Genomic DNA, 72,089 nt, shown 5'->3' on the forward strand with positions numbered 1-72,089 from the left:
TGGGTTATTGCTGTCAGAGGATCCTGCCGGCTGCACCCCCCCTCTCCCAGACAAGGTTCCCAAAGCGGCCTGGGTGAGTTGCACGGCCCCCCTACCCCTGACGAGGTTCTCAAGCGGCCTGGGTGAGTTGCACGGCCTCCCCTGACAAGGTTCACAAGGGGAGAAAATGTTTTATAAAATGTCTATGTCCAATCAACTGGATCTTTAAATATTTGAAAACCTTCCTATAATAGCGGCTCATGTAATGGTCTAGTGGGAATCTTTTTTGGGGGGGCCAGCACAAGGTCCCTGGTTCAATCTCAACCTCTGCTCTTCTTTTTACATCCTTCAGTAAGAGACATCCATTTAGAACCAACCAAAGAGATTTATTACTGCAAGCGATTAATTCCTTAGTTACAAAGGTTAACACCAATTGCTTCAAATATGTATTAATGGATACTAACCTTTTCATGCAAAATCAGTTCATTGAAATTCAGTACCCTTGAACTACCTGTCTCTAAAAGAAGCTGTCCCAATCAAAATATGATAATAATAGACAAAGGCAACAACCTCTCTTACGTAAATGACTGCATAATAACTCCTAAGTCATTCTTAGCAAGAGTATTAATTACAGTTTTGTTTACATTTGAACATTTTGGAATGAAAGCATGGTTATTAGATGGGAGTTATATTACAGCATTTACTTAATTTGTAAAAATAATATTTACTCACAATTGCATAAAAAACTTTAACAAATGTTGCAATTCCTTTGGATGATAGTCAACATTTCCATGTATGATTCTAGACAAACCTTCTGTGAATTCAACCTAAAGGGCATCAAATTTAAACCTTTGCGGAAAATATCCAAATTATTGTGTCAAGAAACACACAGCATCCGTAGCAACTACTTAGTGAAAATACAGCGACTTGTGGGCAAGATTCACGAGATGCTGCGCAGATGCTGAAAGACCGCATCTTCCATATATATGGCCGAATGATACTTAACATCGTAACACATTTTAAATGAACAGCAAGTCTGAGACCGAAGAAACATTTATCTCCATAGCTTGTTCTGTGAGTGATACACAAGATCTCAAACTTCTTTTGGTATTATGAAGATGAGTACAGCAGCAGTGCTATGATATTTCATACATGCAGCAATTTAGATTGAAATAATGGCAATTGATGTCTATGTGTGACAAGGTTTTCAGATTTGCCTTTGTAAAAATCGAATGACCTTTGACCTCTACATGAAATATTAAGGTTCTCGCACCCAATAAGGTGAATCCACATACCAAGTATCAAGTTCATCCAATATTCACTTTTTGAATTAGAGAGTTTACAAGCTGAGGCGCCTCACACACATACACGCACGCACACAAACACTGTCACTATCGCAAAGATTCGCTTCGCCCTCGGTAAGGAATCGATGGTGGGTGGGCATAGGGTTGTTGCTGCCCACTCCATTTGAGGAGATGGGAGTGGAGTGGGTGGATTCTCCCTCAAAATAAATTTAAAATTTCAGATGTCAAATGACACAGTCTGCTGCAGATATAGGCTATAAACTAGGTCTTTAATAATACGGTCTACACATAAGATGGTGCTCATAACTACTTTTAATTTTTGTGTGGGGTTGAAATGGGCGGAGGGGGGGGGGTAGAGGGAGGGGTGTACACCCCAGATCTGTACCTGTGCATGCAACAGCTGCTTTAACACTCATCACTAATTTTATCTTGTTCAATCTCTCTCTCTCTCTGTAAATCCATGCATTGAACCATATTTTGAATACCAACGTAACACTTTCTAAATATTGGCTATTATCATCTCCATAGGTTATCCAAATGATCAAAAACTGCCAGTCCATCGTTTTTATGAATCATAAAAAATCCCTGCACGGAAGCGACGCTGACCGGTTTGTCTCTCCTCATGACTTCGTCTGCAAATCTGATGGCCCTTTCAGGACCGAGTTCTGGATAAAATCTGAGAAACATTTGCTTCAACTGGTGGGAAGTCGCGTGGCCTATTTGCTGGATGAAATCAACTCTGCCAGGTCTGATTAAGGCTGGATCCAATCTAATGAATAAACAGTAGAAGAAGAAATGGTTTGGTCAAAGTATACTTTGAAGAATGACTTCAACTAATATTGTAAATCTTTTTCTTCCATTTTTTTCATCAAATTTTTAATTTATTATCATTCCAAATGTCATGTAATAAATTTATTGAGATACAATATGTCTTACTTTTCACAGCCTAAAACAAATAAACAAATTTAAGCAATCCGAATCAATCAAATATCAAGGAAGTTAGAGTGTGACTCATTGTTAGAAAATAACCACTTGCTCCTTTCGGTTTTTGAATATATATATATTTTTAAACAGTGAGTGCAAACTTAAAAATCAAGGATTTTTAGGAATCATTGCTTTTTCACGTTTACAATGAAAAATATAAAACTTGTCATGATTGATCAAAAAGTTGAAAGGATGTTTCATGTTTTTTTCTGGATTAAAGAAAATGTCTTTTTCGAGAGCACAAAACAATTTCGAAGCAAACCACAAATTGGAAAATTACTTGTTTACCTGTTTAGGTAGTTTGTGGTCATGAAAACGATTCTTCCCTCTGTAGATGCAACTCCATCTAACGTATTCAACAGACCACTTAATGTGACCCTGCTGAGCCCTTGGTATCGTACTGTGGAAATGAATAAATTAAGATAAATTATTATAAACAGAAACAAAATAACAACAACAAAAGAACTCAAAAATGGATGACAGGATTACATTCACAATCGTATACGTTAGTGTAGGTCTGATGTACGTTAATCAACACCAAATATCTGTTTCTAGACGTCCTTGAAAGATTCTCGAGGGCGATGGGATGACTTGCTTAAAATTGAGAAAATTGTCTACAATGTTTCTATCGAAAAACATATCGCACCAAACGCACAGTTATGTCTACAGTTGTTTTCAAGTAGATGACTTTTAAACTGTCCTCTTCCTTTTATGACTACACCTACCATGCAGTGTTGTTGTTGTTGTTGTTTGAGTTAATAGGTGAAAAATTTGCATTCGGAAGTAATGAAAGTAATAAAGAAGCGTTAAGATCAGGATTTTGTATTTTTGTGTTGACATTGGTAAATCTTTCAATTACTAACTTGATACCAAAATTCCATGGCAATGCAGCTCATTAAAGTTACATAGTCATCCTTAATTTCAAGTAATGAACGGATAATGCTTATAATGAAGAAAGTTCCTGACTAATTTGCGTTATCTGGTGAAGTACCTTTGACCAACAAAGAAATATAGTTTGTGTTTAGAGTAGCCATTGCAGATGACGTTGTCTTGCAAACACGATCAGTTCCGACATTTCTTGCTCACAAGGAATTGCTCTCCCTCTTTTCTAGTATACCTTGGACAGCTGGTGTCCTATACCTTAACAAACAGTTCACTTGTATCGTCACTTTAACCCTTTTTGCTGATAACTATTAATGCACCTTCAAAGAAAGTATCATTCGGTTAATTTTTAAAGGTTTGCCATCCTGTGGTTTACACTTAGACCACTAGTACCCTCTACCATGACCACCAAATATTTATTAAGTTTTGTTGTCGTTATTTTTCACTTTCAACAATCTTTCTTTCCTTTTCAATTATCAATGCATTTTATTTTGAAATACTCAGGAAAACAGATGGTCCTCTTACTTTTGTCTTCTTCTGTTTCTTTTTCTCGATTGATGAAAGCCGCATCGATGTCCTCCAGGAGGATGATGCTCTGTTGAGGAGCGACGTTCATCAGATGATTGAGCCTATCGTCTGACAGACTTCTCTCCGAGAGATTCATCATACAAATACTGTATTGCAACTCCCCGGCTAATGCCATGCTGAAGGAAGGAAGAAAAACGAAAACTACCAAGGTCAAGGGTCAAAGGTCAAGAAATCCTTCGTCTGGTATCGCATCGCAAATTGCTATGCAAAGACCACACGGCAATATCTTCCACAGGTACTGTAGTATCTAATACCAGACAAATTTAAAAACTGCTACACAAACTTTGAAGACCAAATTATGCCCTGCAATGACTTAGTTCTTCCCTTCCAATGTTCCTACAACTTACAATACATCATGATTTCAAAAACTTATGCCATGCTATAAATGGGGAAGGAATATAGAGCAGGGTTAAGCCCCCCACGAACCCCCTGTGGTTGTCAGAGTTGTCCACGAACCCCCAACTTTTCGAGACACGATCTGAGTCATTATTTTACTATAATACGCATAACAGCCTGTGTCTGTTTCATAATTCAGTTATTTATCACATGCACGGTACGGTACTACTACGGCGACATATGCGTATGAAACTCGAAAAGAGTTTGTCGATAGGTACGACTTTTGTACATAACTAAATTATATAATATATCAGATTTTTTTTCAACAAAAAGTACTCTAGTTTTGACTTACAGAAACGTCTCACGAACCCCCTGGGATGGGGGTTCATGCACATCCGTTAGGGAACCCCTGAAGTAGGGAGTCCCTGGGTTTGTCAAGAACCTCTGGTTGTATCTTAGAGTTACCATACTTGCAGATTTCAGTGGACATGTCCTCTCTTTTCCAGGGTACATGATCATCCGGGGGATATTTACAAAACTTTCAAAAATGTCTGAAATTTTAGTTTGTTCCAACTAAGGTTGCGAGTCGGGGAGCAAGCCTTTAGCAATGTCGCAATGTTGTTGTGGAACAAGTTACCATCAGATATAGGAAGCCTTACCTCTATCAGCACTGTTAAATCAGCGTTAAAGACGTTTTATTTCAAACAGACCTATGGTTAAGTGTATTCATTTGTATATTTGTACAGTAGTTTGTATTTGTTTTGTTAAGCGCATTGAACCATGGGATTTTGCACTATATAAGCACTGGTTTAATAATAATAATAAGGTATAGTAAATCCATTGCAAGATCTTTTTCCATGGCGATATCACCATCTAGCTAATCCTTTTTGAGCAAAAAGTAATTCTCAATAGTCACAGTACTTCCACCATTCAGATCTTGAAAGAAAGAAAATGAACTTTTTTTTTTTAACCTTCAAACTCAATTCACAAGACAGACGTACATGTAACTACTTTTACCGCATCCAGGAGGTCCGTGTAACAGGTAACCTCTCCTGTAAGGAATTCCTAGACAGAAAGCAAACGGAAACATGTTAGAAAATTACATAGCTCTGAGCACTGTTCTCTTTACGCTACGAAAATGGAACCAACTTAAAATGAAATATGATTAAAATTTAAGTTTTAATGCTATTCTTTTAAGTTATTTTGTTTTGTAAACAGTGACCTCGGTGGCTTGGATTGTTGTGGTCACTCATTCCAATCCAGTCCAAAAATTTATTTCCTCTTTCAAAGATTTTTTTAGTTTTGTATATTTCAGTTGCAAAAGGGAGGAAAATTTACACAGAAAGATTATGGGGAATGGGGGTTAAAATGTAGAGGAGCGTTTAATGGGCAGCATGTGAGAACTAAATTTTTGGGGGTAAAACTGGAACCTCCCAAACATCATCCACCTTCACCACCACCGACCACCCCTCCCTCCTCACCCTATCACCTCACCCTCACTCATTCCAAACCTGTCACATGTGAAGAAGCCGTACCTCTATCTGAATACCACTTAGGTTTAGTGATGAATTCTGTTACATCATTCAGAATATTCTCTGAGATCCCGCTGTCTAAAACAACAGAGCTGATTGGTCTCTTCCTCCTAGGATAACCAAATTGTCGCCACTCTGTTCCCATGGCAACGTACATGATCGTCTTGCCCTCTTGTCTCTGCATGGCGGCTTCTCTGGCTGTATGTGACGAAAGTTTAGAGAATTATAACAGAAATTCCAGGTCATCAACGTTGGAAACGTCTTGAGGTTTCTTCAATTCCAAGTATGAAACGCCTCAAATTTTGACCTTGTTTCGATTTGTTTTGACCGCTGTAATGATTTTTTCCCTCCTACAAAAATTTTAGTTTGAAATGTCTGGAAAAATGGACGCACGGAACTTAATGCCTACAAGAAATGCCCACTTCTATTTCATATTTGTTATCTTTGATTTATTTCTTTAGCAGATCCATGCGAAGCACTGACTGACAACAGTACAAATGTCTTTGAGTAAAATTCTTTGCAAAAGGTCTAATTTTGGTATTGCTGTATGACAAGATGCTTCACAAAGTAATATAATTGCTGTTTATGTAATATTTTCATGCCAATTATAGTAGTGATACCAGCCACATACATGTATAAGCAATATCCAATCACAAATAAAGGCCTGCACCCAAGTTAGGATGGCCATACAGCTCTTGGATTTATTTACTTAGCTACCTCTCATAAACGTTATGCTAGTTTCCACAGATTCATATCAAGTACCTTTTTCAAATCTTTGATAGCAAATGCATACAAATTTCCCTCCCCCAAATTTTCTATTTGCACTGTTAGTCACAATGACTCCTACAGACCCCCTCCTTGTATGCAAATTAGGCTTTAAGCTAATTACCTCTGCTATGAACCTCTGGCAAAGAGTGAAAACAGATTGATGTTTCCTATCAATACAACTACTAACTAACGATTAGTACATTTTCCAAGTGTATTTGACAATGACAGATGTTATGCTATAACACAACAGGCTGCTTTCAAGGCCACGATGGTCCTGTGTTCTCTATGCCAGTCTAAAATGAAACAAGTTTTGTAGTCCAACTCTTTTAATTACAACAGGACAAGAGGTATGCTTACTGTAGTAACCAACGAAGAAAAGACAACTCGGATTTACTTGATTTTTTCTGTTTTATTTAAGTGATTCGTCTACGTTATGAGGTGCCATTAACATCATGATTGGTGGCGCTCTACTCCTTTAATCATAGTACAAATACTACACTTACCTTGATTCAAAATATCAAAGAACATCTCTCTATTTCTTCCAATAGCAGTAAGGGTTACACTCTCAAATGGAATGCCACTGTGTAGATCCATCATCTGCTTCTCTCGATTCCTCTCCACAAATATCCAGTTGCTTTTGTATCTGAAGTTTGAGGTGGAGAGAGAGTAAGAGAGAGAGAGAGAGAGAGACATTTTGGTTTATTTGCAATTAAAGCATTTTATTCATTGAATTACATGATTGAAAAGTCTTGAAAATATGCCACAACAATTGATTCCTATCCTACTGTGGACAATATGTCAATCATCCTGGAGATGTACTTTGTTTGTGACATTAAAGTTAAACAAGCAACACAAACAATTTATAGCAAAAACAACAAATAAACAAAACAAACCAAAACAATTATTTTTACTAAATTTGACAACCGTTCATCATATCCTTCTGGCCTGTTCGGAACTTTAGTGACCTAAAGTGTCGAACATACAGCTTGTAGATAAGAACACTACAGCAAATTGAATGCAGGTCAGGCTGTTTTCACAAACTGCTGTTTTAAGACTGTATCATTTAAGATATTCCCTGGAACACTGTACAGTTCCAGGGTGGGTACTACTTTCCATAGCCCATTACTGTAATGGGACAGAAAATGTACAAATGCACTATGATTTATGTGCAATATTTCTTTGTGGTGCAATTTCTGCTTCAGCTAATGCAAAACTACACAAAAATCTACTGCAGGAATCTTCTCAATACTCTTGCCAGAATTTCCACCATACTAGATTGATCAGTTGGGTGCTATTGGAGGGGGGGGGGGGGAGTGGGGGGGGGTTGTTTGCATGATTACAGAGAGATGTATGAAAGGTACAGATTGTGGATTAGAGAGTTGATCTATGCGAGTAATGTAGAACTGTAGAAGGCATAACATGAAATGGGGAATTCATTTTCCTCCCGCCTCCCCCTATAGATGTTATTTACCTTTTTCCTTCTTACCTGAAGTAGTGGTTGCCTGGACTTGGCACAAAATCAAACTGTGTGTCAATCTTCCCGCTTTCACTCTGCCTGAACGTTGTTTCAACACTGAGATGCTGTGTTTTCCTTGCATAGTTTGTTATCCACTGCAGCAGCCAATGGTAGCTCTTATCACGACTAGGTACCTCTAACGTCATCATGTAATGTCTACGGAGAAATATGGTGCCATACTGTAGTCCCTTCTTACTGGCAGCTATGACAGCCCCGATACCGACCAGACCAAATCCAGCTCCAAAGTACGGATTGTCCGAAAGGGATGAAATGTATTCGGCTATTGTCATGTTTCAATTGACTTATTGTTCTTGTTAATTTGGTGACTGTGAGAAAGTAAAATAAGTAGGATTAAAACTAGGTAAAGACAGCATGAATACACGTTTTTCCTACAGTAGAACTAATGAATATATGTGATCCGAAAATGGGGAAGGGGTTTAAGGGGAGGGGAGTACCATTATGATGCATAAGTTTACGGCAACTTCTTCAAAGTAACATGCCCACGTTGTGTGTGAAATTTTTAAATTGCACATTTGCCAGATGCAGGATTTTTACTATAATGTGTGGATCTGCAGATTTGCAACATCTTATCAGTCAGTTGCAGATCATTTAGGAGCTCTGTTTCACCATCAGTCTGGGTTAAACGTTCGGTCCAGGGATATTTCTAGATTCACTCAGGAAAAGAATTTGACCAACTTACCAGCACTTAATCGCTATCCCTTCCCAAACAACAAAACGTGTAGTTTCGTAATTCACACTTAACTGCTGCCAGGCGAACTAGTTGAGATCATTTGCAATTCACTTGCTCCTACCATTAGCCTACTACTTCCATTGTTTTCGTTATAACAGCCATTTGCCCTGTAGGACACTCTAGTACTAGGGCTGAACCTGAGGATCACACCAATTATATTCTTCTGCCAGTGCCACAGTGTTGATTTAATGAATAATTGTCCTGATACTCCTTCGCCCACTGTACTTTCAACAGTTTGGCCTAAAAAGTCGTCTTAAGATTTTAGTATACAAAATTCTATAGGGAAAATCAGTAAAAAATGTTAAGGATCTAGTCAACTACTGTACAGAGTATGTCTTAGGGGCATTGGGTGGCAATGATTGTACGTTTTATTTCTTTTCGCGAAACCCGTTCGGATAGTGAATAAGCCAAGATATATGCCTACCGCAGGCTAGGTCCTGCAGAACTAGGTTATGGTTGCCTACCTGATGTTGCGGCAAACATTTATGTCTAAGCTCGAGCCTTTAAAATATTATATTTATCATGCAAAATATTTTACCTTGTTAGTTATTATTACATTTTTCCCCCTTAAATGTTCAACAGGCCAGACACCAAAGCGAGCTGTATCAAGCATGCATTCATCGGTCACTAGTGGAAGCAATGGATTTTATAACAATTCCGTGCTATCCACTTGCAAAAATAAACATAGACAAATAAAGCTGGTTCCATGCAGATCAATAGCTTAAAAGTTATCAACTTATAAACCTGTTAGCTTAAAATTTATAAACTTATAAGCTTAAATGTTTTAAACATAAAAACCTGTTATAACAAGTTATTAATATACCACTACAAGGTTTTAATTTCTCATAAAAATTTAGCATGAGCCCCACAGTCAAATATACTATATATATGGTCCAACAAAATATTTGCCACAATATTGCCGTTAGCCCGGTACAATTTGGATATCGCATAGTGTTATAACGTATGATTGGTTTGATATGCTGTATACAGGCCGGTATTATTCTGTTCTGATGTGGTAATGTTTTAATTTATAGGTACTCACCTCAGGACATCACCCCATCCCCCCCCCACCCCCTCCAAACTATTATATTCATATCGTGAAACTACGTTATTTTAAGTATAATTCATAACAGTCATTTTCATTGGTAAGAGATTTAGCAGTAAGGTGATGATGCCGCATGATATCAGAATGATATGAAACAGCACCTCGTTCTGTAAAACATTTATTAACAATGCCTCTTTTGTGATCAGGTTCACCAAAGCATTAACCGCCACTGCGGACAACTTATATCAATCTGACTTTCTCATCATATAATTTCGTTTCACAGGACAATCCCGATCAATCCCAATAAAATAAACTTATGGTAAACTCTCTAATGTAGTGGTTAATAACTTGGTACAGTTGGTTTCACTCTTTGTACCATCTCTTTAATCTTACCTTCTTTTGTTTATTTTTATGGAGGTCACGGTTATCGCATTGTTTAATAACAGTGCCTATAAATTAGGGATTGACTGAGTCGGAACTTGTGTTGCTCACTTGATATAGAAAAATCGTTTAATTACAAAAACAGGCCATGCAGTTTGCCAATTGACTTTGAAAAGTCAACTGAGCTTCAATGATCACGACCTGTTCTAGTTTCTAGTGTGATACGACGGTGTCCTTCGAAGTCAGTGAAACAGAGAACAATATGTGGCATATGAGGACTTATGATCATGATTCTTAGAGATATCCTAATTACATCATCGAAACCTCTGTGGATTTGTGCCTTCTGGTTATGTTTGCTGAACACAATTGTCACAATCATGTTTTAAAATAGTTTTTAAATATTTTCCATTCTGAGGAATAATCAGTGGCGGAGCGTCCATACAGTCAGGGGCGGATCCCCCCCCCCCTGACGGACTCAAATGGACTGCTGGCGCCCTTTTCAGCTCTTTACCACTTTTTACTTATTCGCGATTATTGACTATTTTATTGCGCTCTCATCTACCTATTGACATTTGTCACATTTTGTTGGTGTAATTTGGCGATGACACCTATTTATTCGTCGTTTATCTGCAAATTAGCCAGGCCCGGAAAGGGTAATTTCCGGCGATCTAGGGAGTATCTTTACTCAAAAAATTCTGTACGCTACGCGCCAACCTGTGGTGGCGCTCCGCTTAGTGTCGAAAGCGCCCCTACAGACCATTCTCGCCCCTCCTGACCAATACCCCTATAGCTCCGCCACTGGGAATAATACCATACTATACTTAGAGTATTGCTAGCAGCATGTACCTATATGGTACTGGTGTATAGTATATGGTTGAGATGTGGTACTGGGTGTATAGTGTTAACGGTGATTTCCTATCTTGATCATCAAAGCTAAACACACAAAGCCAACTTTGAGTTAGTTGGCACTTCCTTTGGAACCATACCAGCAAAGTCACGTCCATATGCAAGCAACTATTGCCATGATTCTCCAAACCAAAGGTTTAATATTTCGTCTTCTTTTTCAGTCGGAAAATATTTGACTTGCAAATACGCCTGCAGACATGCTTGCATTTTTGCAGTAATTTATGTTAGCGCTCACTGGAAATGGTTGCCATGATCATTGTATTCCACAAAACATATTTCCTTTTTATTATAAATTCGGGGCTTATTTGCTTTCTTTGCATTCCTTCAAACTTACACATAGGCGTACGGGACCATTTCAGTTTGGGGGGGGCAGAACTTTTTGTGCCCGAAAGTTCCCGTGACACTATCTAAGCGGAGCGCCACCATCGGTTGGCGCGTAGCGTACAAGAAAATTTTTGCACACAATGCCTCTCAGATTGCCGGAAACGGCACTTCTGAGGCCTTGCAAGTTGCATCTAAACATTCTTTATTTTATAATCTCACGTTTTAGAAATTTACACTTCCCCAAAAATTTGGTAAGTTAGAAGAAGAAAAAATGGTAACATCACTTTGAAGGGGAAAAATGGGACAGTATACTTTTTAAGCTCCTATTTAGTTACCTTATTTATTATTTTAACACAGTACTCAGCTACCTCCAGAAAAACATACATTGTTCAACGACACGTAGGCGGGATAATGTCGCTGTGTCGGGTGAGACTGCAATTTGTCTCACAAACAAGTATAAAATATAACAAAGAATATGATAAACCTGTACTTCTAGGCTTGTAGGCACCCCCCCCCCACCGTCCATGAACACGACTACGTTTCTTATATACACTCATGTTGGGGATGTCCAGGTCAAGGGCGGAGGAAGCACTTTTAATCTTGGGGGGGGGGGGCACCGACATCAAAGGGCACTTTGCAGATATTCGATTGGACTGATGCAGCCTTATATTTAGTACCCCTTATAACTCTTATTGTATTATCTTATTCGTGTAAACACATCACTCCATCAACGCCCCCCCCCCCCACCAAAGGAAAATATGCATACTAGCACTGCAATATCCAATGCGCAAATTGGGAAACGAAGAACAAGTTTTCTTTTGAGACAAAATGAGGTGAAATCATGCTAGTTGCTAATGTAGGAATCTTCCGAATTAGAGTTTTTTTCTTGTTAATATCTAAACAAATCTTTTCCATTCGAAAAAGCTTTGAATTTGACCCACAGAAAGTCATTAAAAGTCACGGGCTTAGCCAGGATTTGCAAAGTTGTATGCACGATTATCTGAGCGGAGCGCCACAATTGGTTGGCGCGGAGTGTACTAAAAAGTGTTTGGATTACAAAGCCCTCAGATGGCCGGAAACGGCCCTTCCCGAGTGTTCATTCTGGTTCCCTGGCCTCTTGCTAACTTGAGTCACCTCAATTTTTATGTAGAAAAAAGGCACATTTTAACCTGAGGAAAAGTGGGAGGCACGTGCCCCCTGTGCCCCCCCCCCGGTTCCGCCGCCCTTGGTCCAGGTATAAAATTGACTAGTTAGAAAAAAAATTGATTTCAAAAAGTGTGGTAGCCCAGATGAACTGCGCTTATGGTGGTGTTACACGGAAATATTCGGGCATCATGATGCTAAATAAAGAAAATCATGGAATTGTCGGGCAAAAATTTGAAAAAAAATTCGGGCAAGCTACTGCATATTTATATATATATATTTCCAGAGGACAAGAAATTCGGGCAAAAGTCCTGAACAATTCGGGCAGCCTAAGAGGAGAAAAAAAAAATATATATATATATTTTTTTCTCCTCTTAGGCTGCCCGAATTTTTCAGGCCTTTGCCCGAATTTCTTGTCCTCTGGAAATTTGGGGGGGGGGCAGTCTGCCCCCCCTGCTCCCCCGCCTCGTACGCCTATGAACTTACACACAGATATATTGCATATCATTTAAGGACTCGTAATACCATAATTACGAAATTAAAATCAAAATTGTATTTTGTAAAATAATAATTGATGGAACAAATGCATATAATGTACTCTGGAATAACACATTTCGAACCTTTAATTTTTTTTTTTTTTTGATAGGTATAATTGGGCCCCTGGTCATGTGTGTGTGTCTTTTATGCTTGCTATGGGTTATTTAATAATAAATTTGACAAGTGGCACTTATACTGTATAATTCATCAGTTACGGTGACTGCACTATTAAGTTTTACATAATTACACACAATTATATAAATTCTTTCTGATTACTGACCCAAACTCAGGTAAAGGGAAATATAGGAGTTTATGCCCATAAGTGGAATATTTTCACTGTGCACAAATTACATAATTATACGAGGGTGCATGGCCAAGGTTAAAACTGACACAATAGACTGCAATGGGACAAAGGCAGTGAGTGCGTGACGGTTCGGTACCGTACTTATTTTGAAATTATTTGTCAAACCACAGTTATTGTGGTCAAACAAAGTCTCTCAAATACTGATTGGTTAGTTTCCCTTACTGTTCCAGTGAACCAAGTAAATGCTGTAACACGTCATCAATCAATTGCAGAATTCAATTAAATCCACTTTCATTGAAGTTTGTTTTTTTGTGCGTTTTATCTCTTCTTATCTCTTTTCATAGCGGACTTTTTATTCCAAGACATGGCGATAGTATATAGGAGTTTGCTTTCTCTGAGAGACAAGTGGTTTCTCGTTTTAGTAACTCTTGTACTACAGATCTCCGTCTGTTGGAAATGTGTACACGGTAACTGCGACTCTTCGTGTAAGTAGGCTCTCTTGTCGTTTTTAACACGCACACACACAAACAAATGCAATTGCAATAAGCAATATATTTTGCCTAATAACATATTCATTGCATATTTGATTATATTGATTTCATTTCACAAATAACTTTTATTAGGAGAGAATCAACTAGAGAATGGGAAATATTCGTAAATAAAATCGAATGTGAGCATGTTGAATAGTAAAAGTAGTGTGGACAGGCATGTGTGTTCATTGTAAAATACAAATTGTTTATGTCATTTACTACCTTGTTACTGCCGTTTCTGAACTTTTTCTGGTTACTATTCATCATCGTTAGATTATATATAGATATAGATATCAGGCGCGTATCCAAGGGGCGTTGGGGAAAGAGAAAAAGAGAAGAAAAAAGGGAAAGGAGGGGGAAAAAAGAAAAGGAGGAGAGGAAGGAAGGGAAAAGAAAAGAAAAGAAGAAAGAGAGAAAAGGGAGAAAAGGAAGGAGTAGAAGATAAACGCCAAGACCTCGGGAAGAGAAAGAGGAACAGTCATAATTACAGCACTGATCCCTTTTATAAACACAGGGTAGCCAGTGACAGATCGAGGATTACGGAGGGGACGTGCGCCTCACCCTACCCCTTTCACCGACAAATCCATTTTTGACGTTTCCATTTTTCCTCTCTCACTAATGTATGTATATAAATACTATATATGTTCTATCACAACGCGTGTGTGTGTATGGACGCCTTAAACAATTGTACAAAAGTGCTATGGAACCAACTGTGGCTGGTCTTGAACTCGACCGAGTCGTCGGGGAACATGACGCATTTCGGGAAGGGGCGACCGCCCCCCCCCCCGAGCAAATTTTCTTTATGATATCGCTAGTAATTTCAAAATAGACAATGCTTAGATGCAACTTACAAGGCCTGGGAAGTGTCATTTCCAGCGATCTGGGAGGCATTTTCGCCAACTCATGGTGGCGCTACGCTTAGATAGTTTGCCTACAAGCTTCGCCCCTCCCTTGGCAAATTACTCGCTACACGCCTGTTCGAATTTGTAAAGCAAAGAGCAGATATCACATCATATCAGAGAGCATGAAAATGCATGTTCCAGGGTGAACAGCCTCAAAACTGTCTATGTGTGTAGTCAAAGGCGTAGGAGCCCAATTGGATTTGGGGGCTGTAACGACGTGCCCGAAAAATATAACCAAAATTTTTCGCGCGCTTCGCGCGCATTGAACATGTTAATGTCAATATCATATAAGCAAGCATCGGTCATTACATCGCATGGCATCGTGTACCGTACGGACCGTGAAAGTTGCGCAGTATACCGCCGGATGCTAATGTAAATAACGAAATGTCTTATGGAGAAAAAGCATACAGGTCCAAATATGTCAAAACTCTCTTTTACAGTGGAATAATGGCGAATCAGTCGGCCAAGCTTAGAACTTTATTTTAATTACCAAGGAGATCATTTTTAAACTATTCATTTCCTTAAGCTACACCATTGCTATTAATTTTTCTTTCAGTATGTGCCCGAAAAATTCTCAGCATATTGCCCGAATTTTCAGGGAAAAAATGGTTGGGGGGGCTGCAGCCCCGCCTCCTACGCCTATGTGTGTAGTGTTCGGTTATCTGATATCGGAATATCTGCTATTTTTTCATTTCCTTCAACCAAGTTTTATAATAGCCGTTATAAGAGGTTGCAATATTTCTACACCAATAAATTAACTGTGTCGGAATTTTCCAAAATTTCATCACCAACATTCTTCATCATACTTCCCTCCACTCGTGCAATTTTCACCTGTCTGTTAGTGGTTCAAGGAGGTTTTTCTATATTGGTTGTCCATAGATTGAATTTTCTGCAACATTATGGGTATGTTTTCAAGTGATTTTATTCACGAGAAATGTGAATTTTTAAATTCTGAACAATAAATGGGCTTGAAAAGTGGGGCTTTCGGATATTGTGGGCCGTGACGTAGAATCACCTACAAAAGCAATGATCCACAGGACATGCAATCAGATCGAATATTATGTGTGACTGGTGACAATCTTCAAAAAGGTTATGGATGGAAGAAAAAAAAATTGGGAAATACTTGCTTCTCAGGCAAAAGTGTACATCTGATTGGTCATTTTCAAGCCCGAGAAGTGCCATTTCCGGTGATCTGGGGGGTATCAAAACCAGAAATTTTCTTGTACGCTCCGCGCCAACCGATGGTGGCGCTCCGCTTAGATAGTAATTCGGGCCCCCCGGGTTAGAAAATCCTGAATACGCCCCTGGATATAGATATATATAAATATTGTATATTATTATATTGTATACCGTAAGTATTTTATATTGAGGGTTCCTCTGGAAACAGTGCTTCTGCACTGAGCAGGACTACCCTCATTAAAAATGACAATAACTTTTAAAAAAAATTACAAAATACCACATGCATACATGTACGTTTGACACAATATCAAAAGTCTCATTTAAGATATTGACTACGTACCTTTGAAGATTTTATTTAATTTACCTTTGTCTATCTTATTTTTAAGGTCCAATGGTTTGCAGCGGAATACCCTGTCCAACCTCGGCAGACCCGGCTGTTCAAATTAACCCTCTTGGTCCGGGCACATCGTGCCCAGAAGTTCTTATATATAGCGTGGGTTACCCAACAAGTTACCCAGGAGACACGTGTGAGTGGAAGTTTGACACCACCGACTCTGGATTCCAAGCTTCGGTAATGGCAACATTCATTGATTTTGATGGAGAATCAGGTGACGATGTTATCATTGAGAGGACAATGGTTCGTCCTAATTCAAATACAGACACCTCGAACATTTTCGAAGGAGACGTACACGAGCTATATACTTTGGCTTACCACCCTTTTGTGTTTACAAGGGCTACGATGATCAGAGTGGAATTCCGCCCTCAGGCAGCCAGATACGACAGGCGGGGTCTCAAACTCAGGTTGACATTTTCTGAGGAAGGTTGGTTCTAAACTCTCTGTTCTCATTCGGTATGTCTTCAATTGGTCATCCAAGCAAAAACACGATTAGTCACAATTACTTGCAGTAGCATGTGATTTTATGAACAGGAAATGCTTTCTAGTTGTTTTGTTTTTTATTTACTATAGTTGGCATGATATGTTCAGAAAGAGATTAATTTCATCATAAGAGAAATACCTATTTCGCTATAATATTAAAGGTATATATATATATACACACACATATATATATATATACACACACATATATATATATATATATACACATATATATATATATATATACACATATATATATACACACATATATATATATATATATATACACACATATATATATATATATACACATATATATATATATATATATATATATACACATATATATTTATTTATATACAAAACAACTAAAACAACTACATCTGTATAACTAACTGGATGTCGAATAATCAGATTTTTGCAATCATGATATACTGTTTCAAGTCATTAATGGCCGGGTTTATTCAATTTTCTATGAACGCGTTTGTTCTTAATGTTAACAATCGACATAAATTGTTGGAATGATGGACTATTCTTAAGTCCAGATAACTTTCTTTCTGGTTAACTTAGTCTATGTGTTTGTAAGGAAAGACGACCATGGTCAAGTTGGCTTTAATATATCTTTTGGACCTTCTCTTTACATTCTTTTCATATAAAACGTCCTGTGATATTAGCAGTATGGAACGGATCTATTATCCGAAAATATCTTCTCTTGCCACGATAATCCAATTGCAAGTCAGAAGTGGAAAACGAAAAGCATAATCGATTCATCCGTAAAAATTAACATGTCTTCCGTACCTTCAGCCGATTCGCACAGAGATTACAGAAACTATACTGTACATGTTAAAGTTTTGTACCACAGCAGGGCCGTCTTAAGAGATCACCGGGCCCTGGGCCCGGCAATGGAGCGGGTCCCCTCAATCAAGTGAGTTCGAAAAAGTTGCGTGAAAAATTGACATCCTTGACAATCGCTCAAGCATAGACATGCCTGCATTTACCACCCCTACCTATGTCGCGCATAAAGCATAAAACTTTAGCTGAATAACATACGTGATATATCTAAAAGCTGAAATACATTATAGAAGAGTAATCTTCCAGTTGCCCTCCATCCCTTCCCTAACAATACTGGACTCACCATTTGTAACACCCTTGTGTTGAGTCTTTCAACTGGGGGAACTAACGGAACTTGCGGCATTTCTTGATCGTAAACTGTTGTATGATTGGCTGAAAGTCAATCTTTTTGAGGTGTTTTGAGGTGTTGTAAGCCTTCGCGGCATTGTATATTCCAGGGTTGCCAACTCAGATTCGAATATTTAATGTCAAACTCTCAAGTGTTTCACCAACTCTCGTCACAAGTTGTCAAGTATCGATTTCAATCAGGCATAATGGCCTATTCAATAAGTTTTCCTCCCAGATTAAGACATGGGGTTACTACGATTGCGGGGCCCCTGACATCGCGGGGCCCTGGGCCAGGGCCCAGTGGGCCCATGCGTTAAGACGGCCCTGTACCACAGTAACAACTGGGTCGTGCTGGTAAATATGATACATCGGTAGCATGTGCTATTACGTGTACAGTCAGAACTGAGGATATGTGTAATCCCCCCAAAAAATACATCAACCTGGATTTGTTGGGATTACACATATCCTCATTTCTTACTATAATCCTAATAGCACATGCTACCAATTTATAGCACGATCCAGTTTTGACTGTGGGACAAAAAGTTTAAGATTTATAGTAGTTACTGCGTTCTCTGTGTGTATCGGGTGGAACCTATATAGGAACCCTGAAGAACTGTTTTGCGATTTCTAAGTTCACCTGCCCTTTCTTTTCATTCAATTTAAGTTTAGCAATAACTCGTGAAACAACTCAAGCATCGACTGATCAAACGATTTTCATGTAAATAGAGAAACGCCTTCGCATGCATGGAGAGTTTATTTGAAAAGAAGTTATTATGAATTAATTTTTTCCTTTTAATAAATTGCAAATTAAATCCACAAAGTTATTTAGAAAAGTCCTATGTCCTGTGTATACCACCGGTATACCGGAGGTCTCTGTGGAAAGAGACCTAGGTATCTACATTGACTCATCTCTGCAACCTTCTAAACATTGTCTTGAAGCTGCTAAAAGAGGAAATAGGGTTTTAGGTATGATCAAGAGGAACTTCAGTTTTCTGAAAGAGGGCATCGTAGTTAGGCTTTATAAGCAGTTGGTTAGGCCTCATCTGGAGTATGTTGTGCAGGCTTGGAACCCATATTTTGCTAAGGATAAGGAAGTACTTGAAAAGGTCCAGAGGAGGGCTACTATATAGGATGATTAGTTCCTTAAAGAGTGTTCCTTATAGTAGGCGGTTAGAACTGTTGAATCTCACCACACTGGAGCTTAGGAGGTTACGTGGGGACTTGATCCAGGTTTTCAAGATTGTGTATGGTTTCGACAATTTATCCTTTACCGACTTTTTCATGCTTGCTAACAGTAGTTGTACCAGAGGACATTGTCTTAAACTCCAAAAGTCACATAGTAGGATTAATATTCGGCATAACTTTTTTCTAATAGGGTTGTGAATGAGTGGAATGGTTTGCCTGAGAAAGTTGTACTTGCAAGTAGTGTCAATGGGTTTAAGAATTCTTTGGACAAGCACTTTAAGCATTGTAATCGGGTCTGAGTGTTTGTGTCTTCAGTTTTTTCTGTCTCTATAGGGTCCTTGATGGGGACTTAAGTGTCCCTCCTGATCCTTTTTTCTACTAATTAAACTAAACCACCGATTTGTTTATTCGCTCAGATTCAGAACCAGCATGCACTTCTACTCAAACCTTTGCAATGTCAGCCGCACTGCCGGTAGCAGCAATTAGCTCACCTCGCTACCCAGGAACCTATCCAACCAATGCAGAATGTTACTACACTGTCACTAGTCCAGCAGACACTCACATAATTCTAGGAGTCCTTGGAATGCTAGGTCTTGTCAACTTTCAGGACTATGTATACATCTATGACTCCTCTGATCCGACAAACCCTGCTTTGCTTCGAATCATTTCGGGCAACCGACGAATTTCCTATCGGAGGTTCTTCACAGAAACGAACCAAGTTCAATTGGTTTTTAAGGATGATGGGGCAGGCACAGAGAGAAGGGGATTTTTTATGAGGGCTACGTTTGAAGGTATTTCATTTCAGAACTCAGAACAGAAAATAATACCTATTTCATTACAGTATCGTGGTAATGTTTCTTATATGTTAGGCCATTGAAACATCTCGAATCGACGAAGGAGTCGTATATGATGTAGTTTTTTTGGCCGTGGCTATTCTTACAACCAGGAGTAACAATTATTTATAAACTATTCTTACGACATCGGCGAATTTCCGGTTACGCATGCGCAGTAAAGTAAATAAAGCAACTGCGCATGTACTAGGGGTAACCCTAACCCTAAACCCTAACCGGGAATTATTGTTACTCCTGGTCGTAAAAATAGCCACGTTAAAGCAACTGCGCATGCGTAACCGGAAATTATTGTTACTCCTGGTCGTAAAAATAGCCACTTTGTTTTGTTTTTCTCTCTCACTGGAGTAATAAGCTATACCCACTACTCACATGGATATGATTTCAATTATCAAGTTATTGTCTTAAGGCTTTATTTACCTGTTAATCATATTCTACGTCCTCTTAATAATGCAAAAGGGGAAAGAGATCAAAGTACAATATAATAAAATATCATATTTAATTAAACTCTTTTAATTTTTGTTTAAAACAAGTGAAACTCAGTGCTTTTGATAAACTTTTCTTAGTTTATTTTGGGTAACTGCCGTGGCTGTTCACATTACTTTTTCTCCCCAAAAGTACTTTTCTTCTTATCAAATTATTGACCATATTTCCAGACGCGGTACAGTCTTGCAGTGGTAAAGGGACTCAAACAGATCAATGCGAGTGTTTTTCAGTCACCGGCGGCTCTCAGTGTGAAGTTGATGGAGGTATGTTCGCATATGACCTTAGACAAAAGAGATATGGCCATATGCCCAATCGATAGGCAGCTTACGTAGAGCACGGTGGATTTCTATGAAGTATGGGGTAGGGGATAGGAGAGGAGTAGAGAGGAGAGGAGAGAAGGAGGTTCATGGCTTTGACATATGCTCAAAACCATAAGTTTGCCTTCATTGCTTCCAAAAGTTTGCATACAAGCATGCAAAACGAATACAAACATGTCTCAAAGGGGGTCATTTCTGGATAAATCTAGCAGGTTTGTTGATTGTTGGACGCTGCAGAGTGTCCAATAATTTGTCGGTAGTACTTGCTCCATTAAGCTGAGTGGATAAGGGAGAAATTAACTCTATTAAAAATATCTTGAAATCTAAGGAATTCTTTGATAAGCCGGTTGTTAATCTTTTATTCGATTAACAGATTTTTGACGAAATGCATTGGTCACCGTACTTGTATATCTTGTCGTAAAAATGTAAGCACGGACGAGTTGCCAATAGCACGTTCTTTTGTTACGAATTAACATACAATCACTAACATGGTAATTTCATGAGCTGATGCCCACAGTTAAAAGTATATTTCTATACAGCCCGTCAGTATTCTATTAACTACTGTGAAAATGGGCTGTAATTTTTACCAGCCCACCGGCCCACCGTCCCATTGGTCCACCGGCCCACCGGGCATTGCTCAAATGCCCGTGTGGCCAGTCCGCCACTGCGGGCCTTCTGTCACACTACTTGCGCACATCAGTGATAATGATATGCCTTAATGGGAAATTTGACCAAACACCTTTCCACAAATTGTACTTCTTCGCCTGCTACATGACATTGTAATTGTTATCTGTTTTGTAATGTTATTGTTTATGTAATGAAATTTTGATTGTAATCTAATTTAAAGTGATCAACCAGATGGATCTACTGATTTGAGTATGTGCAGTCAGTAAGTAGGATATACATGACCTTCTTTCTTTACATCTTAAAGGGACTGACTTTGAAGTTCTACCAACTCCGACGGACGCCTCTCAATTGGATGCCACTTGTGGATATCCAGTTGATGTTACCTTGACTACTGGCGCCAATGGTTATAACGCGGTCTTATCTTCTGAAACGTATTTTGATCCAAGTGCAAGCGGGAATGAATGCAAATGGAACTTTATAGGAGAAAAGGGGCAGCAATATGTCATAATATTCCGGGACTTTAATCTTGATATTCTCGTTGATGGACTCGTTATTGAATACAACGACTACAGGAGAGCTTTTGCCTTTCTAAGACTTTCCGGGACGAATACAAATCTTCCATATTTGAGGGATGGAACAACGTTTTCTTTGATTGGTTCTCCAATCAAAATGGACTCTCATCTTTTTACAGTCATTTATGTTGGTGATACGACTGACTTGACAACGTTCAAGGGTCCGTTATTCGAAGTTCATCTGATCAGTACCGGTAAGTATTTGAATGCCTCTATAGCAGGGTTGTCCAACCTTTTGCAGAGGAGGGCCACATGGAATGGTTATGATGAAGGAGGGGGGCGCATGAACCCTACGCTTTTTCAATTTTTTGCGCGAAGCCCAAGGCAACAAAATGTGAGCACTGCACGCGGTGAATAGCGGTGAATAAAGTCCAGCCGCCCCCTACGCTGAGACCTGTATGCAGGTTTTTGGACCCAGAAGGTTCGAATGATTGATTACATAGCTTCAAATTGTTATCAATAAAACTGCTCACTAAATTTCGCACCGTAGAACATCTCTGGCGGGCCGGACGCAACCCTGCGGCGGGCCGGACTGTGGCCCGCGGTCCGTAGGTTGGACAACCCTGCTTTATAGAGAGATACGTGTATGCTACATTGTAATAAAACCATTGTACAAAATCTTTAAGCATATCTTTATGAGTTTGATTAGTTGGTATAGCTCCCCCCAAAATACGGATTCCTTTCTACAGGTGTGGTAAGCAGTATATATCCTCGATACACACACACACACGCCAATTGTTTGCAAAAGAACGGACAATTCCTGCAGAAAGCGATACCGACGATATCAATGTGTGTCTGTTATCAGTGAAAAGCTACAATCGCCGCGAGTCGCCGCCTATATGTGTGACTTGGCGTTGATAACGTGGTCGCAAAAGAAATAAGAGCACAGGTTTTTAATTAAGAAAATATTCTCACGATCAAGAAAATTTAAATATCTTGTCTGTTTCAGCTTTGCCTTTAAGTTTTTCGTTTTGCTCTTTCTCTCACGACATTTCGCTGCTGCTTTCAGAGTATTCTTAATCAAACTCTCTTTGTCGGTACCATGTATTGAAGTAACGACGCATCTTTCTCCTTATATATGAATCGCCGCATTAACCAAATGTAAACAGAAATTTATTTTACATGTGATAGCTAGTTAGTATTCACACCTTAAGAACGTCGTTCAAACGTAAACAACATTTTCTTTGCATTTAAACAACATTTAAAATTTTATCATACTTAACAGTACTTTATTTTTATGGCAGGTCGATTACGTAATCACAAGACTTTCCTATATAGCTATAGCGTGCTATAATTGGAGCCAATAATGCAGATCTTTAATGTCAATTTCGTTTCTACACATTCAGTTCCAATCATAAATCTTGCCGACAAATAGGTATACAATCAAATATAGTATGTAACTGAATGAAATGATAACGTAAGTAAAATCATAAAAATTCGTGAATGTTAACTACGTTTTCATTAAAGTGGTTGTACCAATGATTGCCATCACCTCGCTGTCATTCGTTTAAGTACAACCTCTAAATCCTAATTGCCGCAGGGTATGTAGTCTTCTAGTTTTTATCTTTTCTTTTTTATTATCTTTCCCTGCATGTGTTCAGAACTGTTTAATTTTCACTTCAATATTTCAGAAAAATGTAAGGAACCTTGCTTGAACGGTGGGCAATGCACTGCTTTTTGTACTTGTGACCAAGGGTTCCAAGGGGAATGGTGTGAACACAGTAAGTATATTGATGAATACATGTGTAGACTGCATGGTGAGTTCTTACACAGGTTCAAATACCGATTCTGATGATTTTCATAAACTGCAGCCATGATATCTCACCAGGGGGTAGGAAGCTTCCAAAAAGTGTTGGGGGGTACAAAATCAAAGGGGCACTTTCTCATTCCGCAACCACCACTCGTTATGTTATAAACCGATACACACCGGCCATACCACATAAATATATATGATGTGTTAGTATATGCTATCAATATACTATTATGGTGCACGTGACTCTATTCAAAATTAACAAAGGCTTAAGATATCCAAAAGACAGTTCTTCTTCAAAGCGGCACATTTTATTTGCCAGTAGGGCACATTTGCTCTTTTGGAAAAGAGTGGTGGCACGTGTCCTCGATTCCCCCCCCCCCCGGCTCCTAGCCCCCTGTATCTTACAAAGTGACAACGTTGCGGGCTGAAGACTCCACTTCTACGATGTGTAAACAATAGGAATTGTTTTATTGCTTTATTATATAATATTTAGCACCACTTCCAATTGTTATTATTATTATTCAGTTAAATTTATAGGATCTTATTTATGTACTACTGAAAATGCTTGGAGAGTCCGACGTATAAGACTACCGTAGTATATTAACAAACCTTAACAAAATAAAATCAATAACAAAATCATTTTTTTGTCTTCCTTTTCTTTTTTACTTGCTTAATTAAAGCGATTCCTCCTGACTATACATGTCTTGTAAAGAACCACCACGTTAGAGCAAACTTCGCCTATGCATCCGAGATCTACGCCATAGCTGGAACTAATTATTTTGCTCCAGGATCGTTCCAATTTGACCGTGTCAGTCCGACTGATTACCACCAAGTCGATGTTTTACTTCCAACGTCAATGATAACAAGTTTGAAATACTACGGATACTACGAAAGGCCCGGAAGCGTTCTATCGTTACACACTGGTTGCAATGCTAAGGATGGCCAATCCAGATTTGGCGTCTACTCGTGTCGTTTCACTGGAAATAATTTTGTGGACTCGCTGAAAATACCGGTTATTATCAACTCGGTCTCTGGTAAAGATTGGTTGCTTTAATTTGTTTGCTATCAAATTAACCATAATTACTACATAATTTTCGTTGTGAAATTGTTGTAGTTGCTTTTATTTTAAAAACTAAGTGGGTCTTAAGAACGATTAATAACTTAACACTAAAATCGTATGGGCTTTTAGTTATAAGCTTTTAAGTATGAAATGCATATTATCGGTCTTAAAGCTCTTTTCTGATCAATCACAAATTGCACAAATTTTCATCCGTCGTTATATTTAATAAATATAATAAAAATGAACCCTGTTTCATAATGGGATCATATTCGATATGTTGATAGTCAATACGAATCGATTTATCGGAGAATGCTTTTATGTATACACAAAGCTTTTAACATGAATTGATATTACCTTTATTTCTTCGTTGTATATTTACTGACGTAGACCTCTTTAGCCCAGTAGGACGTTTCACTAAAACAGTAAGCGTTAACGACGCGCAGGTGACATTGTCCGTAGATCCCGTGCCCTCCAAGCTTTCAGCTTTGCGTTGGCGGTTCAACGGGCGAGTCGTGAAAAAATGGAATGGACAATCTTCAATAACGATTACAAACGTCCGAAGAGAAGATGGCGGTTTTTATGAATGTTTCATTGGATTTGGCGAGCAAGCTAAATATGACGTGGTGACTTACAGACTGATAGTGCGGGGTGAGATACCTGTTTCAAATGAGGCTATATGATCTTACAAATGAGCATGCAATTGTGGGTCTTTTATTGTTCTTTTGGAAACGATTTACGAGTCATTTACGAGATCCATTTTGATTCCAATGAGGATATATGAGATGAGGAATCTTGAGTTATCCCCTGCTGGATGATGGGTATTGATTGTTTTAGGAGTAAGCCCTATCACCCTTTATCAATTCACATTTGTTTCATCAAGTAAAATCACAGGCATAGGCGTAGAAGCCTAATTTGTTTTGGGGGGGGGGGGGGGGCTGTAACGACTTGCCCGAAAAATATAACCAAAAATTTTTGCGCGCTCCGCGCGTGTTGAACATGTTATATGCATATCATATAGGCATACATCGGTTATTACATCACATGCCAATAATATACAATCATTTTCCGTGTTATTACCCTTCCATATTGGTTATAATTATTGGGGAAGTCGTTACAATAAAGACGATAATAGTAATATCAGTTTAACCATTGAAAAAACACTGCAAATTATTTTTCTTCAGTAGGTACCCGAAAAATGCTCAGCATATTGCCCGAATTTTCACAATATTTTTGGGTGGGGGCTGCAGCCCCCCCCCCAGCCCCCGCCTCCTACGCCTATGATCACAGGGTAGTGCTTTCCCGAAGTTATTTGACTATTTTGATGGTCACAATGTCACGAGACAACAGTCAATGTATGACGTCACTCTTTGAAATACAGTAGATATTTAGTGTCGAGCAACAGTTAAACAATATGTTGTAATCTCAGTAAGTTGAGTTTTCACTGCATATACAATATTTCTATAAACTGTTCAAACTAACGCCACCTTGACACAGAATAAAGAAGAAGTAAAGATATCTTTATTTTAACTTATAACATAACGTTTCTACAATACGTCCCAATCACCAGCATGTCCAGACGGGTTCTACGGGCCACCTGGTTGTACGGATGCCTGTCCGGATTGTAAAAATGGCGGAACTTGCTATGATCTCGACTATGGTTGCATTTGTCCTCCAGGTTACGACGGTACAACATGCGAAGACCGTAAGTACGAAGGATGGAAACTTGGAAAGAAGATTGTCTTATCCATTTGTAATTGACTTCCACATGAGGTCATTATATGGTGCAATCCGGTTGCAGGCGCGTAGCGAGGAATTTGCCAAGGGAGGGGTGAAGCCTGTGGCAAACTTTTTTTTTGTGGCAAACTGTGGCAACAGTGTAGCGACACCATGGTTTGGCGCGAAGGGTACACAAAATGTTGGCTGAGAATGCCTCCCGGATCGCTGGAAATGGCACTTCCCAGGCCTTGTAAGTTGCATCTAAGGATAAGCATAAAAGTTCTTTTTTTAAATTACTAGCGATATCATAAAAACATACCAAAAATATGCTCAAGGGACGGTCGTCCCCTCCCCCTCCCCCCACCTTGGCTACGCACCTGTCCGGTTGCAGAGATGCCTGCAGGGCCAAATGTGGCACTCGAATATGGTTGCATTTGTCCTGCAGACTACGGTAGTTTTTCTCTAAGTTTCCAGACCATGGCCTTACCTGTTTTCATCCTATCCTTACGACCGTCATTTCAATTATTAGTGTTTTCATGTCATATTGACTATGTAATATATAGCCTATGATATTTCTTTTGATACTCTTTTTCTTACATTTCTAACAACCACGAGGTTCATCAGTTTATGTTTCAGAGAACTGTGTTATAACTCGTTTTTTTGTTTCACAATCCAATGGACTCGAATGTATTGCACTGATATCGTATACTTTTCAAATAATAAACATTGAGATATCTAGCTACTCTCGACAACGTCATTGATATTGTGCAGGAAACAGTATAATGATTTGGAAAGTTTTGCTGCAGTTGTTAGCAACGATTTCATTAAAAACAAAATTATTCCAAAGTTTTCATTATCTGGTTACATTTCAAAAAGTATCATTGGTTATAGTCTATAGAGAGAAACCAAAGGGTGTGAAGACTCTCGCACAAAGAAACGTCTCATGCCGGTAGTTCTGACCTAGTTTCGAATGAGGCGTAAAAAAGTGTTAGACACCACCATCGATCCCAGAAAATACACACACAGCTTGCTAACGTCGTTAATTATACACTAGTGTACAGTCAATACATACAGCTACGGTCAATACCCACAACACAGTGTACATTGCAGCGATGGACATCTCAGGTCTAGATAAAAGAACAAGGTATCACGTTTCATTACTGTCTGCATTTTGTAGCGACAAGAAAAAAAAAAGTTAACTTTTTCAGAGGGTGGCACGCGATTTGGGGCGAGTCTTCAATGCCTCTAAATTGATCTTCGCTAAATAAAAAGTCATTATACCATTAGAAACCCACATATAGAAACAGATTAGCGGCTGGGAAAGTAGAATGTTTCTGACCGGCCATCCTTTTTTACTAACTAGGAAAGAAACTCACAAAATATTGTTTGCTTGATTATTCAGCTGGATCCTTTGAATTGACCCAAATAATGCCGGTTATTCAACAGACAGATAGATAGATATTTATTCAGCCAGTGGTCATAAAAAAATACAATGGAAATTGGGTAAAAACAATAGCTCAAAAGTCAAAACGAGTACAAAACTAAAAACAGATTCAAAATATAAACGAATACTAGGAGGAACCCTTAAATGGAAGCAGTCTTTTCCCAGAAGGCAAGAACGTGAAATAAGTTTGTGCTGGATGGACATCATCCTTTAATACATTATCGAATCGTTTCATGGCGCGCTCTTGGGAAAGGGAGGGAAAGGCCGGTTCCATTAATGTGCTCGGCGTTTCTTATTACAGATTGTAATTTTCTAAGATCCCTTTGACTCACGCGGCCACACCAGACTAAAATGTTAGTAGTTAAGATACTTTCTATAATTGCACGATAAATGTTGATCAAAACATTGCACTGACAACATAAGATTTAAGGGTTCGTCAAAACATACAGTCTCTGACGTCCCTTATTTAATATTTCCTCAGTGTTAATGTTCCATGACAGGTTGTCCATGTATACGGTTACATAATACTCCTTTGGTTACATTATAATGGGTTACATTAAAGGGGTTACATTATAGGGTTACATTATAACCCTTGCATTACCTTGGTAGAATAAATAAAAGCGATGGGATAGTACAAATGGAGAAACCTAACTAAGAACGTGCGAGACTTCCAAATTTGTGTGCTGAAATCGCCTGTTGGCAACTATATCAGAATTAAACTTCTTCAGTCTGTGAACGAACCCCAAACTCCGCCGGCTAACGGCACCCATTCCCTTCCTAGTTCCTTTTTTTTATCGTCCAAATTTTTTTGATCGTGGTAAGTCTTAGTTATGCATGTGCTAGCTAGCTAGCTTACTTTTGAGTAACTGATTATAATTACCGTCTCTTCCGGTTCTCAGTAAATCTAAAACTGACGCAGTTCAGAGCTTTAAAAAGTCTTATGGAAGCTTCGGTTAGTAAATGCAGTTCAATATTGTTCAATGAGTTTGTAATTGAGGCCTTCTATCTATGTGGATACTTTCCCTGTAGGCTTTCAAGTTCTAAAAACGTTATGTCAGCTTCTTAATTTCTTTTTCTTTTTCCACTAAAACATTTTCGACAACAATAGTGTTGACAAGGAGCACTGTCAGTAGAAATTACCATTACACCTGTCCGGGCCTAGGTATAACCTATGAAGGATGCAAGTACGTGCTGATTTGTCTACCGGATCCTGGCGGATGTATGTGCATGCCTGGGTGGACCGGAAACAACTGCGACCAACGTAAGTAGATATGTATGTATGTATGTATTTAAGATCCTCCTGCAAGAAGGAAGTCGCGACTGAGAAGCCATTATTGGCTTATCAAAGCCGCAAGCTGACCGAAGTCATTCTCTTAGATTCATATTTAACGACCATGATTATGAATTGTCAATTGTCAACAACTCTGTAACTGGACGACATACATTATTCTTGGAGTGACTCGAACCGGGGACCTTATGATTGGAAGGCACCGGCGTTAACCACTCAGCTAACGGCACTTTGTTTTCCGAAATTCATCAGCAAACACGTATTGAGACTTTAACTAGTTAATGTATATATAGGGAAGGGAAGGGAAACATTGATGTCAGTGATAACACTGATTTGCATATATCGTGAGCATATAGGAAGAGAAAAACACCTGATTTGTCGGGTCCGTGTGGGGAGGTCTTTTATCACAGGCAACTATACCATACTTGGCATATAGTTTACTTAGGTTAAAGGGAGTGAAGACTCGCGCACAAAGAAACGTCTGATGCCGGTCATCTGACCTAGTTTCGAATGAGGTGTAGCAGAAGTGTTAGACACCACCATCCATCCCAGAAAATACACACACACAGCTTGCTACCGTCGGTAATTAGACACTAGTGTACAGTCAATACACGCAGCTACGGTCAATACCCGTGCACAACACAGTGTACATAGCAGCGATGGACATCTCATGTCCAGATAAAAGATAACAAGGTATCATGTTTCACTACTGTCTGCATTTTGTAGCGACAAGAAAAAAACTTCACTTTGGTTTGGGGCGAGTCTTCAATTCCTTTAAGTGCGGCACTGCCAAAGTTTGCTCCACCAAGAACCAGGAAAGGCGCCGGATGGGCGCTTAGCAAGCGTGTACCAAACAGTGGCGTCACCAGACTTTTCAGTCGGGGGGGGGGGCACAGGGGGGCACCAGCATTTGATGGGGGCACTTAGGTGGATACGGATCGCCGTCCTGGGGGAGGGGTCTAAGGGAAGGGGTGCCCCCCTCTTCTTTGGAAAATTTTCGCATACGGAGGATGGGCTAGATGCAAAATGGTGCCACATTTGATGCTAAATTCGATCTGAAGATATCTCCAGAAATTGCTATTTTTGAGGTAATGATTTTAACAAGGCGCAGAATTTTGCAGAGGATATGAACCACATGCTGTCGATATTATGCCTAACCCTATCAATAGAACCTACATTTGTTGAATTAATGTGTGCATGACCCCCGACTCCTTTCTTGTCCTTCTCGTTTTCTCCCATTATCTATTAAGATGTAACAGGTTCCGCTGGTATGGCGTGAGCACTGACACATTCAATGTAAATATCGACACCTGTTGTGATGGCGCGGGTTACGACTTCGATACCCGACGGTCAAGGATAACTTTTTTAATTTTTTCGCAGCTCATTTGAAGAAAATACGAATTACTGTGCTTCTTTGTACTTATGAAAAACCAACTCAGATGATGGGTGTTGAATATAACAAAATATATATATATTTTTTACCAACCCAAATCTCAGATGGGGGGGGCACTCGGGGGCACTAGGTTTTCCAGGGCGGCACGTGCCCCCCTGCCCCCCCCCTTGGCGACGCCACTGGTACCAAACACGTTTAACCCCTGCCAGTTGAGCACAAGAACTACTTGTGCGAAACTGTAAGGATATACTTACACTCGTTTTTAGCTTATGCATTAACTAACTATAATGAAATTATAGAATTCAAAATCATCATATGTTTTTTTCTTTCGTTCTTTTTCCAGGCTGTCCTCCTCTGAAATTTGGCTTGGAATGCCAGTTCGATTGTCATTGTGATAGTGCAGCTGAATGTGATGTTGCTACAGGGGAGTGCCCTGGTGCCTGTGAGGTACCATTCGTTGGACCAAATTGTCAACAGAACACTTAACAAAGACGTGTTGCTGATCTGTTATGACAACGCCCGAAATAGACAAACAAACATAAGCTTCGTCTTTGGGATATGTCAGTGGCGTAGGAAGGTACTTTTGAGTGGGAGGGGGGGCTGAAGACTGATGGCCGGCCTGGGGGAGGGGTCTAAGGGGAGGGGGTGTCCCCCTCCCCTTTGGAATTTTTTGCATTTCCAGGTGGCCTCAGATGCAATTTGGTGCAATATAGCACACTTCAACACCCACTCCATTTTGTAAACTTAATTTTGTATTTTCACCTGGCCTAAGATGCAATTTGGTGCTCCAAATGAGATTTTTTTTCTCATTTGGAAATGAAAAAGGGGTTTTCTGACTTGCGAACCGGGGGGGGGGCGGAATGATACTTCCGCCCCTCCACATTTTTCACTGGGGGGGGGGCTGGCGCCCCCCAGCCCCCCGGTTCCTACGCCCTTGGGATATGTGATGGGGAGCATTTGACGACGACATATTTGTTAACGTGTCCTCAACTTTAACGTCTTTCTTTAAGGCCTATATAGCTATACGTGCCTGTTAAGATGTTACAAAATTACCTCGTCTGCTACAGTATTTCTTTTAGGACATGTTTGATGTATATTAACTTTGACAGTATGAACAACAGTCCAACATAATGGGAATTCGTTGAAATGACCCATTCTCTGTCACTTCTTATAAAACCACGATATCTCCCAAACAGAGCCGCTTGAACATAGCTTCTCTTGTCACATCTAAACCCGCTTCCTCTTTTCCGCACATATCAACTGTCTCCTTTGAAGATAAAAAATAACATTTAAAGTCTGGCTCCTCGCTATCTTTGGAAGCCTTTAGAATTGCCTATGTGGTCTTTGGGTTGTATTTGTGTATCCACCACCCCCCTCCTACCCCCCCCCCCCAGATCATCTCGCGCAAAGCTGACTGGACAGCAGAGCAAACCGTCTATTACATAACTACAGCAACTAAATTTCCTGTGGTTAAGATGTCGGGTTTGAACCCTTCACATGCAGTATACGTACCATATACCTGAAGGAGTTTTACTTTGTGATTCAAAGTGATTGTGGAGCTATAGGGTTGCATTTGTAAGTTTTGGAGCTATAACTTAACGGCTTGGAACTCCATGAAATCCTACTTATTTGAGAGCATTTCAGAATCTCTTAAATTTTATGCACAGGCAATTAGTTGATTAATTAATTAGTCAAATAATAATAAAAATATATAGCCATAAAATTACATCAAGTTTAAAAAAAAGTTTTCATCCAAGCCCATGTCAGTAAGGTTTGAAATTGCAATTTTTTTTTTTATATATATATACTTGCACATCGATCATTTATGATTTTACTCAAGTAGAGTATACGGATTGTGTGCACAATACGTTTTCTTTGATATTTGGTATAATTATTTCATTTTTTCTTCTTTGACTGTTTGTGTTGAATTCCTCTACTCAAGTCAGACAAATCTTTACAAATAAACATTAATATGTAAATAAACTTTAACATATGGTTTGTGTTTCAGACTTTGTCTCATATTTTGAACTATTTACTAGCACCCATATAGGCATAGGAGCCCAATTTGATTTTTGGGGGCTGTAACGACTTGCCGAAAAATATAACCAAAATTTTTCGCGCGCTCCGGCTGGGGGCTGCAGCTACACCTACTCTTACTTATAGCCAGGGGCGTAGCGAGCGGGGGGTGTGGGGGGGGGTGTCACACCCCCCCCAATAATTTGGTCGCTGTCGGCAAATTTTGGGTCTGTCGGCAAAAGGAGAAAAGGTGAAGAGAGCGGAAGGGGAAGAAAGAAGGAAAGCTGAATAGAGAAAAGGAGAACGGGAGCTTCTTCCGTGCCAAATTTGACTTAAAATATGCACCAGATTGCATCTAAGGACGTTTCAAAACTAAAAATTTTCCAAAGGGGAGGGGTAGACCCCCTACCCTTAGACCCCTCCCCCATTTCAGTCACCACTTCCAGATCCGTCGGCAAATCAAATTTGACTTAAAATATGCACCAGATTGCATCTAAGGACGTTTCAAAACTAAACATTTTCAAAAGGGGACGGGGACACCCCCTCCCCTTAGACCCCTCCCCCATTTCAGTCACCACTTCCAGATCCGTCGGCAAATCAAATTCTCCACCCCCCCCCCAACAAAAACCCCTTCGCTACGCCCCTGCTTATAGCGCTATAAGTAAGAGTATGTGTATAGCCTACATAGCCCAAAGTGCCCAATTACAGTTGACGAGATTAGCTCGTTCCGAGTATGGGTGCTATCATAGGCGTTGGAAGCGGGGTGGAGGGGGGCTGGGGCTTCATCCCCCAGCCGGAGCGCGCGAAAATTTAGCATAAATATGCTAGTATTCATACTCAAACTCATGGCTATAGTTTTAACTCACACACTACAAGGTGCAGCTAGTTTATTTCTTTTTTTCACACAATTTTAGCCTCTGAAAGTGACTTTGAAACTATAGATTGCTCGGTCCAGGCATCATATGATTGATATTTTGCGATTCTATGGATTGCTGAGCAAAGTGCAGGTTACAACCATGTTTGAAAAGACAGAGGATAAAGAAGTAATTCTAGTGGTAGGATTGTGAATCTATATCAAATTGGAGAACTGTGAAAGACTAAGCTTAGCCGGTGGGGTCAGTAATAATATTGAAATCATTGGGGAGACCGGAAGGGGGGGGGGGCTGGTTGTAGCACTTTATATGATTGTGGTTGTAGATGGAAATTCTTTCGAGATAGAGAACAAGTTCGTTCATACCGAACTAAACATAGATGTGTCCTTCATGAGTATGGGTAGATGCATGACTGCAGTTCAAAGCCTCACATATTAATTACCTGAACAAGTCGAGTGTTATTACTATCAACACAGGTGTTGGGTCAAGTTGTGACAAGGCATTGGGCAAGTTGTAACACCGTTTCTTTCTTAAAAACAACATCAAATATGGCTGAACCAAACTAGTCATAAAATTTAAGTTTGATGCCCCAACACATGCAAAGTCAAGTTGCCTTTCAAAACGCAATAAATGTGAGTGTACCATGTACACAGAGAACGTGCCAACTTGTCCTATTTTAAACAGAAGAACACTGACATAAATTCGAGAAAATATTGAAAAGTTCAATATTGAACAAAATCTGTCGGAATCGGAAGAAAGAAATTGATATTCTGTTGCCATTCATGGCGTGAACGATTTACAGTAAAATCACTGCGACCGCCCATGTTAGCATGTTCATTACACAAATGTAACCTACATATAATCGTATCGTTTACTTCTGCGATCCAATTCCACGGAGGAAACGTCTGAAAATACCTGTTTGTTCATTGCAATGGAAAGAAATGACACAATTCCGCAAGCTACATCGGTAAGACTGGAAGAAATACACTATGCAATAAGGCTAGCCACGACAGTGAAAGTAAGTCCTAAGCCTAACGGTCGTAATAAAAACAGAGAGATTTGATTGGCGCATGCTCTGTTGGGCGGGGCTTGCAAATTTGATTGAAGTTTGTAGAATCTACGGACTCGTGTAAAAAATCTGGCGAAATTTATTCAACTCAATAAAAAAATGGATAGTTATATGAAACTTGTATAGATCGGAGTCATTTTCACTGAGGATTGAGGGCAGTAAGATGGAACGGTCCAAGTTTCAATTTGGCAAACAAACATTGAGACATTAAAATCATTTAAAAAGTTATAGGCACGATCACTATGCCTACTTGGTCAACGAATAATGGTGTTCTGTTTGTCCTGCTCAGAACTGGTCAACAACTAGCAAAATCTTTAGCTCCCAGTCGACATAACATTTCTCCTTTACTTTGTCAATGCTGCACGCACTCAGTACCAAAGAAAATCAGTTTTCACATGCACCTAATTAGGTAATAAGTAACATGAGCATGTCAAATTTTGGCATCAAGAATACTGCAGCTGTTTCACATACATTACATACTGGCAGACGGGGTAAAAGAGCCGCGGTTTGTTCTTTTTTTTCTCTCAAGATATCATTTTGACTCGCACATTCCGTCCAGAAACTTATATCCATTACACTCTTCCCAAGGAAAAGCGGCTACAAACTTAAACTTTGTTTGAAACAGTGTACTTCTTTAAAGCTGCCGAACTGCGGGAGCACTATGCCCAAAGGAATGACCCGAAGATTTTTAATAGTATTATCTACATGAGCTTTTGGCGTTCCATACGCGTGCCACTTGATCTCACAGAAATTAATTTCTGTGCCGACCATTTCTATGGTGCCGAAAGAAATTGAGTATCCACAGATAAGCTATAAAGAATTTATTATATGTTAGCTTTAATCATTAACATGATATTTTTGCACATATACAATTGTGTATTAATATTGTGTTACATGTAATGAAGAAATCATTTAAATTCATGGTAATTTGAATATTTCTGATATATTCGATACATTTGGTGTAACTTGGCAGCAAATTATTGATCAAAATAGGCGTGGTCAAAAGAGAGCGTATGTTTACAAAGTTCATATTTGGGCTAGGCGGCGGCGTAGCTAAGCGTACGTACGTGTGTGATACTGATAATACTACATTCGACAGGCCTGGGTAGAATTTGTATTTTCGAGTTGTACAACACTCAGTTACTGAACAGCGGCATACACACTATTTTCTTCATTGGAACTTGCCTTTCGTAAGATTTGTAGGAAATTTTTATTACAGATAATACGTGAGTACGAAAGTGGTTATGAAGATTGAATTGTTGAGCATTGAATTGTTGAGCATTGAATTGTTGAGCATTGAATTGTTGAGCATTGAATTGTTGAGCATTGAATTGTTGAGCAAGGCTGTGCGGTCTGTATTGCATACTTTGCGAAGGGAGTGTACAGTATCATTATCAAAACACCATTCGCCCGTAGGCGTAAGTAGGGCTCACACCTAAACAAAGTTCATTGCATTGGTAATGGTAGCATTAGTAAATATCATACACACAAAACGCTAACATTAGAATTAGAGTATGTAGGCCTAGTTATGATTTTTAAAGGTGAAGCGCAGTAGCATTGCATTACTACAAATGTACAATGTAATATGGGGTGTTAATTCTTCAAGTTGCTCAGTTGAATATTAACCACCAGCCTGACAGTAATTGGAATTAAACCTAACAAGTAACATCGGTGTTACTGAACATTACTAGGCTAGTCTTAGTTAGGTTTAGAATAGACCTAGCACGTAGCATAACCAATTTACTTGACTTTTTCATATACAATTTGTAGCATTGATTGCCCCATAGGTCAAACTGTCAGCAAATCAGGAATATCAACAAATCTTGTGTCCATACAAAAGTTACAATAAAATAGCCAGATTTCTTCCAGGTACATTAATATGATCAGCTTTCATGGCGCAAAGTAATTTTCTGAAATTTACCTGTCAATCAAATTGTCAATATTACCAGTCAGCTAGTCCTTTGTCTGTTAAATTTAAAGCAGAGAACATGTTTTGAACTTTTTTGGCAGTATACTCTGTACTCTAGTTCACACAGTATTGGTGGTCAAAGGAAGCAGGTAGATTACAGTTTATAAAATAAAAAAATTCATAGCCTATGAAGTTTTTATCATATGTATATATACACAATTGCAAGAGAGAAAAGAAGAAAGAAACAAGCAAATTAGTATTAATAGTTAATAACATACATATAACAATTTCTGTCTCAGCGACACTTTTCTAACTCATCGTTCCCGTAGGAAAGATGAGATATTGTTCAGTACTTAGCCCCTTTGCCAATTGGGCCACATAAAGCAATGTCATTTGCCATAGCAACAGTTGGCATGAAAATTTTTAAGTTTCTTGAGCAGCTAGCCATGGTGGGGTACCCAAGGGTGACCGGACTGAGGGAGTGGTCAAACTTTGTCAGTGTGTGTGGATCGGTTGGTGTGTGTGTACAGTACAGTAGTTACAGTATTGTTCAGAATGAAGTGAAGCTCATCTTATTTGAATTTTCTCTTTCGAATTTGAATCGTTTAATACACATACAGTAAGACTGATCAACCTTAAATTTGTTTTATTTACTTCTATTAAGTTTCACAGAGTGTATACAGGTACATAATTCTTGATTATCATCTTCATTTGAAGCCAACCTGCGTTATTGCCCGTATAACAAAATTTTGCTACCCAGACAGACTACTGGTATTCTCCACTTTATTATTATATTCATAAATGCAAATCCTACCAGCAAATGCAGTTTATGTACAGTACTAGGGGTAGTCATACTGTTTTCTGTTAAAGGATTCATCAAGCTGATCAGATTACTGTATATGGATTTTAATGTAATGACTAACGTACACTGTAATTTGTACCATATACAGTATACTGTACATTCCTAAAAGCAATCAGGCAGTTACATTACTGTACAGTACTGTAGGTAATGTCAGTACCAGCTGAAATTTACAAAGATCATCAAATGTCTACTGTACTGTAGGATTGGGAATGATGCCTTTCAAAGATACTGAAGGCCAACTTTACTGTGTTTAATTTAATGAAGCTAAAACACTATACATTTGCCATAAATGTTTAGTGCACTTGTAAATGTTGTCTGATGATCGCTCAACGTGTGAAACTACCAGTAACTACCAACCAAACGAACATTTTATTAGAAAAAACCAGAGAAATAAGATATGACTCATATTTGACAAATAAGGAGTATTGTTTTAGAAAATACATTGGAATTTTTCGATCCCCTTGGGACCTTCATCAGCAATACTTGGCAGTTGAATGAAAAGTACGAAATGTAACACAATGCAGGTATGATGCTAGATAAGTGTTAGTTGCATTGATGGAATTAGAACCTAATAAGCCATGACTATACAGGAAGTGGATTAAGAAGCAAAAAACAGATTACATATGCTTGTAGAACTGATAAGGGGTCCCAAGTCTTTGCTGAGGCTGGTGTGATGTGAGACTTATTACGAAGATCCAATCAAGTTCTTTACGTTTACATTCAGTAGCGGATTTAAAGTTCGAGGCAATTAAAATACATTTTAGGTTTTTGAGAGAATGACTATGAAGATTGAAATATTTGGATATAGGGAATCCTGCAAAATTATCACGAATACATTTTTTGTGATTACACAAATTTGATTTTCTTTATAATGAAGATTGAAATGTAGATTATTCGAAAAGACTACAAACACAAAATTACACATCTGAACACTTTGGGTGGTGGAAAGAGAAGGAAGGGTCGTTGACCAGTCGTGACGGGTCACTAATTATTGTACCCTGTAAAATGGTCACCTGTTCTCCCCAGGCACTGTAGAGCAAGAATACTGGGCTTGTGAGGAGACAGGTTGGCTTGTCACAATTTGTAAAGTCAACCAGTAAGTTTTGGGATGTTTTCCTGTTCAATAATCTGATAACGTGTATCTCTTTTGCAGTACATTTCTAATCCATTAACATCAATTCCTCTCAACTCTTGATGTCTCATATTCTACAGATTATACAATAGATACCAAGGATGGGTATTTTGTCCAAGGCCCCAACGCCATACAAAGGACAGAAGTACGAGGACCTGAGGAAACAGCACCAGGCAAATGGAACTCTCTTCGAAGATCCAGAATTCCCAGCGACCAATGCATCTCTCGTCTACAGTCGTCAAGCACCCGGGCAAGTCACGTGGAAGCGTCCAGGGGTAATAACTCTAGGGAAACTTATGTTGTTGTTGTTGAAAATTTCAAAGGAAATCTTCCTCTTGTCATTTCTATTTCCACCACTTACTGTACGTACAACCCATCATTGCACCGAAGGGAATGACATAATAATAATATTCCACTTTTTAAAGTGTCTTATACCAGTGATAGATCTCAAAGTGCTTTACCCCTGGTCAATGATAATTTGTCCCAGAGACAATCCCTCCAGACGGCTGCAGTTATACACTGCGCCCCAATGACAAGTTACCTCACAGGTACCCATTTAACCCCTGGGTGGAGAGAGGCAATTGAGATCAAGCATCTTGACCAAAGACACAACGTAATGAACTAGGCAGGAATCGAACAAGCAATCCTTGAATCACGAGTCCGACGCCTTAGCCAATTGGCCACCACGCTCTCTGATACTGTTTGCATTAAAAGGGATAATTATACAGTCTAGGCTACGTTTTGCTACATTCTGTGTATCTCACTAAAATACTGTAGCAATGAATAAAAAACAAATCAAGAATACGTGAACAGAAAATATTCAATGAGTACTATTAACTGTACTGAAAGTCAATTATGAAAGAAATGAATAGAGAAGATAGGATATGTATCTAGGAAAAAATGATAATTCTCTTAACAGAGCTAATTCCTTACAATTTTCTCACGAAAGGAACCGGTGAGATTTTTTGTTGAACCAGTTCAGTACATCTTAGAAGTCTCTTCTGTGTGAGGTTTCATAGTTCACACAATTCTTTTGCATCAAATATTCAGAAATTGAAAACCAAGACAATATATACTGTACTGTACAGGTCATCCCTGAATAGCGAATTTGATATTCACAATAGAAAGATTATATAAATAAACTGTACAGAATATTAGTCAACTTTCGGTCACACATTTTCTCCCCCGAAAGTGCTGTCCGCATTGTGTTGATCAGTGCTGTGAACTCTAAATTGAAACAATGTAATAAAGTTTGTTCTAATCATGAACTCTATGACCTTTAACAATGACAAGGTTTTCCGACAAGGTAGGGGTAGTACTGCACAAATGTGTGTACCGTTATAAATGACAAAGTCATTTTCTGTATCACAATATAGTTTTTTCCCCCATTTTTTTTCAGGAACTGTGCGACAATCCTCATTTTGTAGTAGCAGGTTTTAATAGCGGAGATGTTCATCAAGGTTCCCTTGGTAACTGCTGGTTTGTTGCTGCGACTGGAAACCTGGCCCAGGAGAAGGAACTGTGGGAGAGGGTAGGTGCATCTATTAAACACACTATATTTACCCTGTCAGAACAACTCCAAGAGTGTCATCTCTAGAGGAAACAAATATGAAAATTTTCTTCATATCGACCTCAACCATGGTGATGCTGAGGTCAGAGGTCATTGACTATTCTGCCTGTGTTTGGGGGGTCAGTGAACATTTTCTCATTGTCATGTAGGTTATCCCTATGGATCTGTAGATGGAAAACAATTTGGGAACATGGAACAATTTATTGCTCAAATCTTGTCTAGCAAATTTGAAGGTTCTGATGTTTGTGTCTTATATAAAAAATATGGGTTCCTGTGTAAAAAAAAACCTGCTCTACATCTTTGCCATTGCATAAAAACTTGACCATTTTACGATGCAATACTGGATGTATTATTCCCAGGAGAACCTGCAGTCGGTTGAGAAACTAGATTTGAAACTTGATTTTAAACATCTGCACTGGCACAAAGATTTGACAGAACCTAATGAGCTGCAGTATGTTGTGGAATATATTATTACAGTGATTAAGTTTGTCTGTAGTTGTTTTGTGTTTATAAGTGTTCTGTGTATATGTTCTATGTATATGTTCTATATGTTCTGTGTATATGTTTTATGTATGTTCTATGTGTGTATGTTAATCTGTGTATATATGTTCTACATATATGTTCTACATATTTTCTACATATGTTCTACATATATATGTTCTTTGTATGTATGGTCTGTGTATATGCATGTTCTGTGTATATGGTCTGTGTATATGTTCTATGTATATGTTTTGTGTATATTTTTCTCTTCAAAGATCACTACCACAGATGAGTATTCCCAACATATGTGTCAAAAAACCGCACCCAGTGTTGTGTTACAGTATCTATCTATATCTTTATGTTCATATTGAAAAGTACTAGACTATACATATTGTGAAAGAAACCATGAACAGTGCATTCAGCAAACACTGGTTTGTTTACTACCGTAGATTATGTTTAATTAGTTTTTCAGTGACTACAGATTAGCACAGTCTGTTGCACACCCCTACATAGTGTGGATGGTGTCATTTTTAATCATTTAACCAACTTTATTATTTAACCTTTAAATTTCTCGGACAACTACTCATTTACTTTATACCAGGCATACTATTCAAAAACAATGTTTTCTCAAAAAGACAAACTTGTGATAAAAGCAGTCGCTTCGCATTCATAAATTTGCATGGTGATATATCATTATCACTTCTGTATGGTACGATCAACCAGTAAAGGTTAGAAGTACAGCACACTGAGTTCCGCAAACATCAATTAAAGGCCAGGAGATAATAGGATGCGTCACTTCTTCAAATGGCTTTTCAAGGAATTGCAATTTTTTTTTTATGATAATTTTTTTGTTATCCTTTGTATCCCTGTAATACATTGTAATGGTACTGTACTAGTACTATGCCACTCTCACTGACACATAAAAAGGGTTTGTTTATTTGTTTGACACATAAATAGGTATGTTTACTATAGTGATATGTCTCTGATTTTGTGTCATTTTTCAAAGCTGTGTATGATTTTGCTTTCAAAACATCATTTCAAGAGTTCAAACTTAGCATCAGCTTCTGTCTTTCTTTCTTAACTGTTTTTATAAGTTTCAATTTTTTTTTCAAGTTTTATTTACTTTAAAAACATTGTTACAAATATGACTGTTTCATTGCATCTAAGTCTGTAGATTGGTTCAATGATATTCTTCCTGTTGATCTGCACCTGGCAATACAAACCAGATTTTCTCGTTTCAAAGCAAACAGAATTACCTTGTAAAAACATCGTTCCTAATTACATGTCAATGAGAAAATGCTTTTATTCCCTTATTTATCATAGAAAGGTCTGAAGTGAGTGATTAATCGTTGTGAACTATCACAGTACATTGCAAAAATTGGCAACCTTTGCTCTTTATGTTGATTAATGATTAACTAATTGCCAGTTGAGTCAAAGCTGCATGGTGAGAATGTCACCTTCTTATGGTACTACTCATACAGTAAACTCTATAAAGATATATACAGTGTTCATGTACAGCCGGTGTATGTGGATCTATGCCATGAGGTCTTAAAGGGAATTAAATCATTATTAATTACCACCCTTCCTTCCCTCCCTCCGTCCCCCCCCCCCCCCAAAAAAAAATAATATGCTAGATAGATAAAAACTTCTCACATAATGTGCTAATGATATGTTTTCTTTAATTATAATGTCATCCAATTTGATCCACTTTTGGCAACTTTTGTGAAAACAAAAACAGGTTAAAGGGTTGTACTGCATGTGCTGGTGATGGCGTTGTGTGGGTGTGAACTTGTTTTGTACTCTGAGGACTTGAACAAAAGAATTCTTTGTCCACATTCATCATTTGAAAAGAAAAAGAAAAACAGGTTAAAGGGTTGTACTGCATGTGTTGGTGATGGCATTTTGTGGGTGTGAACTTGTTTTGTACTCTGAGGCCTTGAACAAAAGCATTCTTTGTCCTTATTCATCATTTGAAAAGAATCACGTCCTCTGAAGAATTCTATTGTTATGGCTTAAGGGGTATTGTTGAGGTACATGGATCTGAACAATGGGAACAACCATGGGGTCCTATGTCTGAATAGGTGAACACGCCCAGTTTATGTACAGGTGTGTGTAACTTGTAGTCACTAAAGCTCAACATAAAACAGCATATACTTGATAAATATATATTAATATAAATTGATCTACCTTAGTCTGTACAAGAACACAATATCTATGAAGGTGAAAGGTCAACTGAGGCCAACAAAGGTCAACTTCCAGAACACCTTATATACACATGATAACTCCAAAAGTTTAAGCTTTGATGACCTACTCAGTGAATCCAGTCAATTATATTTTTGTGCGGAGGTCAAAGTATAGTATCTTAAAAGAATAGATACTTCAGCTTGAGGGGATTATGGTTTTTGCGACTTTATGGATTTTCAGTATATTAAGTGGCAATCTTTTTTCTTTTGTGATTCAAAACTGTTTATAGAGATGGCCTTTGGACGCAGATCCATCTGTGTATGTACTCATTCATGCGTGTCTTTGCATTTAACCGTAGCAATGACCGCGTGTACAGTAGGTGTAGAAAGTGAGACCTCGAAAGTGAAACAGTAAATGGAAAGCCCTGATGAGTTCCTCTATTCAATCGTGTTAAACAAGTTTCACTCAAAGAAAGCAACAACGAAAAACACAGAATAAAAAGTGTGACAGGAAAGTGCATTGGTTGAATCATGAATGAGCTGAACTGGTTTCCATCAAGTTGTCTTCAACGATGAAATGACAATGAGTCGGAAAATCTTTAATGGTGAAAAAAGAAAAAATCCAGCTCCCAATTCATACTGCATATTCATTCATTCACACATTCACTTCTTATATATATGCAAATGCCTTAACTAACTGAGCTATGTATACACACTAATACTATATCCAGAGTTTTCACAATCAGGGATGTTATCACTCCACTGTAAGCCTCAAGGCTGTCACAAACTCACAATAGTATGAAATAACAATTTTTGCACCGGTCATTAGTCAAATAAAAAACTACATGCACAGTGAGTGAAGAAGGGAGAGAGAGGGTGGGTGGTTGGGGGGGGGGGAGTTATTTTAGATAAAAGAGCTATGATACAGTAGATTGCACTGAGAGCTAAAGTACCTTTAGTTATTCAGAGTGTGGTGATGGGAGTTAATGTGAATGATTAATAAATTTCAAAGACAATGGGTTTTCAAGTTAGAGCAGATTATATATGCTAAATCATATGATGGCTAATATTACTGTATATACATGTTGTATCTTTGAGCATACTCTGATACAGAATTTTGTACTATGAACAGAGTAAATTATATTTCAAGAAGGATAGTCACTGATATATATTCCAGGAACCTGTACATAGATGATTAACTGAAGGAAGTCAGTTGTCCCATCTGACGACCCCTTGACCTGTACCACCTAGACCCCACGCATCCCACCACCGTGGCCAGACCATTAATGAGACTCCATACATTCCATGTGGCCTTGTACTGTTGTACGTTTGTTTCCTAGTTGGATTGTTATTTTTTTTTAACGACTACTTCTCTCATTTCAGGTGATCCCTAACGCCAAAGAACAAGACTGGGACGACGACGATAAATCTTCTTACGCCGGGATCTTTCACTTCCGTTTCTGGCGTTTCGGGGAATGGCTGGATGTAGTGGTCGACGATAGACTGCCCACCGTGAACAATAAACTCACTTACACCCACTCACAAGAGGGTAACGAGTTCTGGAGTGCCCTCCTGGAGAAAGCCTATGCCAAGTAAGTTGACTGTTTCGTAGGTCTTACGGACAAAAGAAGGTTTTCCTTTAGAAATTAAAGTCGGCGCCAATGGGAGAAGATAAAAAATTGTTGACTGAGATAATTATGGGTACGCATCTTCTGGATGAAGGAGATCAGCATTTGTTACTGTAATTCAGCTCGATAGCAAAACGTAGACAAACTGACCATTTCCTTTCTCTGTCCCTATCACCATGGAAATGATCTCGATCAGTATAATTAACTCCATAAAATGCACATGGTCCACATGCTCCTTGTTCACGTTTTTACTTCTGTTTTTTCGATCAAAGTCGAGGGCAACATAGGTCTCAATACAAAGGTTTTGCGAAGGTTAATTCAAAATTGTATTTTCGACTTTTGTATGATTGAAGAAAATAAATTACTGTACACCATTATACATCTGAAAGCTCCCGTTTTGTGAGAAAACTGAGGGCCGAAGACCCAAATTTGTTTCTTCCTTGGCCATCTTAAAGTTGTGACCAACAATTTATGTCACTGCTGTTTCCAGGTAACATCTTCAAATCCTGTTTTAGCTGCTAATTTCTTTGCGCTCTCACAGTTTGCAATTATATTTGTTAGTTTTATGATTAATCGATCTACGTATTGTGCTTTACACTTATTTAGACAGCTTTTAGTTAAATTATTAAAATATTAATAGCTTTGAGAACTTAATACCTACGACCACCGGGTCACAGCTGTTGTATTGTACCTGGTACAGTGTGTGGATCCGATACCAATATTTGAAGTATCTTGATATTAAGAAACTGAAAAGCTATCTTAGCTGCGTACTTTACGCACAACCGATACTAATGACCAAGTGTTTAGCTGGTGACCTGTCCAGCCATGTATTTGGTTGTTAGGGTTTAAAAAAAAATTAATAATAAATAGAATAGCAAACATTACTTGTGAACTGTACACTCCTTAAGGAATAAATTTTGAGAATTGAATTGTACAGGTAATGGTTTTGCTGTTTGTTCCCTCAGACAACCTCAACAATATTTGTTTTTTTTATTTTTTGTAATGATGTTTCAAAAGTACAGGTACACTACTGTAGCTTTCCAACAAGGAGTAATGAGAGCCAGAATTAATTTCCTGTACTGTAAAAAAATAAAAGAATAAAACAAACAAAATACCAAAACTAGAAAAGTGTCCTTGAGGCAAACACAACTATTAATACTGTTGCAGTTTAGCCAAGAAATGTAGCAACCAGCTTGACTTACTATCTAAAGCTTTCATAAAAAAGTTTTGGGTTTACTCTGTTCTTCTCAGACTAGCCGGTTGCTATGAGAACCTTGATGGAGGTAACACAGCCGATGCCCTTGTGGACTTCACTGGCGGTGTGGCGGAGAGTGTCGACCTACAGAACACTACTGATAACTTCCTGACCAACGAAGAGAAAGCCAAAGAATTGAGATCGAACATGAAGAAATGTGCAGAGCGCAAGTATCTGATGAGTGCGTCCATTAAGGTAAATCTTTCCAGAAAGGTTTTGCAGTTAATCACAGGTTTTTTTTTCTTAAAATTGAATAGTTTCTCAACCGACACTGTATGGACCCGTAATTAGTTCAGGAACTGTATGACTAACAATCGCTCCAAAATTTCTGCCTTTTATTTTTTTGGTCATCGATCACCGCTATTTACATTATAGATCAGACGGATCAGACCCTCGGGGTTTAGCATTTCAATCGATTCTCCACCCCCACACATAGACACTGTCCTTGGTGTCGTACAACAGGCTCACAAAACCACAAGTCTCGGATGTGCAGTGCTGCTACTAATGCCTTCTACTACTGTGTTAAAGGACTTGCATAGCAAACAATCACAAATTTGGGTCAACCCCAAGCTTCATTTGCATTGCATATTTAACACCGAGGACAGGGTCTGATCCTCCCTCGGTCCTAGCCTATTTCAGGCTTCAAATCAACTTTAACTCACTTGAGCAGGTGCTTGCAGTCTAATGTAAAGGGTGCCATAGAGTCATCTATTGTAACTGTATAATGTCAAGATCACAAACCTTCTGGTACAAGTAGATGTAGGTTCCTTTAAGAGACTAATCTCTGTTTGAACACGCTTAACTAACAGAAACAAGTTCTTAGGCATTTAAATGTGGAGCCTTTATCTCGACATATATCATTTCTTGAGAACATTGCCTTTTTCTGTTAATGTTTTACAAGATGAATCTTTCATTCGTGTAGTTCACTCCTTGTCTGTTCAAATATTTGCGTGGGAGTTACGGTTGGCTCATCGAATATACATTTTAACCTTTGACCCCAGGAATGATTTTTAAATACAGCAGACAGCTTTAAAGATATACTTTAAGGGTAAGGTCTGTTTCAAAGTACAAAGAGATTATTGAAATTGGACACTATTTACCATGTAGATGATTCCCTATATTCCATGGTTTATTCTCTTTACCATATAAGGCATGAATGAAGGGGGCACTAGATGGATCTTTGTGAGCCGCACAGAAATGTCATACCGAGTCGGCTGGGCCTCACGTCTGGAAGAATGTGCCCCATCACCGGGAAATGGGAATCGTAAATGATTTGGCAAGAAAAGGCTTCTACTTGAACATTGTCAATCTGTTATGTTGAAAAAGCCTATCACAAAGTAGATTCTAGGCTTCTAAACCAAACTTCCAATAGTATAAATATCTCATTTTGTCCTTGCCATAAAATTCTGGGGATGCCACTAATAGGGCTTTGAAAACCTCGGGACCATAGAAACTTCACCAGAGGGCCAGACTTTGCTCACCTGTGTTAGAAATGGGTCCATTTTCTTGGTGCTGCTACAGGGTCAACTTGTATACACTAGTTGCAAAGAAACTATAGCCAAGTCGACTACCATGCGATTCAGTTTTTTAGAAAACAAATGCTTTACCGCACAAAATTTGTCTCGAAATACTCAACTGATCCCAGCGATCTTCTCGGTTTTCAGTATTAGTTAACTTTCTCGGAATGGATAAATGCATCTGTCCTTTGTCATCTCTGTGAGTCACTTGTTCGATGTATATATTAAGCAAGATTTGAACATTGTGTTCAGGTGGATTGACTTATTATCTCATATTTGTTCAATTTTTTTTTTTTAATGATTTTTATATACTTTTTATGATTTTATGATTATTATTTTATTATATTTATATTTATATTTTATTATCATTATTTTTTAAACTGAATAGGTAACTTCAGCTGAAGAGATGGAAGCCAAGACTGACAGCGGTCTGATCAAGGGACATGCGTACGGCATCACAGCGGTGAAGACGGTCAAGCTGGCCGACACCGGACTTCTTGGAATGTTTAACAAGCAGAAGATATACCTCATCAGACTACGTAACCCTTGGGGAGAGAAGGAGTGGAATGGGGCCTGGAGCGATGGGTCAGTCTTTTATGTTTCAGTTCCTCCTCCTAAAAGATTATTTCACAAAATAGGAGGGGGGTAGGGGAGGGGACACATTTTCAGTTGCTTTGTCTTAATGTAAATTGCTCTTTTGAAACTAAAACTTTCATAAAGCTAAATAGCTTCATTTAGCTCATTAGCTGAAATAGTCAAATATAGATCTAAATAGAAAAATAGTAAACAAATAGTAAAAAGGTAAACAAAAATATTTTGAAAGTTTGAAGGTTTCTGTTATCATGTGAATTTCCAGCATGAAGAGTGTCTTGGCAAAAAAATGAGGGGGTGGGGGTTGTGGGGGGGCAGAGACAGGTGTAGAAAGAAGCCCACTTTAGAGTGGCACTTACATTCATTAAAGTCTGGAAAAAGTTATGCACAAATCCATTGCAATATATTTTTACCCCATTTTCGAGCTGAGGTGAAGGTTTTTTTTTGAAGGGGTAGACCGCAGGGTACCACCATGGCCCACCTGTTACAGGTTTCACATTGTTCCTTTTTGTAGTTTGTTTGTAAAAATTATATCGTTTTGTTTTCCCATCATAGATCTGAAGAATGGAACAAAGTCTCGGAAAGTCAAAGGAAAAGTCTTGGAATTACTTTTGAAGATGATGGCGAATTTTGGTAAAGTTTCAATTTGATAATTGGAAAGAAGTTGAGAGAAAGTTGCTGCTTTTGCGACATCATTTTAACCATTCCTGGTTGCATGATTTTTTTTCTCTTTTATACCACTTCCAATGCTGGAGATAAACCCCCCCCCCCTCCCCTCCACAATGTATCGTTTACTTGGAGAATTTAATGTTCATTTTCCTGTTACATGGATAGTCACTTGAAAATGTACACAAACTGTTAATGTCAACCACCATAATCATACAAAGTATTTTGAAAAGAGCAAAGAACTGTTTCTCTTTTACTTAGTATGGAACTTGAATCAGTAACGTTAGAATTACGCAGCCTTTTACTCTATCAACTTAGCTTTCCAACTCGTTTGTAACCTCTATAGCCATTACTGTGTAGTTATTCCTACATAACCCATTCATCGCTGGTGGGTGACAGTGAGTAAGCCACACCCCACCAGTTTCACAGAATGCAGGATCCAGCTGGAATTCATGAGAAATTTAGGATCGATTCCTTACCCACGGCAACAAGAATTGCCGCAATGGGGAAGGTGTGTGTGCGTGTAAGTGTTGGCTGTGTGTATGTATGTATGCGTTTGTTTTGCTATCTGACCGAGGACTTGAACAAAAGAATTCCAGGTCCTCGATTGTGATTTCTAAAGAATCACCACGACGTCCTCCGAAGAATTCTATTGTATCGGGTATTGTTAATGTTAGGGTATGTGGATTTGAACAATGGAAAATACAATGGGGTTCTCGGTCTGAACGTAATACAAACTATGTATGTGCGTGTATGTATGTATGTTGAGTGCAATGATTTGAATGGTGATCTCCAAAAGATATTTCATAGTTATGCTGGACGTTTGGCCACGATCGTCTAAACCAGCTTGATCGTATCTTTACTCATATCTGCCGGGTCTTTGCCATCATTTCAGGATGCCCTACGAAGATTTCCTCCGCCATTTCACCAACCTCGTCGTCTGCCGTATGCCCAACAAGACACTTTTGAGCTTGAGCAGGACCTGGCACGAGAGTCTCTTCCTCACGCAGTGGAAGTATGACGCCAATCGTATTCAGAACAGAGCAGGAGGCTGCATCAACAACAAGGATACATTCTTGCTCAATCCGCAGGTTTGTCCCCCTACCGCTATCAGTTCAGGAGACATGTGTCCCCAGAAGAGATGTGTGTGTCCCCAGAAGAGATGTGTGTGTCCCCAGAAGAGATGTGTGTCCCCATAAGAGATGTGTGTCCCCAGACGAAAGAATCAACAGTTTTATGATTAAGTGCACATGATCAAAAATAATGTAGAGTAACGTTAGTAAAATTTGTGTAGATGAAGAAGTTAACTCTTGATTAATTAACTGGGCATCTTCTTTGAAGTGTCGCTACAGTTCTAGCTTCACTGGTAATAGTTCTAACATCGTTTGCTCAAAATAGGACGGGGGTGGGGGAGGGGATTTGGGGAAGGAGGGATTTGATGTTGTTTTTATACTGATACAGGACTGTTTTAGGGTCACAAATTCTTATGTTTATTGTTAAGTTTTCTTGTTGGTAGTGCCATTCACAATGTTTGAAGAAATATCTATCTTACAATGCAATCATATACATGATGTGGCAAACTCAAGCTGTGAAGCAGCAGAAAACTTAGTCCCAATCTTTAATTATTTCCATCATTTTGGTTTCGTTCATTTCATTTACATATGTCATACATTTCAGACAAACTCACCATTCAAATCTAAAATGTAAATGATATTTTTGTTTTATAAAGAGAAAGGAATGAAGAAGAAGTTATTAATAGTATAACTGAAAAAGGCATTTGTATAGCACAAAAATAAAGAAATAGAGTTTTCTTAGAGGAGGAATTCTAAACTGATTGTAATCTTGCAATTTTCAGAAAGGGGTAACAGATATATTTGGAAGTTTGGTTACAATCACTCATTAAAAAAATCAAAATGGACATAATTTTTTTAATTGGTTACATTCTTCAGTTTCTGATCAATGTGGAGGCAGACAGTGACGACATCATGATCTCCCTGAGCCAACCGGACACACGAGCGGACAAGAATGAAGCCAACAAAACTATGGGTTTTCATGTCATGGAGGTAAGGGACGAATTTGATTAAACTTTTCTTTATCTGAAGGTTTGGATTGACCCCTTCCTTGGTGCTCTCAGGCACTCCCTCAGGGTCAGACTAACACCCTCTGGTGCCCTAAGTCACCAAAGGTTTCCCCTCCCCCAACATTTCCCCACCCAAATATTTTTTTAGGTTTTGCAGTTGCAACCCCACCCCCCTCTCCTAAAGAAAGAAATTTGGTAATAGCTTGTCTGGAAGAATTCCTGGATGAACCTTGATCTTGGGGGTAAGTCCCTCATATGCCTATGTACAGGATATTCCTGGGCTGTGTCCCGTAGATGTGTCTTGGACTGTGTACTTGTGTCTGTCTGTATTAATGTTAGAGCGTTTCCTATCAATTTTGTTATCTACACAGGCTTTTTGCGGGTAGATAAGTAGTTTGTGCTGTTTTTTCTTTTCGTAATCCTCAGTTACGCGTGTGGTAGATGGCAATTCTTTTATAAGTATAGCGTTAGTTGGACTAGTCGTATCAAGTTTCGTTAAAACATAAATTAAATATATTGATGTGTATCATCCTGTCTGTTACCTGAGTCGTCGTTGTTTCTTCGCCTTTGGTGTTGCCGTCTCTTGTCAAGAAGTTAAAAGAAACAGGTAGGGCGAGATAAGCCAGAGTGAGTGGTTAAACATTTTTGTTATTCACACTTCAGCTGTGATGCAAGCTTTGTTTTTCTCTTGAAGACGACACCTTTCCTTAACGGGGGAATATGAATTGTCATGTTAAATCTTCAACAAATGTCTCATTTCAGGTGGAAGGCAATCGTACGACAAGAGCCCATAAAGTCGGTACTAAGAGGTTAGGTTCCCCCTTCATCAACTCCAGGAGTGTCTTTGCAAAAGCAACGCTGGAAAAAGGCAGGTACATCGTGGTGGCTTCCACCTTTGAACCTCAGATAGAAAGCCCAATCATGATGCGGATATTCTCGGATAACGGAGCTAAGTGCAAGTAAGTCTCGCCAGATTAAAAGGGCCCCCCCCTTCCCCCCAAATTGCTAGATCTGCTCCCCTGGCCATCATATTTGAAACATCACAATGCATACCCTGCATTCTTTCCAAACTCAGGCATTGAGTTTTTCATGCTTTTTAACCCATTTTGCTAAAAACTTGCCAGTTCATAAAGTATCTACTTGTTAAAATCATATTCCCACTGTCATTTTTTTTTTATACATAAGGGACATGTGTCTTTAACTGGCAGAAAGAAACAAAATTCCATTGGCGAACGGGGAAATCCGTTGACATCTAGGCAGTAAATAGACTGAATTTTGAGGCTTGAAGCTTAGAATATGTCTCTGTGGTGACCATAGCATTTTGTGAGGACCTTCCTGTGGTTCACATGTTCTGCATTTGTGAGATGTGACCTGGCCCTTGGGTTGACCAGATTTGATTCTGAAATTATGAAAATCTCAAATATAAATCGTAAAGATATGTTAAAAATGAAGAAAATTTAACATAATTTTAGCTTTTGAAAAACAGTTGCAATTATGACATCACATGTTGCGTACATGTTGGTCCACTTTTCTGGAGTAAGGGAAAAAGGTATTGCCAGTTAAAAATATATTACATGGCATTTGTTATGTTCAATCCACTGTACCTCCTGTAAAGGGACAGAATATTGAGATGCGATATTCAACATTACAGTGTGACAGTGCATTTCTTTTTACGATAAGTGTAAGATAGTCTGCCAACAGAATTAATCCCCTTGAAGAAGTGCAAACAACAGTATTGCCCAACTGAAGAATGTTTCGAAATTCTTCACGAGAAGAGGACTTAAAACAAGTTGCATCCTCTTGTTCCTCCAAGTCAAGTGTATCCTCCATTTTTTATTTATTTATTTTTCTTCTATCTTGTCGATGTCGTTAAGAATCTGTGGACGATATCTTTTGTTACTTCATGCCATCTCACTGCTTAATGTTAAAATATCGCTCTAAAGAGTTCTGTTTTCTTCCTGTTACCTAGGCAATTAGACGAGGATTATCCCATGATTACATCGTTTTTCTGCTGCACGTCTACACCGAGGGTCGCCACACAGCTGAGGGTCCTCTCTGCGAGTAACCTGGAAAAGCAGGACAGAACAGGGGGAGGTAAGAGTGGGTGTCCATCCAGAGGAGTGCACATTTTTAAAGCGTCCTCCAGGCGTCATGTTCAGCTCAAAGTAGTCACTCAAACACGCATAACCATCAATAGTATCAAAATAGATATAACCTAAACTCTCTTAAAAGGCAGGATTCAGAGATTCAAGTCTCACAGTGAGAACATGAAAGTCATAACTTTGACACAGTCAAAGCGATTAGAAAACAGTATAAAACTCGTCCTAAACATTTACAGTTCACAAAGTGGTCCGAGTCCTCAGAGCGACAAACTTTGATAAATATGTTTGTCGGAAAGTCGAAATATATCGAGTTCAAGATAAATGGCGAGGGGGGGGGAGTGGTCATGATGTAATGAAATTGGGCTAGAAATAATTCTTCTTTCCTGTTTCACATTCAGAGTTAACCTGATTTGGATTTAAATAACATCTCTCTGTTCAGCATCTGCTTTTTTCTTCCCCCCTTCTGTTCAGGGGCAGACCCGTATCTCTACGTGAAATGCGAAGGTCAAGCGGTCCGCTCGATTACGAAGGAGAACAACCTCAATCCGGAGTTTAACTTCTCAGCGATATTTTACAGAAAGAACACCAGCAAACCGATCATCATCGAGGTAAAATTTGAATAAATTTGGCTTCATATTTTCTCGGGAGAAATGAAGCCTAGGGAAGGAAAACGTTATGGTTTATGATAAATTGAGAGTCTTTTAGGCACGTGCCGGAAGCAAAGGAACCTCTGTTTGGTCATGTTGGTGTGTGCGTGTGTGTGTGTGCGTGTGTGTGCATGTGTGTGCATCTGTGACACTTGCTTGGGTCCGCGATAACTCAACAACAGAGCAATGGATGTTTGTCTCACTTGCCTATATAGATGTATCATAGTGAGAAGGTGTGCCTTATTGTTTTTGGCATTGACCTTATGAATATTAATGAGGTTATGGTGTCAAAACGTAAAGATCTGTACGTTACAAAACATCTGCAAGCTTACATCGGATTGAAACCAAACTTGGTATACAGTTGTTGGGCTGGGTGGGCCCACATTTTATTTCCACCTCAAATGCATTTTGTGACACATTCTTTGGGCCCAAATTTGTGGGGCTCATATTTTTTGGGACCATTTGTGCCAACATTTGTTTGGGTGCTATATTTTGGGGGGCAAATATTTTTTTTTACTCACTTTGGTTGGGCCACATATTTTTGGGACCATTTAGGCACAAAATGTTATTATTTTGGGAGGGACCAACATCTTAAAATTTGCAATATTTTAGAACCTTAACTCAGATTATATTCAAACTTGAAATACAATTGTTGGTTTATAGCTGGTACATGTGGGCCTAAATATTATGATATTTGGGTGATGACATGTACAACACTTTAATATTCCAGTAAACGATGAACCATAATACCTGTGGGCTCTTGTTTATGCAGACCATTTAAGCCTAGGCTAAAAATGCCAAAACAGGTGAATCTTTGTAGCTGCGGTTTTGATAGCTCAGTCGTACTTCCTTTTCACTGAAATTAAGAACTTTACCTTCAGTTACAAGAATATTGGTTTAAATTTTGAAAGAAAAAAAAAACATCTCAACGTCTTCCTTGATCCATTTTTTAAAGGTTTGGAACAAAAATGTTGTGAGGGATACATTCATGGGACAAGCAGTACTTTTGGCGACATCTACGTCAGGCCAGCCGGAGCAGTCCAGCCCCCGTCTCACTGGCAGGGGTCGAGACAGCGGGGAACCAAAGCCAGGGGTGCTGAGTGTGGTCGTGACCAGCTCCGAGGATCTCAGGGCTTTATAAGCTGCGGGGGACAAAATTGGAATCTATGACGGTGTTGGTGGTTACAAAAAATGCAAATGAGGTACAATTTTACAACTAGTATTTTGAGAGAAAGTAACTTCTCCTTCAAGGCTTCATTCTAGTAAAGGCAAGGTGCCGATTTTACATTCCAATTTGATGAACCAATGAGTTCTGTTTATTGGAGATTTGTGGAACTCATTCAAGACCACCATTTTGTCTTTTAAACTTTCTGGTCATGCCAAGGTAGAGCAATAGAGAGACGATGGTTTTAATGAGGGAAAAATTTCTCCCTGATTTTTATATGTCAAAATTTGTCAAATGTTATCCACAAAATTTGGCTGTAACTTGGATAACAACAGATGCACCAGTGGCCTTGTTAAGTTTCTCCAAATTATTCTGGTGTTTTCAACATATAAGCGGAATTGGGTGGACAAAGTTTAAAATTCTTACAAAAGCAAGTGGCCTTAAAAATTAAACAATTCCAAATTTGATTCTTTCACATGCCGTATGACGGTAGGTCTTTCTCTCAAGTTTGTGCTAAGGTAAACTTTCACAAGTAAGTAGAATATGGGTAGATGTGACTGTAGGGTAGGGTATAGGTTTTTAGGAGGTTAAGCTTCCAATATTTTTGTGATGAAAGAAATTTTTATAGCTTTCTCTTCCAAATGAAATATTTTAAGTTTCATAAGCTTGATGTCTTGTCGTTGTATACATTGTTGGGTTTATAGTCCCTATTTATTGCTTAGTTTTGCTAAACAGTAGAGAGTTCTCTTTAGAATAGTCTGGTTTGGTTGTTTGTACATTATCTGAACGGATACCTTCAACTTCCCACATCTTGCATGATGTGACATAACTTAGGACACCACACAGCTTGAATATATGGTTAATGCATGGTACACTAGGTTACATTGTTAATGCATGGTACACTAGGTTACATGGTTAATGCATGGTACACTAGGTTACGTGGTTAATGCATGGTACACTAGGTTACTTAATGCATGGTACACTATGTTACGTGGTTAACGCATGGTACACTAGGTGACGTGGTTAATGCATGGTACACTATGTTACGTGGCTAATGCATGGTACACTAGGTGACGTGGTTAATGCATGGTACACTAGGTTACATGGTTAATGCATGGTACACTAGGTTACATGGTTAATGCATGGTGCACTAGGTTACATGGTTAATGCATGGTACACTAAGTTACATGGTTAATGCATGGTACACTAGGTTACATGGTTAATGCATGGTACACTATGTTACATGGTTAATGCATGGTACACTAAGTTACATGGTTAATGCATGGTACACTAGGTTACATGGTTAATGCATGGTACACTAGGTTACATGGTTAATGCATGGTACACTAGGTTACATGGTAAATGCATGGTACACTAGGTGACATGGTTACTGCATGGTACACTAGGTTACATGGTTAATGCATGGTACACTAGGTTACAAGGTTATTGCATGGTACACTAGGTTACATGGTTAATGCATGGTACACTAGGTGACATGGTTAATGCATGGTACACTAGGTTACATGGTTAATGCATGGTACACTAGGTGACATGGTTAATGCATGGTACACTAGGTTACATGGTAAATGTACTAGGTTACATGGTTAATGCATGGTACACTAGGTGACATGGTTAATGCATGGTACACTACGTTACATGGTTTATGCATGGACACTACACTAGGTTACATGGTTAATGTACTAGGTTACATGGTTAATGCATGGTACACTAGGTTACATGGTTAATGCATGGTACACTAGGTAACATGGTTAATGCATGGTACACTAGGTTACAAGGTTAATGCATGGTACACTAGGTTACATGGTTAATGCATGGTACACTAGGTGACATGGTTAATGCATGGTACACTAGGTGACATGGTTAATGCATGGTACACTAGGTGACATGGTTAATGCATGGTACACTAGGTTACATGGTTAATGCATGGTACACTATGTTACATCATTAATGCATGTTACACTAGGTAAAAAATACATATTAGAAAGTATAAGAAAGTTATTTTTCATGATAGCATGTTTTTTTTTTGTTTTTTTTTTCATATTTTCACATATCAAGATCTGTGAAAGTGATCTTAGGCTAACTATATTAAATAATGCCTTGCTCTAATTATATTGTTATGAAGATTGTATTTTTGGAATACAGAAAATGTTTTAGCTAATTAATCTTTACTTGATAATGTGAAATCTTTAAACAATTGAATGTATTCTTAACAACTTAAGTCCTTTGCTATCATGTGGAAAACTAAACTACGCAATAATGCTCAACTCCATTGCTCTGTGAGTTGCATCGTTTCTGGAAGAAACCAACCAATAGGAAATGTTTGGTAACATTTATGTGGTGTTAGCGTAAAACAATTGATCTGCTCTTCTACATTGTGGCTACAGTACTATAGATGTCTAGGCTAGATTTGTTAATAGTTTTCTATAAAAAATAATAGCTTTAACCAGCTGTGCAGTACAAGTACAACAGCATGACTGTGAGTAAAACAGCATGAGTATCAGTACAACAGCATGAGTATCAGTATTAAGTAGGATTCCCCCTTGAGTAAGAGCACAAATATGAGTACAAGGCTCGATTCATGAGTACTAGCATTTAATCTTGTACTAACAACTATTGTAGGATTTCATAATGAGTACAACAGCATGAGTATGAGTACAACAGCATGAGTATCAGTATTAAGTAGAATTTTCTCTTGGGTAAGAGTACAAATATGAGTACAAGGCTCGATTCATGAGTACTAGCATTTAATCTTGTACTAGCATCTGTTGTGGGTTTCCATAATGAGTACAACAGCATGAGTATGAGTACAACAGCATGAGTATCAGTATTAAGTAGAATTTTCTCTTGGGTAAGAGTACAAATATGAGTACAAGGCTCGATTCATGAGTACTAGCATTTAATCTTGTACTAGCATCTGTTGTGGGTTTCCATAATGAGTACAACAGCATGAGTATGAGTACAACAGCATGAGTATCAGTATTAAGTAGAATTCCCCCTTGTTATGAGTACAAATATGAGTACAAGGCTCTAATCATGAGTACTAGCATTTAATCTTGTACTAGCATCTGTTGTGGGATTCCATAATGAGTACAACAGCATGAGTATGAGTACAACAGCATGAGTATGAGTATTAAGTAGAATTTCCCCTTGGGTAAGAGTACAAATATGAGTACAAGGCTCTAATCATGAGTACTAGCATTTAAACTGTACTAGCAATTATTGTAGGATTCCATACTGAGTACAACAGCATGAGTATGAGTATAACAGCATGAGTATGAGTATTAAGTAGAATTTCCTCTTGGGTAAGAGTACAAATATGAGTACAAGGCTCGATTCATGAGTACTAGCATTTAAACTGTACTAGCAATTATTGTAGGATTCCATACTGAGTACAACAGCATGAGTATGAGTATAACAGCATGAGTATGAGTATTAAGTAGAATTTCCCCTTGGGTAAGAGTACAAATATGAGTACAAGGCTCTAATCATGAGTACTAGCATTTAAACTGTACTAGCAATTATTGTAGGATTCCATACTGAGTACAACAGCATGAGTATGAGTATAACAGCATGAGTATGAGTATTAAGTAGAATTTCCTCTTGGGTAAGAGTACAAATATGAGTACAAGGCTCTAATCATGAGTACTAGCATTTAAACTGTACTAGCAATTATTGTAGGATTCCATACTGAGTACAACAGCATGAGTATGAGTATAACAGCATGAGTATGAGTATTAAGTAGAATTTCCTCTTAGGTAAGAGTACAAATATGAGTACAAGGCTCTAATCATGAGTACTAGCATTTAATCTTTTACTAGCATCTATTGTGGGTTTCCAGAACATCTAGAGTACGCACTCAAATGGAAATAAACACAGGCAAATATGAGTCCACGAAACTATGGTAGATTGTGAGTTCACAAACAGACCGACAACAAATCTACCTCTTGACCATAGACACTTTCGATTACCAATAGGTGTTATTGATTATCAATAGGTGTTATTGATTACCAATAGGTGTTATTGATTATCAATAGGTGTTATTGATTATCAATAGGTGTTATTGATTATCAATAGGTGTTATTGATTATCAATAGGTGGTATTGATTACCAATAGAGGTTATTGATTACCAATAGGTGTTATTGATTACCAATCGGTGTTATTGATTATCAATAGAGTTTATTGATTATCAATAGGTGTTATTGATTATCAATAGGTGTCATTGATTACCAATAGGTGTTATTGATTATCAATAGGTGTTATTGATTATCAATAGGTGTTATTGAATACCAATATAGGTTATTGATTACCAATAGGTGTTATTGATTATCAATAGGTGTTATTGATTATCAATAGGTGTTATTGATTATCAATAGGTGTTATTGGTTATCAATAGGTGGTACTGATTACCAATAGAGGGTATCGATTACCAATAGGTGTTATTGATTACAAAAGCCGATCATTGCCACAAATACACTTGAATTGAGCTCGTAGAAAACCTTCATCGTCTTTGCCCGAAACGTCCATGTGTAGTTAAAAACGTAGCGAGACCCAGGATATATATTCATCAGTGAGAAATATGGTGTAATGCTATGCGATACATATTAACAAACCTGCCACAGTCAGTACAGAATAAGGGAACCCCTTTTTGAGATTTGGGAGGAAACTGTTGAATGCTTTATACTTGTGCTGTTAATGCCTTTTGTCCTTGATCAAAACCAAAGTCTTAAGTTTTCACAAAATGTGTTGAAAACTACTACTCGCAGCTTATTATTTCAAGAGGTAATATTTGAAGAGAAAAAAAAACTATTGTTAGAATTTATTTGTGTTCTTCTCTTTCTTTTTTGATGGTGGTGGTTTGGCCTTGATTAAATATTAAACTATTTTTTATGTTCTCCCATTCTTATTGTTTATCTATTTCCATATAATTTTTCCTTATTGTATTTTAGTTGTTCTGATTGAATGAAGACAGCCTTTATTCAGTTGATTAAAATACTACTATATGAATATGGCAAGATATATAACAGTCGTATGGTTATCTCTTATGATCATATGCAAATTTATCATAATTTGGTGAAAATTAGCAACTGTTTGTTTTCTATTCTAGAGTAGGTATACAACTATGCTTTTTGGCAACCTAACATTGCCTTTCATGGTGAAATAGTTGGTTAGGCTGAACCAAATATGAAGCCACCAAAAAGAAGCCATTTTATTTTCATGCCTGATACAAAACTACGCAGATCGGAAATAACAAAAAAAAATAGTTCAACTTGGTAATTGCTTACAAGGTTCTCCAGATATGTGGGAATAAATATCTTTTTTTCTTAGAGGGGTGTGTGGGAGACGTATAATTTAATGGTCACATTAGTACTCATTGAGTGGGTGATGATATAAAGTTTAACAAAACCAAGAGTCATTTTGAATAATAACTGTCATTTGAAAATACTGCTTTTTTTTTTTTTTTTTTTAAATTTTAAACAACTTTATCTGTTTTTTGTATAAATCCAAAGGGATAGTCTGACAGGAATCTATTGTATGTAACATTTATATTGAACACGCCATGTGTTCAACACACCATGTGTCGAACACACCATGTGTTCTACACACCATGTGTTCAACACACCATGTGTTCAACACACCATGTGTTCAACACACCATGTTACCCCTGTGCCTCATTGCTATTTTTGTGGGTTTTTCGAGAATGGGACATTTGTAAAACATTCACGAGTCATGCATAATTTTTCTTACTTCCCTCGATGCAAAATTTAACAGCAGGTCAGCCATTGATTGCCTTTTCCTCATTTTAGAACAAGAGAGAAGAAAATGGTTTATAAGCTTTTCATAAATTATTGCATGAATTTTTTGAAGGCAAAATCGATAAAGCAGAAGCCTCATAATTATGTGTCAATATATTATTTTTTTTTATCATAATCTAAGTATGACTCATATTAAAGAATGATAACTTTTATAATATTCCAATCATGCAAGAACTTAAATCCTCCCTATAATCTGCCAAATTGAGTCACTTTCCCTTTTTGGTATGAATTTGGGTTTTTGGCTTTCTTTTTCGTAGCTTTCGTAGCCTAGAATATTTATCATTAGTCATTTGAAGTTAATCTCTTGCAACTATCAAAAATTTCAAGAGTTCATGTAATGTTTTTTTTAATCAGTTTATCAAATTGTTCTTCCTTAATATTTAATATTCTATTTAACTTGCATTCATGCCTCTTGTAGATGTCTCTTGTTATTATGATTATTATTCTTTTTATGGTAGCTTCATATATTGATATCTCATTTTACTATTATCTTTCAGGATCTTTCACTCCTTCTGTTAAACATCTTTGTATACTATTTAGTATAGTTCTCTTAGCCATGTACCAACATTCTGTTAACTGTCTTAATATTAGATAAATCTCTTCATTTTTAATAATTCCAGACTTTTGTTTCTTTTGTTAAATACATTTTCCATTTTCTAGAAAGAAAGAAAAATGCCATTTTCATCTGCATGTTATCATTGCCTGCTTGTTTGATTATTAGTTAGCAATTTTTTTTGTTCCATTCTTCCCTCATTTTTATCATAGTACTACGTTTCTCCTTACCATCTTTCATTCAGTGCACACTACATTTCATAAATTTACATATTCATAAGTCCCTCTGAAAATTTCAATCCAGTTACATTCGGCATTTGCTCATTCGTACTACTCGTTTTGCCACAAGTGAAAAATAATATTGTCAAACTAAAACTTAGTTTCAAATGTAGCGACGAAGTTTTTGAAGTTTTTGGATGCATGAAGTTTTGCTTAATAGTATTATTAATATTTTTTTGTGAGGGGGGGTCGTGTTTCTACGTATACGATTAGCGTTAATGGCATAATCCTAGTATAGCTATATATACTTGCATGTAATTCTCGTTAGTCTTGTCAATAAAACTAGATTTTTTTTCGTATCAATGCTGACTTTTTTTTAAGCCCCAAACTGGTCACCTAGCTTTATCAGTTGTAATTGTGCCACTTTTCTCTGTACCATTTTCATCTAGATAAGAAAAAACACACCAAGGGCACAGAGCGCGGGTTGAAGTTAGCGTGTATATATGTTTTATGAAATTGTTCTTTTTCGTAAAACAAAGTGGCACCAACTTGCCGATAAATTTACTGGAGTGTCCAAATTTTATCATTTGCACCCCACAATTTTTGCCTTTTCATTGAGATTGTTCCAAAGTTTGTTTTCAGAAGAAAAAATTACAAAGATGAGCCGCACAATTTTTGTTCTAATATTTGAAACTTTTTTAGTGTTTTCAATAAATTGTGATAGCATAATGCTGACTTTAACCGCTTTAAGTTGTAGCAATGAATGCAATTCGTTACTCGTTACGTGTGTCGCAAAAGAAAACCGTGTACACTGTGGATATCTAGGGGTCAATCCTTATTGGTCGGAGGGGGTGGGGTATAAGGGGGAGGCATCCGAGGAGCCAATGACAACGCTTTCAGTCACTTTTGGATGTAATCATATATAATGATGAAATCGACCAGGGATTATCAACGAATCATCCTCAATAAATCTCTGTATATCACGGAGGTGTCGTATTGTCAATGTATTTGATTGACTGCAATGTAACCCATAAATAAGAAAAAATATCAAGGCATTTTCTATATAAGGTTTATATTATAGAAAAACTATATGTTTTACTTGCAGGGTTAAGGGGATAACATACGGCATTGGAAACTTTCAAGAAATTAGTGTAACCCAGCTTTTAGTGTTTAAGAAAGAAGGAAAAAAAAAACTAAAAACGAACTATCAAATAACGTGCATACTTTGTAGATGCTTTTGTGAGTTCGGACATTTAACCTCGCAAGAAAACATTTTGCACCAAAGTCCGGCAAAGTGGGAGATGATAATTTTTTTCTTCTGCTTTTCGATGATACTGTAGGTATGTATGTAGGTTGGTGTAGGTAGAAGGAACTAGGTAATTAATATGTAGGAAGGTATATAATAGCAAGCTACGAAGGTAAGTAGGTAGGTATTTAGGTAGATGGAACTAGGTTTGCAATAGTTAGGTATGTGGTAGGCAGGTATATGTAGAAGGAACTATAGAAAGGTATGTGGTATTATTAATAAGAAAATTGTTGGAAACTAGAAGACAAATACGATGGTTGGTCATTTACAAACTTGAACAATTGTACTGAGCGGAATTGCAAAGGGAATTAACTAGTTATATTTATATATGGCTTACGGTCCTATATATGTAGTGAATCAAAAAAACATATAATGTAACCGTAATGATGCTCCTTGCAAATATGTGTAATGCACATGTCTACGTGCAACAATATTGTTCGTATAGGGAAAATAACAATTTTAAGGTCTCCTGACAGCTGTACGATCATACTATACACGTACTATCTGAGCTGACGCAACGTATTGAAACGGGCTGGGGGCGTTATGACGTCACCCGTACTTGGACGAACAGCTGTAACGCTTACAAAGGTATACCATGGCACCATCAAGTAAACACGCTATAGAAGCATCTCTTAAAGGACCCAAATCGTCAGTGACAACAATTTTGGGACTCGGTGTATGCCGAAATGAAACCTTGAGAATACAAAACAAATTCACATGACATGAAAAAACCGTGCGAATCTTAAAATCTTTACAAAAAATTATTAAAACCAAACTAAATAATTCTTCGTTTTTTTTTGTACGATTGTAAACACATCCAAATCAATATATAGCTGTACCACATTGTCGCCCGTGAAGGCTACCTTTTGGGTATTTTGAAAAGTCGCAACGTGACTTATACGGTATTATTGCGCATAATTTTTTCAAACTTTTCCAAAAGACAAGATCTCTCGTTGAGAATTGGAAATTGTAAGCTCAAAATATTTTTTTTTTGTGGGGGGGGGACTTTTTTAGAATGCATGAATGAATCATAATAGTATTATAATAGTAAAAGAAGTCTCAATCAGTACTGAAAGGTTGATCATTAATTAACATTAATTAACATTAAAGGTTGAACATTAATTCCTCACCTTTGTTTTCTGGGTGCAGAATGTGCCATTTGGAAGCAGGTTGCAACCACCCCTTGATTTCATCTGGAATAATTGTTCATTTTTTCGGTTTTCTTAGTCAATAGTTTCTGCTGGTTTATAATTTCCTTCCGTATTATCGTTTTTTTTTTTTTTTTATACATTTTAAATTTATGAGAGCTCCCAGGTTTGTACACATTAGCTAACTGAAGTATGTATACTAATATATGTTATTTTAAGCATGTGGATTTGACTTATTAACAAATGCATGAAATTACTATTTTCTTGGCGTCTTGCTCATCTTTTTGTGTTTTTGTATATTAGTTTTGGTTACTTGCCATGAGCAGGCAAGTAACATAGGAAATCAAGTTTGGGTGTGTATGGGTGTGTATTTGACGCCCTAGCTTGTAAACACGATATCTCAAGATAAGTCACCTATGCAGTTCTCATGTTTGGCATGTGGCTTCCCCATACTTTTGGCCATCTATTTTGTTTCGGGCGGAGGTCAAATCTCACTTGTGGTCAGCAAGGGGCAAAATGTGAACATCTCAAAAACGCTGTATTTATTTATAACCTGAACATTAAAGGAGCTCATATATGCATAGTAGGATAGGGCTTCTGCAGTGTAAAGTGTTTAAACAATTTGGTGTAATTCAGAGTTTATTTTAGGTCACCAGGGGTCAAAACTTGAATTCCTTGTAAACTGGATATCCCCACATAGGAAACTGTATTGGCTCTCAAAAACATGTGGCTTCCCTATGTGCAAGTACTCTATCGTTTGGGTGAAGGTCAAAGGTTAATTGGGGTTATAAATGGTCACACTCTGTAAAGCCTTACAAACACAAACCCTTATACAAACACAAACCCTGTAAACACGACGTTCCAAAATAGGTTACATCACATAGCTCATATTTGGCATGTGCCTTTCGTGTAGTGATTACAAGAACCCTATTAATTTGGGTGGAATTTAAATGTTATTTGGGGTCAGCAGGGGTCCAAATATCAAGAGTACTATATCTTGTGAACTTTACCTTCAAAAGATATTTTATATGCATGGTAGATTACCCAAAGGATAAGTAACATTGATCCATAGTTTGGTGTAGGTGAAAGCTCATTTAATGTTCGTAGAAGTCAAACCCTATACGAAATCTGTTAAAGTCAGGCCACTGTTAAGATAGTGAAAATTATGCTGATTTTGAGGTCCCCCATATGTAGTTAGAACCTCCTTGCTGTTTTAGGTGGAGGTCAAAGGTCGGCTTGGGTACATAGAGTATATGAACTTCAGCCAAGGTTAGCATGCAAACTACTCTTGTGCTACATATGTAATGTATATAAAGGCAAGTTACCGCTAGGAGGAGTTTCCCTCTGGATTTAGTATCCTAATTCTCATTATCATCTCTCTACACAACACTAACAATCTTCCCCTCCCCCTCCCCCTTCCCCCTTCATAGAGCCTTCAGAAAAATATCGATGAAACTGTGGTTCAGTCTTCTGACCAAATGCGTTGTAGTGGAAGCATTTTCTGCTCGAAACTTCAACAAACTGAGTAGATCTAATTAATTTTTTTATGCCGATAGGGCGATTCGTATTTGTGCATCACGTCTGTGGAACGCCATGCCAGCCAGCCATCCGTCTTTACTCACTTTTTTAAAAATATTTTAGTATCAATTTAAAAACTGATCATTTTATCATATAGACTATACTAAAATAACTCATTTTTTTTCTATTGCTTGAACCTGTTTTATATTGTTTTCGTTCATTTTATTGATATATTTTTCTTTCCTGATTTTGCTTTGACTATTAGCCAATATCACCTTTCATTACTCTTATGTATCTTAAATTTGTACTTTAAGATGTTTGCTGTTGTCCCATATGTAAAGACCCATATGTAAAGATCCATATGTACAGGCCCTTTGCAAAGGCCCATATGTAAAGATCCATATGTAAAGATCCATATGTACAGGCCCTTTGTAAATGCCCATATGTAAAGATCCATATGTAAAGGCCCATGTGTAAAGGTACGTATATGATTATGCAGATATTCATTAAGTTTATTAATTTCTGAACATTGTTCGGAACATATCTAATTCATTTGGTTCTGGAATCAATTGCACAAAGGATGTTGTATGAAAACTGGGGATTTTTTTATCTTTAAAGTAATACTTATATAGTATTATTTAGAGGCCACACTTCATACTTCACAAAAATCTGCATCGTCAATATTGAAAACTAATACTTACTGAACAAACGTTAAGAAAGATAGAGCCTGTTTACGAAAACCAGATAAATTTATCACAAAAAAAAAATAGTACCACTTTATGAACTGCGACACGTAAAAAAATAGTACCACTCTATGAACTGCGACACGTAAAAAAATAGTACCACTATATGAACTGCGACACGTAAAAAAATAGTACCACTATATGAACTGCGACACGTAAAAAAATAGTACCACTATATGAACTGCGACACGTAAAAAAATAGTACCACTATATGAACTGCGACACGTAAAAAAATAGTACCACTATATGAACTGCGACACGTGTATATACTGTATTACATAGTACATTGCACTGGTTGGCATACTCCTATTAGAGTCTATATCCATCCGCCCTAATGTTCCCAGAAAAAGTGCTAAAATGCAGCAGGAAAACATAGTTAATGATATGTTATCAATCAAGATATGATTTTGCATGTTGAAGAGCATGACTGGAAGTACATGTGGTGCAAACATTTGGTCAATTGAGGCAATTTTAGACCCATTTAGGCTTCCCAGGAGCAGCGTACGAAAATTGTTTACTTCACTGAGTGAGGAGGTTAGTTTACATGTGACGAAAACTTCAGACTCTGGTAGCAAACAATATACCTGCATGGTCATGATACGGAAGGGTGATGGTGCCATGAAAGGCCAACTTGTCAGCTATCCGGTGATGGGTATGCGTTTAGCTAGTGAGAACGTCGATCTAGGCTTAGAGACCACATTACGTTTGTGAGTTAGTGTGTTAGTCAATGTGGCTTTTAATGGGAGTATATGCTACCTTAGCAACCTTTCAACCAGATCATGCGCAGTATATCTAATTCCTTTTCCAAGGGACTCGTGATAGTCACATGACGCAACACGTCATTTATGATACGATTGCAGTCTCGGTATAAGCGGACTGGGCTGTTTCTATGGTGGCTTTTCTTAAAAAAACGAATTCCCTGTTTTTACAAGAGTCCAGCGTGATAAAAACAATCTTTCGATGGTTGTATATTTCACTTTTGTTCAAGTGTGACGTATCAGTTTCTCTCTAAAAAGAAGTGGTTTCGCTCTGTAAGACCTCTACGAAAAGAATGGATTCACTCCTCGAAAGAACCGTGGTTACTGTCAAAGAATGAATTCACAGTCTCTGGAATCAAGTGTGTAAGTTCCAAGTGGAGGCGTGGCAAACTCAAATGCGCATGCCCTGATGACGTCAAATCTAGCCGATGAGGCTATTTCTCCACACTTAAGCCATATGAGGGATTTTTTTTTTGAAAGCCACTTTTTAACAATAATATTGTCGAGACATAGATATTGCATGCTTCATGTGCTGAAATAAAATTTATACAAGAAAGGTTATACAAGAAAAAAAAAAGGCAGTAGGGAAAAATATCTTTTCTTCGCTTTAATAAAGCATATGCATCTGTAAACGTTTATTCTCGAATCACTGTTGCAATGCAGTTACTTATCATTTCATTATTACTGCCTCCTGAGAAATTCCTTCCATACGTTTATCTTATTTCCAGTAAATAGTTACGCCTCTCTGTGTTAATATGTTTGCTCCAAAAAGATATAAAAACATTAATTTATTTACACGACATAATTCCCCAAAAATATTGATATAATCATGGTGATAAAATTAATAGAGTTGATATCAGCATATCATCTGCAAAGACGAGAGAAAAGGCGAGCAAAAAAAATGGTAAAATAAACTTGAATATTTACAAAATACGTAGGCTAATATTGCCAATAAATGTTTTTCCTTGTTCAGTCACCGTTTCAATTATAATTCTGTCGAAGTTTGTCTAACATTATGTAAGTATTAACATAGATATTCGTTTCTTTTTTTTCTTTGCCCGAGGCGAAAGAAATCTGTGTGACTGTGGATAAAGGTGGTGGCATTTGAAGCAATGGGGCTTAGCAATCGGGAGGTTCGGGGTTCGATTCCCGGCCGGGTCATAATAGTAAGGTGGGTTTTTTTCATCCAAGAGCAATCTACGGTTTTCCCATCTGAAATGACTTTCTACATTTAAAAGATTCCAAATTTGAGTTAAAATGTTGAATTGGAAGCCACCCGACGTGTAAGTTGTAATCCATAAGCCCTTGCGGGTTTCTCCCACATTGTGGTCGCTTAAGCGTTGTAAAAATAACTGCTGATTATTATTATTGATTATTATTGTGATAGCATGTGTGTGTGTCTGTTTATGAATGTGACACTTGCTTGTAAACACCGTAACTCAAAGAGTTCATGGTGGATTATATTCATACTTAGAATGTAGATTCAACTTGGTGAGTGCAAAATAAAAAACTCGAAATTGGTAAAGGTCAAATTTATATAAGGTCAGCATGTCTGAAATCTGCTTCAAAGAGTTGATCTTCCTGTGCTGGGTTCAACTTTGAAGTTTAACTGCTCAATTAAAGACTCAAGCGGCCCTCTTCAGTTTTAACACACTGGGCTTCAAGGGGTCAACAGGTTATCTCAAATGGGCTCAAACTTGGCCTTATTCTCAGTGCTTTATAAAATATAGATGACTTAAATCGGCTTTGGCAGTAATTTGTGAAAATATGTACCAGTGTATACACAATGTCATGTTACGCTAATTTATTAATTAAAGGGGTTGTTGATGGCAGAGCAATTATTAGCTAGCTCGAAATTGGTGAAAGAAACTGTCCATTTGCTCATATACATCTGCACGTCTATAGTTCACATAGGGAGACTGTTCTTTCAGGATATTGACACATTTGGGAATGACACAAAAATTCTGTCAAAATCTTATAACCAGTAAATAAATGTTATGCCCATACAGGGGAGTGCTACAAAATAAAGGGAAACACATCTCTGACCTTTGTTAATTCTCACTAATTATAACTATTGGACAAGTTTAGTTCACTTCCTGTACACTTAGTCAGATATAGTATATGTGAAATTTTCAGCAAATTGTATATGGCAGGAAATCACAAAGGCTTAATTTGGCTTACGAAGTTAGACAAAAGCCGATCATCCGAGGTTACAATCAAATTCATCCCTACCTTATTAATATGCTAGTATAAATAGTATAACAAAAATCATTTAAAAGGTCGTGGTTTGTCACAAAGTCAATATCACAACGACTTTTTGTATTATGTAGACCGATAAGTTAATGGTCAAGTCAAACATTTAATGTTGTCATTATATAATATATTTACATTTTTACATGGATGAAAGTTGCCCACGTGTAATGTTCTTATCATGTGCACCTGGCAACAATTATACACTTGCAGTCTTAAGTAACTCTTTCACGATACTTGAAATTCACATGCCTTTTCGATGCCCCCAAGATGAATTATGTCCCCGTCCACGGTCCAGTAGGTTACATTACCGTTTGCTGTAACATATAAAGAAGAAAATCACCGACAGTGAAATAAAAAATGCGTTGAGGTAACTTCTGATTACGTAATATGTTTATCTGTTAGAAATACCATATATTATGCATACTGAAACACTGATACATGTGCAAAAACAATATGGTAGGTATTCTACATTGACAAGTGAATTTAATGTCAAAACTTCAATGTCTTTAATAGTTTGTGGCAGGTAAAGACAGTTTTGAAATGAGAATATTGCAAAAACCAATGGTTTAGCTTTAGTCTGTAACATAAAATAAGTCAGATATAAAGCTAACAATTTGGCATTTTACTACGGCGATATAGGGTGCACGGTATTACTTACAAAGCTTTCAAAATGTTCACAGTTTGACCTCTGCCGACCTCAAATGAATTTAAAAAAAAAACAGACTGCAAAACTCCAAAAAGAGTACCGTTGTGGGCTTTCTATATAAGAATGTCGTTTCTAAAAAAAACATCTGTCAATAATCAACCTGCCTTTGACTTTAAGCAAAGCTAACAATCGGTGGGAATGTATACCGCATCCAATTGATCGAAACAATATTTACATAGCTCGATCAAATTGAGTTAAAGGGCTATTCCGGTGGCTGCAGTTGACTGCTTGACAAACACAAAAATGGAAATGCTATGCAGCTTCGTGTCAAAACCACATCTTCATAACGTTTTGTTTGATAAAGATTTTCAAATTTGGCATATATTTCGTAAATGTATCTGACAACAGCAGAATGAATGATGTCATTACGGCAATAATTTTGTTTTTCTTCGTAATATCAACTTCCCTTATTCACAGAGGAAGTACGTAAAACTAAAAAATTGTTGCATTTTGATGACATTCTATAATACAGAGAACATTGACAGCTAAGCAAAGATTCCAAAGGTACCGCATTTCAGGGATAAAACTAACAGCCTGGAATGTTTCTTTAACTTGAAGTGAAGTCTTACCGTGCTGTCATATAAAGATCTCTTTAATATTTTGGTTTTAAAACTTAATACTATAAATACGTTACGTTTCATTTGAAATGTATAGATATACGTACCGTCTTCGTGTGTGATATGATATAAGTTGCTGGTTGTCGTCTTGAGAATGAACATTTCATCTGTAGGTAACAATGGACTATTATTCCATGGCTGGGTGCGAAAAGAAAGAGCACCATGATAGAGAAATACACAAAAAAACAAAATAAAGAAAATATAAACATTGAACTTAAGTTTGTTGTCCCAGTGAAGCTTGATTTTATGAGCATAGTTTGTTTACTCTGCATTTGAAAGGTACCCTGCACATATCCACTCCCTATGCCACATCTTTCCACCTCCCCACTTCGTTCCTATACTGCCGCTACCCCACCCCCTTTTTCCCCTCCCCGGCCCACAAGGGCGTAGGAACCGGGGGCTGGGGGCGCCAGCCCCCCCCCCCCCGTGAAAAATATGGAGGGGCGGAAGTATCATTCCGCCCCCCCCCCCCCCGCTTCGCAAGTCAGAAAACCCCTTTTTCATTCCCAAATGAGAAAAAAATCTCATTTGTAACACCAAATTGCATCAAAGGCCAGGTGAAAATGCGAAATTATTTACAAAATGGAGTGGGTGGGTTGAAGTGTGCTATATTGCACCAAATTGCATCTGAGGCCACCTGGAAATGCAAAAAAAAATTCCCCCAGGCCAGCCTTCAGTTTTCAGCCCCCCACACAAAAGTACCTTCCTACGCCACTGCCGTCCCATAAATAACATTGAGTGGTGTTTTCTTGGCTTCCAAACTTGCAAAGATATGTTAACAATGAAATTCCAGTTTGCCTTGCATTCTTCGTCGTGTTAGACTAACAAATGAAGAACTATGGATGAATATGATGACTGGATGTAGGTCTTACAAAACTTACTTCAATTGTTATGTTGGATCCGTCCTTAACGATTTTATTACTCGGGTAATCCACAGGAACGAAGTTTACCCCTTCTTCCCCAATCTTTGGACCTTCTTGTTGATTGTATATGTACATCTGGAATATCTCTGACGAGCAAATAAAAAATACTGAAAGCATATAGTTTAATTTCCATTTTTTGTGCCAAGAGATGTAATACAAAATGTAAAAGATCATTTATTTGGATGACTAAAAAATATCAAAGGAAGGATTTCTAAGCCATAAAAGTTAGATTCGTTTTCAAAACAAATATCAAAATCTCAACTATATAAAGATATACGGTGGATATGCATAACGTTATCCTAATTTGCATGCAAATCTCTGGTTGCTGTGAGGGTATGAGAATACTTAACAGCTGATGGAACCAATTTTGACAAAGTTTTAAGCCTTATACTGTGTATCGGTGACTTTAGTGAGGAAAAAAATACTGATTTTGTCCATCTTTCTATAGTTTGAACTTAAATGTATCATCGCGTTCGAAATATTTTGGAAGAAAAATGAACATGTTTCGACTATATATAACATATAGACATGCTTAAATGTCATTCTGGTACGAAATTGAGATATTGTATTCAATTAATGGAAATATCGAACGGTGGGTGTTAATAAAATCTTCGATCATGTCAGGAAGTGATGCACTTTTCAGCATTTCTCGTGGATTTAGTCAAATGACGCAATGTCTAAGACAAAGTCTTAAGTTGTTACATATTCCTCTGCAGAGAAATCACGCCGTGTAAAACTTCACTGGGAGATTCATAATTTTGAGAACGGGTACCTATCATAGACGGAGATTTCAGCATGGTGAATAGGTGCCTGTTCACATCATTCGGGTTGAGTTTGTCTGTTCTGATAGGGTTTCGGGGTGCAGCGTACTGGAAAAAAAAGTGAGCGGTCGTTTAGGAACCTTAAGCTAACGGAATCGTTTCTAAGATCAGAGTCTTAAATCGCTGACATATCTCAGCATAGAGCGCGACTTCTAAGGGGACGTTGAGTTTGATGCATTAGCGAACATTGAGAATCATTGCTTGCTTTGGCGGTTCTCCTGCATAAAAATATCACAACATGCGCAATCCTAATATATTATAGTAGCCTACAGTTTACTTACCACTCGTCCCAGGAGAATCGCTAAGAAAG

At 38.0% G+C, this 72,089-nt stretch overlaps 4 protein-coding genes across 9 annotated transcripts in view; 2 read left to right on the forward strand and 2 right to left on the reverse strand.

Annotated features, from left to right (window-relative positions):
- Positions 1-271: 271 nt before the first annotated feature.
- On the reverse strand, positions 272-9,288 carry LOC139974716 (mitochondrial chaperone BCS1-like). The gene is made up of 8 exons (XM_071982062.1): positions 9,179-9,288; positions 7,860-8,215; positions 6,877-7,016; positions 5,609-5,803; positions 5,075-5,138; positions 3,675-3,853; positions 2,556-2,667; positions 272-2,052 (listed from the first exon to the last, which is right to left on the reverse strand). The coding sequence occupies exons 2-8, from the start codon at positions 8,177-8,179 to the stop codon at positions 1,800-1,802; spliced, it is 1,263 nt and encodes a 420-aa protein (XP_071838163.1). The 5' UTR covers positions 8,180-8,215; positions 9,179-9,288; the 3' UTR covers positions 272-1,799.
- Positions 3,839-32,652, forward strand: LOC139974714 (uncharacterized). Of its 2 annotated transcripts, XM_071982058.1 has the most exons (12): positions 3,839-3,972; positions 13,625-13,765; positions 16,278-16,712; positions 19,549-19,923; positions 20,637-20,729; positions 21,715-22,176; positions 23,614-23,703; positions 24,416-24,769; positions 25,183-25,443; positions 26,363-26,497; positions 29,064-29,216; positions 30,980-32,652. In XM_071982058.1, the coding sequence occupies exons 2-12, from the start codon at positions 13,645-13,647 to the stop codon at positions 31,120-31,122; spliced, it is 2,622 nt and encodes an 873-aa protein (XP_071838159.1). In that variant the 5' UTR covers positions 3,839-3,972; positions 13,625-13,644; the 3' UTR covers positions 31,123-32,652. The 2 variants fall into 2 exon arrangements, with proteins under 2 accessions (XP_071838159.1, XP_071838160.1); XM_071982059.1 differs by lacking the exon at positions 3,839-3,972 and having other exon boundaries at positions 13,493-13,765.
- A 2,999-nt stretch (positions 32,653-35,651) lies between these two features.
- LOC139975388 (calpain-5-like) lies at positions 35,652-59,859 on the forward strand. Of its 5 annotated transcripts, XR_011795728.1 has the most exons (14): positions 35,660-35,819; positions 38,577-38,771; positions 39,896-40,027; positions 44,113-44,321; positions 45,609-45,807; positions 47,518-47,714; positions 48,276-48,353; positions 49,282-49,477; positions 50,336-50,449; positions 51,229-51,425; positions 52,436-52,560; positions 53,040-53,176; positions 54,171-58,375; positions 58,456-59,859. XR_011795728.1 is itself a non-coding variant. In XM_071983326.1 (13 exons), the coding sequence occupies exons 2-13, from the start codon at positions 38,598-38,600 to the stop codon at positions 54,354-54,356; spliced, it is 1,944 nt and encodes a 647-aa protein (XP_071839427.1). In that variant the 5' UTR covers positions 35,652-35,783; positions 38,577-38,597; the 3' UTR covers positions 54,357-59,859. The 5 variants fall into 5 exon arrangements, 4 of the variants coding, with proteins under 4 accessions (XP_071839427.1, XP_071839425.1, XP_071839426.1 ...); XM_071983326.1 differs by having other exon boundaries at positions 35,652-35,783; positions 54,171-59,859; XM_071983324.1 differs by having other exon boundaries at positions 54,171-59,859.
- Positions 59,860-63,075: 3,216 nt separating this feature from the next.
- The window catches only part of LOC139975389 (uncharacterized), a 13,924-nt gene continuing 4,910 nt past the window's right edge, over positions 63,076-72,089 (reverse strand). The window contains exons 5-8 of the mRNA XM_071983328.1: positions 72,061-72,089; positions 70,917-71,044; positions 70,083-70,173; positions 63,076-69,026 (exon numbers count right to left, since the gene is read on the reverse strand). The exon at positions 72,061-72,089 is cut by the window's right edge and continues 274 nt beyond it. Of these exons, the coding sequence (XP_071839429.1) occupies positions 68,938-69,026; positions 70,083-70,173; positions 70,917-71,044; positions 72,061-72,089 (337 nt within the window). The 3' untranslated portion in view covers positions 63,076-68,937. The remainder of the gene's footprint in view (positions 69,027-70,082; positions 70,174-70,916; positions 71,045-72,060) is intronic.

Source organism: Apostichopus japonicus, chromosome 10 (assembly GCF_037975245.1).
Source record: "Apostichopus japonicus isolate 1M-3 chromosome 10, ASM3797524v1, whole genome shotgun sequence".
NCBI lineage: Eukaryota > Metazoa > Echinodermata > Holothuroidea > Aspidochirotida > Stichopodidae > Apostichopus > Apostichopus japonicus.

Excerpts from the sequence above, each read along its gene's own strand:
- LOC139974716 (XM_071982062.1), bottom strand. The coding sequence starts at position 8,179 with ATGACAATAGCCGAATACATTTCATCCCTTTCGGACAATCCGTACTTT. Across the intron at positions 7,017-7,859 it reads CCAGGCAACCACTACTTCAG|ATACAAAAGCAACTGGATAT; the intron begins GTAAGAAGGAAA and ends CTCAAACTTCAG. Across the intron at positions 5,804-6,876 it reads CTTTGATATTTTGAATCAAG|CCAGAGAAGCCGCCATGCAG; the intron begins GTAAGTGTAGTA and ends CGTCACATACAG.
- LOC139974714 (XM_071982058.1), top strand. The coding sequence starts at position 13,645 with ATGGCGATAGTATATAGGAGTTTGCTTTCTCTGAGAGACAAGTGGTTT. Across the intron at positions 23,704-24,415 it reads AGGGGAATGGTGTGAACACA|CGATTCCTCCTGACTATACA; the intron begins GTAAGTATATTG and ends GCTTAATTAAAG. Across the intron at positions 26,498-29,063 it reads CGGTACAACATGCGAAGACC|TGTTGACAAGGAGCACTGTC; the intron begins GTAAGTACGAAG and ends CGACAACAATAG.
- LOC139975388 (XM_071983326.1), top strand. The coding sequence starts at position 38,598 with ATGGGTATTTTGTCCAAGGCCCCAACGCCATACAAAGGACAGAAGTAC. Across the intron at positions 40,028-44,112 it reads AGAAGGAACTGTGGGAGAGG|GTGATCCCTAACGCCAAAGA; the intron begins GTAGGTGCATCT and ends CTCTCATTTCAG. Across the intron at positions 48,354-49,281 it reads GAAGATGATGGCGAATTTTG|GATGCCCTACGAAGATTTCC; the intron begins GTAAAGTTTCAA and ends CCATCATTTCAG.